The 72,089-nt window shown below is 40.7% G+C and overlaps 1 protein-coding gene across 1 annotated transcript; it reads right to left on the minus strand.

Moving 5' to 3' along the window:
* Positions 1-15,809: 15,809 nt before the first annotated feature.
* LOC148038538 (uncharacterized) lies at positions 15,810-42,491 on the minus strand. Its single transcript, XM_087673224.1, has 3 exons — positions 41,446-42,491; positions 40,002-41,186; positions 15,810-17,399 (listed from the first exon to the last, which is right to left on the minus strand). The coding sequence occupies exons 1-3, from the start codon at positions 42,149-42,151 to the stop codon at positions 16,279-16,281; spliced, it is 3,012 nt and encodes a 1,003-aa protein (XP_087529350.1). The 5' UTR covers positions 42,152-42,491; the 3' UTR covers positions 15,810-16,278.
* Positions 42,492-72,089: the final 29,598 nt, after the last annotated feature.

Genomic DNA, 72,089 nt, shown 5'->3' on the forward strand with positions numbered 1-72,089 from the left:
ACAATTTTTTTTTTCCGTGTTACCATTGCTACTAGCGTCACAAATTTTACTACTTGTGTTGCTATTGGCGTCGCTATACACGTCGCAAACCGTCGCTATCGGCGTCGGTATTAAAGAAAAAACCGTCGCTATCGGCGTCACCAATACCGACGCCGATAGCGACGGTTTGCGATGTGTATAGCGACGCCAATACCGACGTTTCTATGGAGTCGTTAATAATAACGCTTTTTGCGACGATGGGGGCAAATTTTGTTGTTTGTATTTTCATCGCTTTAAACATCGGTATAAGGCCTATATCTTGTAGTGTGAAATAATACAATGAGAAGAATCCCAAACATTATTGATGGGTTACCTAACTTTTTCACTACTTTAGCAAACTATGAAGTTTTTCCAATCTCTTTCTTGAGCCAACACAAGTTAAAAGTCTTATTTATAAGTATGTGGAATATGAGCTTAAGAGTACTTTCTCCAAATATCTACATGAAAGGGTGGTTTTGAATGTGTCTATTGATGTGTGGCCTAAGTTTGATCATGTGCACACATGCCACATGGGTGGTTGGGTGGGTTTGAATATGTTAGCCATAGCATAAACTTAGAGAGTGATCCTTGACTTGAATCACCAAGTCTAATGAACTTGAGTGTGATTTGCCTAATTTTATCTTTCTTTTCCTCTAGGTTCTATACAAGTCTAACATACTAAACTCACATATAGTCTCTCTCTTTCTTCCCCCCCTCTATCTCTCTCTCTTTATGTGTGTGTGTGATTAAATGCTTATTTTTTACAAGGAAAAATAAATTGAGGCAACGTTGATACTAATACATGTTAATACAGAAGTTAAGGGTAACTCAAAGTAATGTATATTGCCATGCGTTTCTAGCACATGTGCTACATACAACTATGAGATGTAGTTCACAATCCCTCCAATATAGCACAAATGATGGGGTAAAAGGCCTCTAGGCCTGCTGGTGTACATTGTGACCGCCCATTCTTTATTCATATATAATATGAAAGTGCAATATTGTCAGTTTAGTTGGATAGCACCTACATTGTGTATGCTCTTCTCTCATGCATCTTCCTCTTCTCCTTCTCCAGTGGCATTGCATCCCCTTCAACTGGTATCAGAGCTTTGGATCAGAGCTTGATAGTGCAGCTTGGCCCGGTATTACTTCAGACTGGATTGAAGACCTAGAACTTGGAGCTTCAATGCCATCCATGGCTTTTGCCCCCCGATGTAAGATTTCATCTCCTGCCTGTCCCCGGCCCTCATTGGCTCTTTGCAGGTGTTCCTTGGATTCATTAGGCACCTTATATGCTCCCATTTTCCCCCTTATCCTCAGCATAACCAGCAGAGCCCACAGTAGCAGCTCACTTTTTTTGTGCCTGTTTCAAAATTTGACTAAAAAATCTCATTTTTTCTCATATCTCGAGCATCCAAAACCCGATTCAGGCAAGATAAGAGTTTAACTTGGGATTTTGGCATGCTTTGGACACAATGGTGATGTCAGATCTACCAACTTTTTATCAGAGAATTTTCTGTAACAGATTGGAGTTGATTTACATCAAGAAAATGTCATACTCTTAGCTTATGTGATGCTCCTGAGGCTTAGTATTTGATGCCCAAGTGCTTTGGGAATGTTTGGCCAATGTTTTGAGATGCTTTGGGACTTGGTTTGAGCTTCCATAGCTCAATTTATGTAGGGATTTACTGTTGTACATTGTTTAGTAGCAAGGTTTTATCAGGGACGGCTTATGCATAATGCTCTTTATTGACACTCAGGTGTTCTATTGGATGTATTGATGCTTGATCATCATGGATTATGCTGGGATATGCTATTTGAGAGCTATTGAGCCTTGATTTGGATGGGGACACTTCGTTGTTGGTTGGGATTTATGCTACCTCGGTTAACAAGTTATTTTACCTCAAGTTTGGTTATGCTTATGGCTATGGGTGCTCCCGACTATCTGGCATGATATGTTGATGTATTTGGATTATGCCACTTTGATGTTTATGCTCCCGAGATCTTCTTGAGCAAAGAGTAGAGCTCAATTCTTGGTTCACTGTCATTTTCTTTGTAGCTTACATTTCACTTGACAAGGTTTATGGCCCGTGCTACCCATTATGGAACTAATGTTTGATGTGGATGCTTCTGCAGTATGGTAGATGTTTGGGCTTGAATTGACTTGAATTTGAGTATTTTGTGGAGCAATTTACATTTGGTTGGCTTATCACTTGTGCATCTTGGATGCTATTTGGCCCTTAATCCCTCGATGATGGAACTTGGATTTACTTGCATGCTGATACATGTTTGAGCAGTGCTTGCTCCATTGTCTTGGGAGTTGGCTATGGAGATTTCATTGCTCATTCATTCTTGGTTCTTTGCGGGTTACTCCTTGATCAGTGGACTTCTTGATAGTGCTTGGGTTTAGCAGTTATGGCTTTGTTGCTTATGTGTTGCCTAGCTTCTATGCTAGTTGGGTTGCTTAATTAGAGAGCAGTTGCTCTTGATGCTGCTCTCATCGCCCTAAGACCACTACACCATCCGCCTTGTCTATCAGACTTGACTTTATACGATGCCCATTACATCATCCCCTCATCACCCCATCACAAACTCAATGATCATACATCAACAACAAAGTCTTGCTGGTTGACTAGTTTTTGTGATCTTCATCAAATCATGATACTAACTTGTTGATTGGTAATTTGTGCAATGTGAAACAATTGCATACGAAGAAAGGTTGGTCTATAGTTTTTAAAAATTCTTTGTTAAGAATTTAGAAAGGTTGGTCTATAGTACTTCACTTGAGCTGGAAATGTACTTTGAAGTAGAAAGTGAGTCTTTTCTCTATTTCTCATTATTCTTTGTTAAGAATTGATTGACTAATACTCTAGCAAAAAACACCAATTCATTTTCTTAAATAGCTAAGAGTTTGCTTAAACTTCTACATAACTAATATACACTCTTCCTTCAAGTCCAGTGGATCGGCTATATTATTTTCTCAATGAAAAAGTATCATTTTTGTAAGTGGCAAAGAGGATCACTTTTATATGTTGCATTATGGCAACATGTTGTCTATCAATTTAACATACTACTAGAATATGACTAGTAACACACTTAATTGCATACTAGACAATTTTAAAATCACTAGCATTTATTTGATTGAGTATTCTAACAATTGTAAAAAATCTAGCATCTATCTAACCAAGTACTGAAACCAATCACTAATAGATCAATTTCTTGCCTACATTTGTCCTTAGAAGCCGATCTTTGGTGCATGCTGCTAGATTTTTGTGATGTGTTGAACATTGCCTACAAAATTTTGGACTTCTTTCATTTCATTTACATGCATGTCAAGTATGAACATGCTAAATGTGTGATAATCTACACCTGCAACTAGTTAGCTTGGCTAGTGTTGCTAGCTAAGCCTGCTAACTATGTGTTGTGTGATTGGTGGGTTTGTGAAGCTTGTGAGGCTATGCCTCATTCTTCGCTTGCTTTAGGTTTGTGTATGAAAAGGGGAGTAGTCACATGGCTGCTCCTCTTTTCCCTCATAGAAAAGGGTGTCAAGATACACTTATCACTTGGCAATAGTGCCACTACTCCCCTTTTTGCTCAAGCAAGGAGTCAAGTATGTTCATCTTTTGGCATGCGTACTATTATTATTAACTCTTACTTAATGATACTACATACACTTCCTCTTAGTCTGCCGCCTCAATGATGATCTACCGTAAGACGAGGTCCCTATTAGTACTCACATTGTAACGTTCGCGTAAACTACCTCTTGAGGATAAATATATAACATTTTCTTATGGATAATGCAAATTTTTTGATTATTCCCCTCCCCAGCTGACTGTTGTGCTGGAAGGGGAGGGGAATAGAAGGGACGTGGAAGCTCCTCGGTGGAGCTCATGGAGTAATATGACCATGCATGCTAACACGAAGGAGAGGGAGGATCCCTCCCCTCCCCCCTATTTGACCAAAAGGGGGGCTGCTTGTTGCTGAAGGGAGAAACGGAAGACGCTGAGCACCATCGTGTTGCTGAAAGGAGGGAGTAAGTCCCCCTATTTAATTTGTGAGAGAGGGAGTGAAGGCTGCTGCGTCGAGTACGAAAGGAGGAAGGGAGGGCCGCCACAAGCCGTGCTGCGCGCGCTGGCGAGAAGCTGTCAAGTGGCCGCCGCCTGGACATTGCCGCCATCGACCAGCTCCAAACCCCCCCCCCCCCCCCCCGTGTGGCCGTCGTGAGAGCCTTGGAAGATTCCAAGGGTGGCTTTTTAAAGCCCCAGGACCCCATTAAAAAAATCCCCCCCTTAGGCTCTTAAACCCCTTTCCCCCTTAAGCCCCCCTCCCATGGTTGGAACTCTCTCCCCCTCCCTCCCCCCCCCCCCCCCCCCACGTGTTTTATCCATTAAGCCTTTCCCTTAGGCTTTAAAACCCTTTTTCTCCCTGGTTGTAACCCCTTATAAGCCCCTTTTCCTTGGGCTTCAAAACTACTCACCCCCCCCCCCCCCCCTAAGCCCCTTTTTTTCTTCCTTAGGCCCTTTCCCGTGGCCTCTTGAAAACCTTTCCTCCAAACTTGCCTAAGGGTCCTTACACCCTTATAACCTTTAAGGTTACTTTTTCCTTGGAGTTTCCCCCCTTAGAGTTCCCCCATAAAAGGTTACTTCAATAACCTTTCCTTTTTCCCCCATGTTTTGTTAGAAATTCCCCTTAGGCCATGCAAAAATACCCCTTGGAACTCTCCCGCACCTTTGTTTCTTTTCCACACCTTTCTATTCCCCGTTCGTGCGAGTTTACAAAGGCCATTAAGCCTTCCCCATGGCTTCAATAGGTCTTAGTCGTGAAAGATTCTGAAACACCCCTTTCGAATTCCCGACTTCAAGGAGGAAGCCTTCTAAAATTACTTCGACAGACGGTGCAAGGGAGCGACGGTGGAATTCCAAAGAAGAGTTGTAAAGCTGCTTCCACGTCCGAAAGACTACAACTGCGATGCCTCCTAAGAAAGTCCAAGGCACAGTCGCAGGAGGGTCATCTCTGGGCATCCACATGGATATCTCACCCCAAGCCCAGGTTTTCCTTCCTAATTTTTATTTGATATTGTTATAAATCAATCATGCAAGGTTAATTGTTAACAATAGGATATATTTTTGTCCTAGTTGTTCACGATGAAGGAACTTAGTCCTTAATACTTTTAATGAAACATGAAAAATAAAGAAAGCATAAAAACATTTCTAGCAAATAGCTTATGCATTGAAATGAATTATATGACTAGATTATTATCCATTAAAATAGTATACTTCGGTTAAACCTAGAAGTATAAACTGCATCTCGCACTATTAACCCATATCGCAATGAATCATCATGAGAGTGCAAAGCATGAAATGATTCTTACGATGCATAAACTCTATGAAATTATCGTTGTCAACTGCATAAATTAGCAAGAAAAAGGTTGCTTATTTAGCATGAATTTTGTTCGTAAAGTAAAGGAAAGATTAGTTGAAATTAACCTAATCTATGCCTGACCTCAAACCGATAAGTTAGGGTTGAAAAATCAATTTACGCATAGTCAACGAATCATGTGGAAGTAATCTCGAAATTATCTTCTAGAGTTAACCAAATTGGCATAAAACTAAAACACCTAAGCCGAGGAGTACTCGTTCGGAATAAGCTAAATTCCAAGAAACACACTTCTCCGAGAAACACCTATACCTTAAATACTTGCCCACATTCACTGAATGTAGGGACAGTGAAATGTAATCATAAAGTGAGCTAGGGTTTGTCCCTAAGAATCTTACAAGATGAAACTTGGAAACCCTAGATCTAATGACACCAACCTAGTAACCTGAAACAGATTGTTTCGTGACTCCATTGTCTCATAGTTCGAAGAGACACTTGCGCAACAAGTGCGGAGTCATATGATCTTGTGATTGGATCACAAGGGAATGGCCAAGTTCTTGCAATGAAGTTGGCATGTCCTTACGCAAGTTATCTTGCAAAAGAATGAATAATCATCCTAATTGTCGGAATTCAGCTCGCGTTTCCTCTCGATCTTGCCTAGCGATCTTGTACTTGATGAGCCACGTCTCCATAGCGGCATGGTGCAATATACAAAAGCGATTCACCTTCTCTTCCATTGAGGCATCCATTCTTTTTTCTACCCCATTTCCAACCACCACATCTCCAGTCAGTCTATCATCGTCCTTTAGCAACCATAGCATTTCATTGTCTGGTTCCACCGTTGGTAGCCATTGTGAAATATGCACTAGCGCCTCAGACACCAACCAACCTTTGGCCATGCTACCTTCTGGCCGAGCTCGTTGTCACACAAAGCCTTTCAGGGTTTTCATGAAGCACTCCAAGAAGAACATCCATCGCGTATGGACAGGTCCAACAATCTCCACTTCATCCACAAGATGCACAAGAAGGTGGATTTGTATCGTGAGCATGCTGGTGGGCAGGTATTTCTCAAAGAGATAGACCATCTCCATTGCTCCCTGCCTCGTAGATTCAATAGAGGACATCTTAATCTCCTTCTGTGAGATCCATTGCACCAAGGCGACAACTTGTAAATGGCCCCGTGAATTTCTGGAGTAAGACATCCTGCGATCGCGATCGGTAGTACAAACTGCCACAAATGAGAAAGCATTATGAATAATGGCTACATTCCAAATAGCAAAATTCCCACGCTAATTATAATCCATTCGTAGTACAAACCTGACATATCTTATGCCAGTCATGGGATTTTAGCCCTGATAATTGGTCATCGTTAGAAAATGCGGATCTGAGAGAACGCATCATACCCGTGATTACTTGCTTCACAATGCGCTCTTCTTGAGTGGACAAAACCCAAGAAGCGCGAGAAAGCTGCACGCGACCATCAGCACTCGACTGCGACCAAAGCGCCTCCATCTTACCTACCTCCTTCAAATCCAATCATGCCCCTATAGTTCCTTTCTTTCTTGTGATGTGGTCCCATAACATGCTGCCCACATTCTTGAAAATATGCATGGGATCCTGTAAGTGGGTCCAATATGGCAACTCGTAGAAAACTGAGAATTGCCGCATTCCATTTGGATATGATTCCACGTGGACCATTTTCAGCTCGTACCAGCTTGCGGCGTTCATACGTGTTGGAGGTCGTCCAAGGAAACCTTCCCTGAGTTCATGATTCTCCGGCAAGAAAGCAGCATGTCCTTGATATACCATCTTCTTCATGGTTTGTGACCTTCGGGAGTCTAATTGTGGCCCGCACAATGGACATGCATGATAACCTGAGGTAACCAGACCTATTCCAACACCACGACCTAGTGAATACTTGATTGAATGAGATGAAATATAGATATTACCAACGAGAATGGAGGCCTGCTCACTTGAGCACTCTCCCAATCCCGGAAAGTCATGCATCGTCCACATGAGAATGGCTCGAATATTGGCTGACCGCCGACCATCGCGCCTGCTCATATCTTGCACAGTGACCCCCTCCTCCCACAAAATCTTAAGCTCATCAACTAATGGATGACGATACACGTCCATATTTTTTATTTTGTAGCGGCCTGGGACGAGCAAGCTAAGGATGAGATGTCTTTTCTTCGTAGAAAGCCATGGAGGGATGTTGTAGTTGACAAGGACTATAGGCTACATACTAAGAAGTTGAGTGCAGACTGAATGGGTTCACGCCATCCATTGCGAGACCGAGCTAAAGATTCCTTGGCTCTCGGGCAGAGCCTGGGAAGGTAGAGTCAATGTGACTCCATGTGTGCGAATCTGCTGATATTCGTTGAACTCCATCCGTGGACCTATTCTGCGCATGCCACGTTGTCAAGCTCGCCATGCTGGACGTACAAAACATGTGGTTTATGCGGGGGATGAGCGGAAAGTGTCTGAGAACATTTTGAGGGATGGTTTGCCCTTGCAAGTCCTGTCGATACCTGTGAGCACCACACTTTGGACATGTCTCCATAGTCTCGTATTCTCCTCGAAATAGACAACAATCATTGATACATACATGGATGTTATTGTAGTCCATGCCAAGCTTTCATAAAACATGTCATGCATCATCACGAGACTCAGGCATGGTATTTACAGGTGGTAATATATGATATTTCAATAACCTTAAAAAAATCATAAAACACCTTGAAAAAGCACAAATGTTTGTAATAATAGTGCTGAAAAAAAAAATCAATGAAACGTATGTACAAGGTACCTGAACAACTCGGTCACACTCGTATCGCTCCACCCATATTTTGCTTGCGCACTTAAGAGTGCAAGCAGTGTCTTCACCCGAGATACTCGGCACCCATCATATAATGGTATGGATTCTTCCTCTCTAAGCGGATTAGAAGTCTCAACATCCATGGAAATCAATGCATCGATCATTGCCTCCATCTCAGGCTCCAAGATTGTAAGTAGGTCTGGAAGGTTGCCTGTCTCCTCTGGCATTGACGGTATAGATTGGCCTTGCGAGTGGTGGATTGGCTCCTACACTCCATCCATCACATGCCCACGAACTCTTCTAGTTGGCCGCAAAGGGTGCACTCCCCCTTGGGACGAGACATCACCTCCCTGGATAGAAAATTTGCCAGCCAGACCCAATCTTATTGTATATGGTATTCAATTAGCTTGCGAGTACAATGCATGATTGATATTAACTTCAAATTACCATTTGCTGAAAATTTGCAATTGCCTGATCAATAATCTCAGATTGAAACTCGCCAAATCGTCGTACATGTTCTATAGACAATCGGCGTTTTCGTCTAATTGCCAACTTGCATTGAGAGCAAGGACATGGGACACGCTGATTAAGATATGCCACGCGATCTTGAACAACAGGACCTTCTTCATTTTCCATCTTGTCTACGTTACAACAAACAATTTAATGACTTGTAATACAATTTGGGAAAACCCTTCACTCATTGTTTATTGGAGGTTCTAGAATGCACTTGGATTGAGATTGAAGCTTAGTCTCATTGAGTTTGACTGTCACTTCTCACATCAAGCATTAATTTGAGACACTTCATGCCTCTTATCATTGGATGATACATGAGCCATTTGTTAGATATATTATAGTGAGACAATAGGACTAATTGTGACATGTACATGCTCTCTTGATACTCATTGGATGCAGTACCCCTATCGTAGGATGGTTTGATGTTTTGTCTTGGATCTATTAGCACCTTGCCCATCAAGTAGAAAAAAATTCAATAGTGCATAAAGCGTCCATTGACATAGAATGCTTACTTTAGATTACCTAAAAAATTTATGTCTTTCTTCTTGGTTCCTATCAAAGAAGAGGGCCTTACAAATAGTTTCGACATCAATACTCTTTTCCTTTACCTATGTGGCATATGACTATGCTTCGATTTCCCACCATCCTAAGTGACTTGGAATTTGAAGTGTTGAGGGAGGTCACCTCCTACCCTTTTCCCCTACATGCATCCATAAGGAGAGGACAAATGCAGCAATGGAGGAGTAGTCTTTCTTGTCAACACTCATCTGATGCCATTTTTTGTGGACAAACTCAAAAACTCATTCAGTGCCCTTGAAATTTTTAGTGACAAAGGTACTTGCCATTATATAAACATAAGAATGGGTATACGTATATGATACAAACACACTAGATGATCTCCTAGTAGCACTTGTTGGGGCTACTTATATTATTGTGAAGTTGTGAGTCTACATATTGCTCATGCATTATCATGTATCTACTTCTCTTTGTTCATAAAAGAAGAACATACAATAATTTTTGTTTGGTACAAATGATGCACTAAGTAATTATGTGCAAAACCCCAACATTCTCAAGAGGTAGAATGTTATACTTTTGCCAAATTAAAAATATTATTACAAAGAAAACACATTGATAGAAGAGCAAAACTTTCTTTTCACAAGAATTATATATAGAATAACATAATTGAATTGTAATTAGTTATAGTAAAATGTCAAAAATAAATCATTACAATCGGTTAGTGTGTCTAACTAGAAATATGAGCTTAGAACATGGGCAAAGAGAGATGAGAATAGAGCATGGGGCATGTAGGCTCAGGGAGACCAATTAGCACGCATAATGATATCCATTTTATTGTATGCAAATGATGTGGTATTGATTGGAGACTCTCTTGAGGGCTTTTAAAGACACATGGATGCATTGCAAACATTTTATATGCATAGAGGATCAATAGTGAACCTTTGGAAGACAAAGACGATGGTGGTTAATAGTACATTCAAGTCATAAAAAAAGACCTTGCTCAATTAGATGTCAAGACATGGATAGCACTGATATAGAAAGTAGAGACAAAGATGGCCTTTTATTGAGAGCATCTCCTTCATACCACAAAGGTTTTGCCCACAACCTCTTCCATTTCCTCCCTCTCCCTCCCTCTCCCTCTCCCTCCCTCCCCCTCTCTTTCTCTCTCATTTCCTCTCCCTCTCACAATATATCCTAACACTCTCCAAAAGCAAAAGGGAGAGGGAGAGAGAGAATGCACTCTCCCTCCCTCTCCCTCTCCCTCTCCCTCTCTTTCTCTTTCTCTCCCTCTCTTCCTCTCCCTCCCTCTCCATCCCTCTCTTTCTCTTTCTCTTTCTCTCCCTCTCTCCCTCTCTCCCTCCCTCCCCCTCCCTCTCCCTCTCCCTCTCTTTCTCTCTCATTTCCTCTCCCTCTCCCAATCTCATTTACTCTCCCTCTCACAATATATCCTAACACTCTCCAAAAGTAAAAGGGAGAGGGAGAGAGAGAATGCACTTTCCCTCCCTCTCCCTCTCCCTCTCCCTCTCCCTCTCCCTCTCCCTCTCCCTCTCTTTCTCTTTCTCTCCCTCCCTCATTTCCTCCCCCTCCCTCTCCCTCTCTTTCTCTTTCTCTTTCTCCCTCTCTTTCTCTTTCTCTTTCTCTTTCTCTTTCTCTCCCTCCCTCTCCCTCTCCCTCTCTTTCTCTCTCATTTCCTCTCCTAAACAAGCAAAAGAGAAAGTGATTTAAACCCTAAATAAGCAAAAGAAGGCGAGAGGGAGACTCACCGATGAGATATGGCAATTATGGGGCGGCTCCTCTTCGCGATGAAGGCTCTCCTCTCCTTCGCGAACAACGGCGGTGGCGGCGGCGGCGGCGGCAAGCCTTCTTCCTCTCCCTCTCTCACGACGGTTGCTCTCTCTCTCTCTCTCTCTCTCTCTCTCTCTCTCTCTCTCTTTCTCTCTCTCTCTCCAAACATAAGACGCAAAAACTCAAAATAAACCCGCACTTGGTTTCGGCCTGTTTTTTTTCCCTGTGGAGCGACGCTATTTGCGTTGACGCAAATAACGACGCAAATAGCGACGCCAGTACCCGCGTCGCTACCCGCCGTCGCTATAGGCTTAAATCCTTGTAGTGCCATGTTGCAAATGAAATCTTAATTTAGTCATATTTTTATACTTAATCATAAAGTCTTGCACAAAATTACATAGAACTTGGGTGCTCCACCTAAATCAATAGGATCATGGTGTGAGAAAGTCTCAAATGAAAAAAGCAATCCACCAACTTAAGTTTGTTTTTTAGAGAAGTTAGATGTAGGGAACATGTGAATGTGAGCACTAATAGGGACCTCGTCTTACGGAAGATCATCACTGAGGCCACATACTAAGAGGAAGTGTATGCAGTATCATTAAGTAAGAGTTAATAATAATAGTATGTACGCCAGAAGATCAACATACTTGATTTCTTGCTTGAGCAAAAAGGGGAGTAATGGCACTATTGCCAAGTGATAAGTGTATCTTGACACCCTTTTCTATGAGGGAAAAGGGGAGCAGCAATGTGACTTCTCCCCTTTTTGCACGCAAACCTAAAGCAAGCGAGGAATGAGGCATAGCCTCACAAGCTTCACAAACCCACAAATCACACAAGCCATAGTTAGTAGGCTTAGCTAGCAAGGCCAGCCAAGCTAACTAGTTGTAAGTGTAGAGTATCACACATTTAGCATGTTCATACTTGAGGTGTATGTAAATGAAATGAAAGAAGTCCAAAATTTTGTAGGCAATGTTAAACACATCAAAAAAATCTAGCACCATGCACCAAAGATAGGTTTCTAAGGACAAATGTGTAAGGTAAGAAATTGATCTATTAGTGATTGGTTTCAATACTTGGTTAGATAGATGCTAGATTTTTTACAATTGTTAGAATACTCAATCAAATGAATGCTAGTGATTTTAAAATTGTCTAGTATGCAATTAAGTGTGTTACTAACCATATTCTAGTACAATCTTTAATTGATAGACAACATGCTACCATAATGCAACATATATAGGTGATCCTCTTTGCCACTTACAAAAATGATACCTTCTCAGTGAGAAAATAATATAGCCGCTCCACTGGACTTGAAGGGAGAGAGTATGTTAGTCACTTTGAAGTTTAAGCAAACTCTTAGCTATTCAAGAAAATGCATTGCCTTTTTTTTGCTAGAGTATTAGTCAATCAATTCTTTACAAAGAATAATGAGAAATGGAGAAAAGACTTCTTTTTTCCCTTGAAAGTACATTTCCTTCTTAAGTGAAGTACTATAGACCAACCTTTCTAAATTCTTAACAAAGAATTTTCAAAAACTATAGACCAACCTTTCTTCGTATGCAATTGTTCCACATTGCACAAATTACCGATCAAGAGGTTAGTATCATGGTTTGATGAAGATCTCAAAAATTAGTCAATCAACAAGACTTTGTTGTTGACGTATGATCATTGAGTTTGTGACGAGGTGATAAGGGGATGATGTAATGGGCATTATATAAAGTCAAGTTTGATAGACAAGGGGGATAGTGTGGTGTTAGGGCGATGAGAGCAGCATCAAGAGCAACTACTCTCTAACATGTATGGGCAAAAGCAACCCAACTAGCATAGAAGCTAGGCAACACAGAAGCAACAAAGCCATAACTGCTAAACCCAAGCACTATCAAGAAGTCCACTGATCAAGGAGGAACCTGCAAAGAACCAAGCATCAATGAGCAATGAAATCTTAATAACCAACTGCCAGGACAATGGAGCAAGCACTGGTCAAACATGTACTACCATCCAAGTAAATCCAAGATCCATAATCGGGGCATTAAAGGGCCAAATAACATCCAAGCTGCACAAGTGATAAGCTAATAAAATGCAAAGTGCTCCACAAAATTCTCAAATGCAAGTCAATTCAAGCCCAAACATCTGCCATACTGCAGCCGAACCCAAAAGCATCCACATCAAACATTAGTTCCATAATGGGTAGCACGAGGCATAAACCTTGTCAAGTGAAATGCCAGCTACAAAGAAAATGACAGTGAACCAAGAATTGAGCTCTACTCTTTGCTCAAGAAGCATCTGGGAGCATAAACATCAAAGTGGCATCATCCAAATACATCAACATATCATCCCGACTAGTCGGGAGGACCCATAGACCATAGGCATAACCAAACTGGAGGTAAAATCACCTGTTAACCAAGGTAGCATAAATCCCAACCAACAACGAAGTGTTCGCATCCAAATCAAGGCTCAATAGCTCTCAAATAGCATATCCGGGCATAAACCATGATGAGCAAGCATCGATACATCCAACATGACACTCGAATGTCAACATAAGCTAAGAGCACCACATAAGCTAAGAGCATGACATTTTTTTGATATGAATCAACTCAGATCTGTTACAGAAAATTCTGTGATGAGAATTTGGCAGATCTGACATCACCATTGTGTTCGTAGCATGTCAAAACCCCAAGTTAGACTCTTATCTTGCCTAAATCAGGTTCCAGATGCCCGAGATATGTGAAAAAATGGGATTTTTGAGCCAGATTTTGAAACATGCACAAAAAACGTGAGCTGCTACAATGGGGTATGCTGGTTATACTGAGGATAAGGGGGCAATTGGGGGCATACAAGGTGCCTAATGAAGCCAAGGAACACCTGCAAAGATGTTATGAGGGTCGGGAAAAGGCATGAGATGAAATCTTACCTCAAGGGGAAGAAGCCATGGATGGCATTGAAGCTCCAAGCTCTAGGTCTTCAATTCGAGCTAAAGTAATACTGGGCCAAGCTCCACTATCAAGCTCTGATCCAAAGCTCTGATACGAGTTGAAGGGGATGCAATGGCATTGGAGAAGGAGAAGATGAAGATGCAGGAGAGAAGAGCACACACAATGTAGGTGCTATCCAACTAAACTGACAGTCTTATTGCACTATCATATTATATATGAATAACAAATGGACAGTAACAGTGTACACGGGCAAGCCCACAGGCCTTTTACCCCAACATCTATGCTAGATTGGAGGGATTATGAATTACATCTCATAGTTGTATATAGCACATGTGCTAGAAAAGCACAGTAAGATACATTACTTTTAGTTACCCTTAGCTTCTGTCTTAACATGTATTAGTATCAATGTTACCTGGATTTATATAACAAGTAAGCATTTAATCACTCACACACATAAAGAGAGAGAGAGAGAGAGAGAGAGAGAGAGAGACTATATGTGAGTTTATTATGTTAGACTTATATAGAACCTAAAGGAAAAGAAATATAAAATTATGCAAGTCACACTCAAGTTCATTAAACTTGGTGATGCAAGTCAAGGATCACTCTCTAAGTTTATGCTATGGCTAACATATTCAGACCCACCCAACCACGCATGTGGCATGTGTGCACATGATCAAACTTAGGCCACACATCAATAGACACTTCCAAAACCACCCTTTCATGTAGACATTTGGAGAAAGTTCTCTTCAGCCCACATTCCACATACTTATAAACAAGACTTTTAACTTGTGTTGGCTCAAGAGAGAGATTGGACAAACTTCATAGTTTGCTAAAGTAGTGAAAAGGTTAGGTAACCCATCAATAATGTTTGGGATTCTTCTCATTGTATTATTTCACGTTGCAAATGAAAACTTAATTTAGTCATATTTTTATACTTAATAGTAAAGTCTTGCACAGAATTACATAGAATATGGGTGCTCCACCTAAATCAATAGGATCATGGTGTGAGAAAGTCTCAAATGCAAAAAGCAATCCACCAACTTAAGGTTGTTTTTTAGAGAAGATAGATGTAGGAAGCATGTGAATTTGAGCACTAATAGGGACCTCGTCTTACAGTAGATCATCATTGAGGCGGCATACTAAGAGGAAGTGTATGCAGTATCATTAAGTAAGAGTTAATAATAATAGTACACAGGCCAAAAGATCAACATACTTGACTCCTTACTTGTGAGCAAAAAGCGGAGTAGTGGCACTATTGCCAAGTGATAAGTGTATCTTGACACCCTTTTCTATGAGGGAAAAGGGGAGCAGCCATGTGACTACTCCCCTTTTCGCACACAAACCTAAAGCAAGTGAGGAGTGAGGCATAGCCTCACAAGCTTCACAAACCCACAAATCACACAACACATAGTTAGCCGGCTTAGCTAGCAACACCAGCCAAGCTAACTAGTTGTAAGTGTAGACTATCACACATTTAGCATGTTCATACTTGACATGCATGTAAATGAAATGGTTGAAGTCCAAAATTTTGTAGGCAATGTTCAACACATCAAAAAAATCTAGCACCATGCACCAAAGATAGGCTTCTAAGGACAAATGTGTAAGGCGAGAACTTGATCTATTAGTGATTGTTTTCGTACTTGGTTAGATAGATGCTAGATTTTTTACAATTGTTAGAATACTCAATCAAATAAATTCTAGTGATTTTAAAATTGTCTAGTATGCAATTAAGTGTGTTACTAGCCATATTCTAGTAGTATGTTAAATTGATAGAGAACATGCTGCCATAATGGGATGTAGGTTTTCGCAACATATACAAGTGATCCTCTTTGCCACTTACAAAAATGATACTTTTTCATTGAGAAAATAATATAGCCGCTCCACTGGACTTGAAGGGAGAGAGCATATTAGTTACTTAGAAGTTTTCTTTAAGCTATTCAAGAAAATGCATTGCCTTTTTTGCTAGAGTATTAGTCAATCAATTCTTAACAAAGAATGATGAGAAATAGAGAAAAGACTCACTTCCTCCTTCAAAGTACATTTCCTTCTCAAGTGAAGCACTATAGACCAACCTTTCTAAATTCTTAACAAAGAATTTTTAAAAACTATAGACCAACCTTTCTTCGTATGCAATTGTTTCACATTGCAAGATTACCGATCAAGGGGTTAGTATCATGGTTTGACGAAGGTCTCAAAAACTAGTCGACCAGCAAGACTTTGTTGTTGACGTATGATTATTGAGTCTCTGACGGGGTGATGAGGGGATGATGTAATGGGCATTATATAAAGTCAAGTCCGATAGAGAAGGGGGATGGTGTAGTGGTCTTAGGGCGACGAGAGGAGCAAGTTGGGCATGGTGGTGTGAGGGTGAAGAGAGGAAGAACCTCTTGGGCACGGTACGAGCTGCAGAGAGAGAACAGAGGAGGAATGAGGGGGAGAGGTGGAGCTAGAGTTGAGGGAGGAGGAGGCTGGGGGTATTGGTGTGGGGTTGGAGGTGAGAATAGAGGAGGAATGAGGGGGGGAAGTGTGAGTCGAGTGAGAGTGACGGGAACTCGAGGAAGGTGGGGAATTAGGCGTGCGATTAGGGTTGGAAATTAGGGAGGGATAAGGGTGGGAAGTGGAGTTGGAAGCTAGGGAGGGTGTGGGCTTAAGGGAGGAGCTGAAGGAGGAAGCATTGTTATATGGAGGGGGTATAATGGAAGGGGCCGAGAAGGAAGAAGAAGGAGCCGGGGAAGGGATATGGGGTGTATGAAGGATGGAGGTGGTGGAAGTGGTAGGAGTGTAGTGGTCGTCCGCGAGGAGGAGGTGAGGGGAGGTGCCGGAGAGGAGGTCGGCGACCTCGCCCATGGTGGGGCGGAGGGCGGCATCGTCGCGGGTACAGAGCTGGGCGACGCGGCAGGCGAGGCGCAGCTGGGGGCGGTCGAAGCGGCCACGGAGACGGGAGTCGACGACGAGCTCCATCATGTCGGGGTCGCGGATGTATGGCGAGGCGAAGGAGGCGAGGGCCTCGGTGCGGTGCATGTCGAAGGCGTACATGCCGGTGAGAAGCTCCAGGAGGAGCACCCCGAAGCTGTACACGTCGCTCTTGGCGGAGAGGCGGCCGGTCTTGAGGTACTGCGGGTCTAGGTACCCCAAGGACCCCTTCACCGCCGACGCCACCATGGAGTGGAAGACGCTGCTGGTGGGGCCCCCCTTCGCCGCGAAACCGAAGTCGCACAGCTTCGCGTCGTCCGCCTCGCTCAGCAGCACGTTCGCAGACTTCACGTCCCCGTGCACCACCGTCGGCCTCGCCACCTCGTGCAGATACTCCAGCCCCCGCGCCACCTGCACCGCTATCGTCATCCTCCTGCCCCACGCCAGCTCCTCGTACATCTGGTGCGCCGCCGGATGCAGCCGGTAGTGCAAGTTCCCGTGCGCCATGTACTCGAACACCAGCACCCCTTCCTCTGCAATATCCCACAACACCCACCTTTAACATCCATGAACATTCAATCCATAGTCGCAATATATATATATCGATTTGGAACCTCTCATGAATATCTAATTAGAATTTCCGGTTATCTTCCACCCCTCAAAGCATTCCAACCATCATCCAGCATATGCCAAGCCGTATCTAATCCAAGTCTTCACTTCTCAGGAGTGGCTTGTCACGCCGTTACAACCACTTTTGCAAGCAAGGCACATCTTCTACACTTTGACCTTTTTTTTTTTTTTCAAACCTGATGCTACTTTCTTGAAATCAATATGAATTGAGTTATATCCCCATGTGAGGCCCTAGTTACAACCCTATAAGGCAACATACATCAACAAGAACCTGTCATTTATATCCATGTCCACAATCACCTTACAACCTTCCTCAATTATTGTCCATGTTTCAATCATTAAAAAGACTTTGTACACCTACCCAAAACTATATTCAACAACACTATTATCTTACGTGACTGTCGCAATAAAAACATCTTAAGCCATTATTACAATCCATCCTTCATTTGATTCTTTGCATCTCCTACTAGTCTATTGAGCTCAATTTCAACCTTTTAATGATCATTTTCAATGACATTGTGCTTTATCAAACTTTAGGCCAAGTTCTTACCAAAATTTCAAGTTGTTTTTACAATCTATACCCACTCCACACATTGCACCTACATTCAATAGCATATTATGAATAAGACATTGGTTCTACGAGTGCTAATCATGTGCGCAGTGGTAGTTTGAATCATCATTTTCTAAGTGGTGTGTCAAACACATGCAATTCGTTCAATGAATAAACCCAACAATGTTAGCCATACAAAACGAGCCATCTTCCCTTTCACTTCTTACGTTCTTTGTAACAAATACCTCTTTTGTGGGAGTGTAATGTATCTATTATGATGATTAAAGCCTCATTATTTGCGTCCTAGAAGCTCTTAAAGTGACATCAAAATGAGAGAAGCTATTCCATTGAACTCAATGAAAATTTCTCAACGCAAGGGTTTGCAACTATAGGTTAACATTGATAAGCAATTCATCCTAAAGATGCAAAACTCCAGCCTTACAAGAGCAAAACAAAACCATCGAGATCTAAAGTATTTAAGCAAAGTAAATTGTGAAAACACGATCGGCTCAAAATTTCAATCAGTCTAGAATTTGATGATAGGTATATCTGATTCTAAGAGCTTACTGTATTCTTCCCGAAGGGAAAGACTGAGAATTGCAGAACTGATGAGGCATGGGAACTCGATACTGAAGAGGCCATATAATTAAAGGAATGGATAATGGTCCATGCTTTAGGACATGCATGACGCCTGATCAAAAGCAAGCTCTCTAAGTGACGAGGATCAATCAAGATAGACCTTCCATAATCGCCGAAGAGCTCCCTGGTTTGTGGAACGAATGACTTGTGCCCTCCCCCCTCCCTGCATTATATAAAACGCCAACTGCCTTCCTTTCATCATCATGATCTCCCCCTGTTGATGGTCTCATCTCTCTCTCTCTCTCTCACCCACACACACACCGTGTACTGAGACTGATTGATCTTTGCCTCTCTTCCCTTCATCTTGATCATCATCTCCGCCTGCTATTCATTGCCGTTGCTGATTCCTTATGGCCAACACTGATCAGATCCTGATAAGCTTCTTAAAAAGCTTAATAAGCATTGCAAGCTATTCCACTCTTCTTATTACTTGTCAAGCTCTTCGGAAGCCCCCGTTCTCCCACAAATATTCACCCTAAGAGTAGTCCAAAGTCCCCCGTCGCTGTAAAATCAATTCAGATTCAGTGTAATAGAGTCCGAGGAGTGAAGTCTACCCATTCCCCGCAGCCATTAAGAGATGATCTGAACGTCGACTGTCGTGGAAGCTCCGAGGCTCTAAATGCTGTCTGCAAAAGCCTCACGCAATTCTTTGTCTACCATCGACTCCTCGAGATCACTACATCATTTGAAGGAGGTGGGTAGACTCTTCCTTTCAATAGAATTTGGAGATACATGTATTACCTGAGATACATGTATTACCCCTCACAAATTATGAAATGACTTGGCATATAGGCACAAATCGACCACTTTTAGATAAACCTCACATATGAGGAGATCTGTTATCACATACACTAGACCTGTTGCTTTTAGTCCAATAGATACTCCTAAGAGATGAAGAGATCACTTTGTATGTATGTGTGGCCAATCTTTTGTTTGTATTTGAGATACCTATATTAACCCTCACACATTCTAAAAGCACTTGGCATATATGCATGAATCCATCACTTTTACATAAAGAGCATGAATATTAATGAGATCTCTCAACACCCGCTTAGACAATATATATTGCTTTTAGCATAATTGATATCCCTTAGAGATGAAGAAACCACTTAATATGTGTAACGTGTCCACCTGTACCCTTCAAGACACGTCTTAGCAGTCCATCGGAAAGGAGGTCTAGAAGCTCCGGTCCCATGGAATGTTACGGGGTTTGCGATCTAGGACTTTCCGCATCTGCCTCGTAGCGGAAGTATTCTGGCCGTTCCTACCCGACCTGAATCAGGGCTACCCCTAATGGTCATTTCCTAAACGGCAACTAGCATTGAACCCCAAGCGAACTACTTTACGCAGAAACGCTAGGGACGAAGCAGATTCACGCTGCACTTGGTTCAAGGAGAATGGGAAATGAGAGGGATGCAAGGCTCGACCTCCCTCGTACGCGCAATTCCCTTTGAGGTACGGCTTCCTTGACCGAAGTACCGACTTGCGGAATTGGGCTTTGGAATGCCTTAGCGTTCGGAGCTTGGGCCTTCTTCTTTTGAAAAAGAGGGATTCGTGAGAGGGTTCTTACAAAAACCTTGTGGAAACGAAGGCTTGAGAGATTCTTCTCCTTGAAATTCCGGTTAGGGGGACTTATGAACTTCTCCTTCCTTTCATAGAAGTTCCGGGGATAAAGAACTTTGTGGAGAGGCAGTGTGGGGGAAAAATTAGAGATGGGTTTATGGGGAATTTTATAGGAAGGCCTTATAAGCTTCCTCTTCGAAGCTCGGGGGAAAAAAATTGTCTTTTGGAGGGCTTTAAATCCCGGGTTACAACGGACTTTATAGGGTCTCCACAGGTAGGGGGCTTTAAAACTGGCTAATATGGACTTGTGGGAGTTGCAATGGAAAGGGGGTTTAAAAGAAAATCGGGGTGTAAAATTTGCTTGTGGGAATACAATGGAAAAGGGGACTTAGAGAGCCCCTTAGAAGCTTCTAAGGAGCTTCTGGACTGCAGCACCCACGTGGAACAAGGGCGAAGGTGATTCATGGATGAGAAAAGGGGTGGCGTCAGCAATAGCCAGTCGTGGCGTAATGAAGGCGGAGCTAGCGGATTGGCGAGCTAACGAGCCTCAACGACGGCTCTTCTACAGCAACTCCTCCCCCTCCTCATGGTGCAGCACGGCACAATGGCAGTGACGTAGCTTTGCCTCTTTCTCCCTACCTTCCCCCTTAGAGGGTGTTTATATAGAACAAGGGGAGAGAGGGTTCCCTCCTCTACGTGGCCCCCTACATGCTATCCTCCCTTCCACCTCCTCGGTTTCCCATTATAGCCCCATCCTCTTTCCTCAGCCACGCTTCGGCTGGGGAAAAGTAATTTAAAAAATTTGCAATAAACCTACATTTATCCTCTTGACCTCCTCCCAAGAGGATGTTCACCTATGGTTATGCGAGTTTTTAAACCTTGGTCCTGTTTTGCTAGTGGAGAGTCATAATACCTCACGTACAGTTTAAAGATTACACCGTCGGTAACTCCAATGCTGGAATTGACATTTGCATGAGTTTCACGCGGGTTGTGGAAAGTCAGAGTAGTAATATTTTTTTAAACGGAAATATTACATTCTCTCCCCCTTGGAGAAATCGAGATGTCCTTATCTTGAGATGAACTGGGGATATTGTTGGTTGAGAGTGCTTTCATCCATCTAAGTAGCATCCTCCTCGGGATAATCTTTCCACTGGACGAGGTATTCTCTTAAGGTTCTGGATCTCAATTGTCTCTCCCTAACATCTAAGATCCTGTTAGGCCATAGCTCAAGGACTTCTTAGCTAGGCATTACAATTTGTTGGTCATCAAGTACATGGCTAGGATTAGGTACATATTTCTTCAATAGGCTGATATGGAATACATTATGAACCTTTAGGTTCTCAAGGAGTTGCAGTCTATAAGCATTGGGTCCTAATCGTTTGAGGATCTTGTATGGCCCACAATACCTTGGACTTAGCTTCCTGCAATCTCCTAAGGATAGATAACTCTTCTTTGGTCGTACGCGAATGAAGACCATGTCTCCTTCCTCGAAGATTCTATCTTGACGTTTCAAATCCGCATATGCCTTTGGTCTATCCTTGGCAGCTTGGATGTCCTGTCTTATTGATTTTATTTGGTCATCCATCTCTTCCAGCATATGCCTTGAAGCTTCAACCCTCAAGGTTGGATCTGAGAAGTTTAGGGGACTTCGACAGTCATGACCATACAATGCTTGAAAAGGGGTCATCCGAATGCTTTGTTGGTAAGAAGCATTGTAGGCAAATTCAACCAAAGGCAGGTATTGAATCCACCTTTTTGGTTCATGGCAGCAGTGTGCCCTAAGCATATCCTCGATAACTTGATTGACTCGCTCCATTTAGCCATCAGTTTGGGGATGGTAAGCTGTACTAAAACTGAGTTGAGTCCTAATGGCTTCAAAGATAGCTCTCCAGAAGTGTGATGTGAAGAGAGAATCACAATCACTAATGATTCTTCTGGGTAATCCATGTAGCTTGAATATCTCCTTGATAAACAACCTTGCAATGTTTAAGGCTTTATAGTTTGTCTTAATAGGAATAAGGTATGCAACCTTAGTAAGTATGTCAACCACAACCATGATGGAGTTGTATCCTCCCTGAACTTGGGATAGGCCAACAACAAAGTCCATACTGATAAATTCCCATTTCATTTGGGGAATGTCAAGTGGTTGCAACTTTCCTGGCATTTTGACATGTTCGGCTTTGATACATTGACAAGACAAACACTCAATGACATATTTGAGAACGTCACCTTTAAGCCTCTCCCAATAGTAGCTTTTCCTAATTGCATTGAGAGTCTTGGCATAGCCAGGATGTCCTGAGAAAGGAATCATGAGCTTTCAACAATATATTCTGCTTAAGTGACTGGCTTGCCGGTATACATAATCTCGTTCTATAGTAGACAAGTCCACTATTGATAGAGAATTCATTATACTTAGCCTGTACCTTTTGGTCTTGGTCCTTGATAGGGATCTCCCTTAGCATCTTTTGATAGGCTAGATCATGGCATGCTTCTTCTTTAGCTAGCTCAAGTATTGGGTTGTTTGGCATGGATACCTTTGTAGTTAGAGATCTAGCTGTTGATGGATTTTGCAAGATTAGAGAATTAAGGAATGCCTTGCGACTTAGTGCATCGGCAACTACATTCTCCTTTCCAAGTCGATATTTGATTTCAAAATCATACTCCTCCAATACTTTAATTCACCGACGTTGCCTCATGTTGAGCTCGTTTTGGGTAAAGATCCACTTGAGAGGGATGGATGACAACTAACAATTCTAGATTATGGGTAACATAATTCTTCTCATGGCTCTTCAATTTCCTTAAAGAGTATGCTACAAGGTGACCTTCTTGCATGAGCACATATCCTAAGGCAAGCGTGCTAGCATCAGTTACTATCTCTAACTCCTTGTTGAGGTCTGGAGGTTTTAGGATAGGTGCTGATACCAAACTTTGCTTTAATCTATCAAAGCTAGATTGTTGTCTCCAAAGCTTTAGAGCATGGATGACAACTAACAATTCTAGATTATGGGTAACATAATTCTTCTCATGGATCTTCAATTTCCTTAAAGAGTATGCTACAAGGTGACCTTCTTGCATGAGCACATATCCTAAGGCAAGCGTGCTAGCATCAGTTACTATCTCTAACTCCTTGTTGAGGTCTGGAGGTTTTAGGATAGGTGTTGATACCAAACTTTGCTTTAATCTATCAAAGCTAGATTGTTCAGCAACTGACCATGCAATGGATGTTTGCTTCGTCGGTAAATCCATTAAAGGTGCTGCAATCAAAGCATAGTTTTTTATGAAGACCCTATACCATCATGTCAATCCAAGAAAACTGTGTATTTCTTTGACAGTTGTTGGTATTGGCCATTCTAGAACATCTCTGACTTTGGCTAAATCCACTGAGATTCCTTTCGTTGATACGATGAATCCTAGATATTCAATTTGACGCTTGAAGAACCCACACTTCTTCATCTTAGCATAGAGCTTGTGTGCCCTCATTGTCTCAAGGACAATCCGAAGCTGGGGTTCATGATCTTGTTCTTGTTTGGAATAGACTAAGGTGTCATCGAAGAAGACGAGTATGATGTCATCAAGATACAGCCTAAAGATATCCTGCATTAACCTGTTGAAGGTGGCAAGCGCATTCGTGAGCCCGAATGACATAACTAGGAACTCAAAGTGTCCATATCTTGTGTTGAAGGCCGTTTTTGGGATATCTTCTTCCTTGATCCTTATCTGATAGTAACCAGACTTGAGATCAATCTTGGAGAAGATCTTCGTACCCTGAAGACGATCAAGAAGCTCATCTATTCTAAGAATAGGGTACTTGTTCTTAACAGTTGATTGATTCAACCCTCTGTAATCAATACACAGTCAAAGCATTCCATCTTTCTTTTTCTGGAATAGTACTGGAGCTCCCCATGGTGAACTGCTACGACGGATGTAGCCCTGATCTAGCAATTGCTTGAGTTACTCCTTCAGCTCAATTGCTTCCGGGATGGACACCCTATAAGGTCTCTTTATAATTGGCACAGCTCTTGGCACTAGCTTGATCTCATGATCCGCTTCTCTTTGAGGCAGGAGTTCTGTTAGCTCTTCAGGAAATACGTCCGCGTATTCCTTTAGCCATGAAGGTTCTTCACTACACTCCTGCTTCTGATCTAACTTATTGAGCTTAATCAAGTAGACATGTAGTCCCTTTCTAGCTCCCTTTATAATCTGAGATGCTTTGGCCAATTGAATTTTCGGCTTTCTAGCCTCTCCTTGAGTTGTGACCTATTCCCCTTCAGAGTTTCGAAAGGAAATTTGGCCCTTTCCACAATGAATGTGGGCGTCATTAGGTTTAAGCCAATCCATTCCGAGTAAACACTCATGGATACCTAGGTTCATGACTCTGAATTTGACCGAAGTCGTCTTTTCTCCTAGAAAGAATTCCACCTTAGCAATTTGCTTGGTACAAGTGACCTCACGACCATTTGCTAATTTCACAAGCAAGGTAGGTGCTTCTACTGTGGCTATTCCTAATCTTCTTGCACAAGCTGGTGAGATAAAGGAATGTGTACTACCACAATCAATCAACGTTTTGAAACCTTTACCTTGATAGTCCGATGGTGTTTGAATCACCGAAAACTGGTGATTCGGGCCTTTCTTGTGAAGAGCGGCATGGACTGTCACCCTTTCAAACTCTGCTTCCATGGTCGGATCTTCTTCTTCATACATTTCCCTGTTGGCAACGCAGGTAGTTCTTCCTCTGTCTCGGGTGGTGGCTCCCTGGCCACGGCTAGTTTCTTAAAAAGGTGCTTGACGATGTCCTTCGCCAAGCTTAGGACATTGCCTCTTGAAATGACCGGACTCATTGCAGTGGAAACAATGGAGATTTTGGCCATTGCTTTGGGTAGGGACAAAGCTGTTGGCATTATTAGTCCTTGCTCTCTTTCTTTGCCCCCGGTTTTAACCTTGAACTCTCTTCACTTGGGGTCTATATGCTCCTCTGTTCTGGTCATTATAAGACCAAGTTTTGTTACTTCTTGGCCTAGCTTGCACCTCCTGAATTATGGGCGCAGCTCGAATGAGTGCATCCTGTAGATCTGTTGGGCGCATAGATTCGAGACGAGTATTCACTGGTGGGTTTAAACCAGCACAAAATTTTGACACCTACTGTGTCATGTCCATCTGTGGCACATACTTAAGAAGTGAGATGAATTTTGAGTCGTATGCATCAAGAGTGAGTCCCAGCTGTTTCAGCTCGTAGAACTCATTCATTTTCTGCGTACGATACGCAAGTGGTAAATATCTTCCTTGCACAACTTTCTTCAGCTTTTCCCCAGGTAGCGGATACTTCCGCGATTCCTTGATCTCTGTACCATTGCTTCCACCAAAGCCTGGCTTCGTTGGTGAGCTTCAGCTTGGCGAGCATAGCCTGGTTGGCGGGTGCAGTATCGGCTGCTTCAAAGTAATCTTCCATGGACTCTATCCAAATCTCAGCATCCGCTTGGACAGTCCTACCTTTCCCGTCAAATTCTGGCAGCTTGACCTGCTTGAGAAGAAACTTCTTCTCCTGGATCATGGCAGTACTTGATGTAGGAGGCGAACTGGGAATCTGTACCTAGGGTTGTGCCTGGATAGAGGTTTCTTAACGTTATAACTCGCTAAACGTTTATATTTCATATCCAATTCAGCTATCAACCAAAAAATCTAGCCACTTAACTTTTTATCAATTCTCGTAGAAAAGACAGACATTCATAAAAAGAAGTCTTATTCCATTTATATGGGTCTTGCCCTTTCGGAGTACAATATTTTCTGAGATGATAGAGCAATTGTTATATTTAGTTAAGGGAGAATAATTTTGTATTATATTTATCTACGGGAACTGGATAATAGTATGGTTTCTGGTCATGGATCTTTAGGAATTGGTAAGTCATATGTAAACGCCCTGAACAACGTAGTATGCTTAACAATTATGATATTCGCTTGTTTTCGAGATTTAATATAAAAGAGAATGAACACTTAAAGCTGAAAATGAAAATTACTCACAAAATTACAGCCATGAAAATGTAAAAGTAATGGAGACAAGATTGAGAGTTGAAGATGGGCAAAACCCCCTCCCCCTCCCCCTGAAGGAATATATTTCTGCTCAACCCAAGTCCCTTAGGGAAGAGCTCAGTTACAATCAACCTGAGAGTGAGAAGAAGTAATTCTCACTCTCACAAGATCATGCAAAGATGTACAAACACACATGCATTATCTATTATGCAATGATAAGAACTGATTTCTTTACAGTATGAGAGAAAAAAAAGGGAAAGTCATCCTTCTCCATCGTTGAACAGTAGTACATGGATAGGGCTTGCTTCTTGTTGCTAAAATGGAAGAAAGAGCTTGAAAAGGAGGTGCTGTAATGAATTTACAGGCTTGCTATCCTGTAAAACAGCAGTGATAGAAGAGGGAATATGGAGGAATTTGATAATGGAGAAGTGGGGGATGATGATGGGGATGGATGGGGCTAGTTTCTAGCTATCTGTGGGTGCTGTACATGAGTTTACAGCAAAGAAAAATGATGCTGAATGAAGAAAAACGAGCTCTTATTTATAGGAGAGGGAAGAGCTAGTACAAAAGGGGAAAGTGGAGTAGCACAAGACAAGTGTCCAGCCACATGTCATTGGATGTGACAAGTGGTGGGACACTTGGAAACTTGTGTGACAAGTGTCTTGACACTTGTCTCTTCTCTATGGCCTTCCTTTTTGGGTTGAATACTTTCAAGAATAGAAACAACCAAATTTAGTAAGCACAGTCAGAGTACAGAACTTTTATTTTTAGAATAACATCCCTATTTTTTAGGACTAGCATTTTTAAGCTAATTCGAGGCTCCTAAAATTTATGGATCTTCTAAAATTTAGGGACCCCCCCCCAATATGGGTGTCATATGAAAGCTTTTTCCGCGTACATCGCAAAAATGGTATCCGAATCTTCATGTGACTTTCCTATGCAAAGAAATATGCATTTCAAGCTTTCAGCCCACACATGCACATTATACAAGCATTTCATGATCATGCCATCTTGTTGATTGTAACTATCTGTTCTGGTGGATCTAGCCCACACTTCAAGGCATTAATCCTTTCAATGTGCGAGTCTCACCCTGATATGCGTGAGTTCTAGTATCACAGGCGCCCAATCGGGCCATATAGGTGGAAGTGTGAACTATCTTTTCTCTAACCCACCATGTGGGTCCACCATAACCTGTGACCACTAATTTCTTTATATCTAATTAGTGCAAAGAAAATAAATTTAATAAATCATTATATAGACAAATTAATGAAAAAGGATACAAATTTTGTTTCTATAGAGTTGTGACAGCCCTCTGGCTTTTATTCAGCTGTCCTTAGTTGAAAAGCTTCTTGATATGGCTGAAGAATGTTTGGGTAATCCTTCATGAATTTTTCATCTACCCACTGTGCATCTGTTGTGGGTAGATTCTTGAATTTTAGTAAGAATTTTCGTGTCACAAGGCCACTTCTTGTGGTTCGATCCTTGAGAAACAAAATCTTTTCAGGTTCCAAGAGTTGCTCTGTTTCTTCAACTTCTGGGGGATCTTCAGTAATGGGTTCCTTTGGTTTTGGTACTATGTAAGGTTTTAGCAAACTTACATGAAAAGCATTTTGTATTTTCCAATGAGTAGGAAGCTCAAGTCGATAAGAAACTTCATTTATTTTCTCAATCACTTTGAAGGGTCCAAAGTATCTACTAGAGAGCTTTGGAAAATATGAATTTTGACCAGAACCTTGTTTGAGCCTGCTTTTATCAAACTTTAGCAAGACATATTGACATTTTTCAAAAGCCAAAGATCTTCTTCGTTTATCTGCTTGCTTCTTTTGTTGCTCTTGGGCAACTTTGATAGTGGCTCAAACTTGATCCATTGCGGTTTTTAAATCTGAAGCAAACTCATCAGCAGCAAAAATCTTATCTTTAGTGAGAATAATTGGAGGGGGAATCACTTTACCCTGTACTATTTCATTTGGAGCTTTCTCTGTGGATGAGTGCACTGTATTGTTGTAAGCAAACTTCAATAATGGAAGATATTTCTCCCATTGTGACTTATGTTCACTAACATAAGCTTTCAACATATCCAAAAGAGTGAGATTCATCACCTCTGTTTGGCCATCAGTTTGAGGATGAAAAGCTATGGAGAACTTTAAAGTGCTTCCCAAATTCTCAAATAAAGCACGCCAAAAGTTACTTGTGAATTTGGAGTCTCTATCTGAAATGATCTCAGAAGGCATACCATGTAATCTGAAGATATGTTGAATGAAAAATCTTGCAGCTCGTGCGGATTTCAATGTTTTATGACATGGAATAAAATGTGGTTGTTTGTTGAATCTATCAATTATGACCCAAATCATATCATGACCTTGAGGTTTTCTTGGAATACCTGAGATGAAATCCATTGTGATAGATTCCCATGGATCTTCAGGCATTGGAAGAGGTTGCAACAATCTTGGAATCTTCTGCCTATCATATTTGGATTTTTGGCATACCAGACAAGCCTCAATGAAGTTATGTGTATCTTTTCGTAATGTTGGCCAATAAAAGTAGCGCTCAATTGCACTTAGAGTGGCTGCCCTCCCTCTATGCCCTGCATAAGGGGGTTCATGACTTTCTTTAAGCACCTTTTGTCGAATAGGAAGAGTGACACAAAGGCGATTGTTCATGAAAAGGTAACTGTCTTTGATGGAATAATCTGGTTGAGAACCTCCTTGCTGTAAAATTGACCAAATTGCTGCAAAATCAGTATCTTCATCATAAGTATTCTTCATCGTTTGAAAATCTTCATGATGAGCCACTGTAATAGTTGCAATGCGAGGCACTCTAGAAAGTGCATCAGCAACTACATTTTGTTTCCTTGGAGTGTACATAATTTGAAAATGAAACATAGACAAGAAATTTTCCCATCTTGCATGTTTCTCCTGCAAATGCTTTTGAGTCTTGAAATACTTCAAGCTTTGATGATCAGTTTTAATAAGAAATTCATTGCCTAAAAGATAATGTTTCCATATCTTTAAAGCATGAACTACTCCTAAGAGCTCCTTTTCATAAATGTCATACCTTTTCTCCACATCATTTAGACGGCGGCTTTAAAAGGCTACGGCATGGCCTTCTTGATTTAGCACTGCACCAATACAATCACCGCAAGCATCTGCTTCCACCACAAATGGTTTTACCAGATCTGGAATGATAAGAACAGGTCCAGAAGTAAGAGCTGTTTTCAGCCTTGTGAAGGCTGCCTTCTCTATTTCCTTCCATTGGAAAGAGATCTTCTTTGTAAGGTCATGAAGTGGAGAAGCCATATGTGCAAAATGCTTGATGAAGCGGCGGTAATAAGAGCATAAGCCAAGAAACGATCGCACCTCATGTACATCATGAAGATGAGGCCATTCTTGGATTATCCTGATCTTTTCAGGATCCATTTCAATCCCTTAAGAAGAGATGACATGCCCAAGATAATTTATTTTATGCATGAAAAATTCACTCTTTTTACCATATACCAAGAGTTGATTTTGTTGAAGTAATTGTAGAATGATTTCCAAGTGTTGATGATGCTCCTTTTCATTCTTGCTAAAGACAAGAATATCATCAAAGAAAGTACTGACATATTGTTGATACTCTCTAAAGATGCGCTCCATCATTCGATTAAAGGTGGCTGGTGCATTGGTTAATCCGAAAGGAACCACCAAGAATTCATAAAGACCGTATGAAGTACGGAAAGCAGTTTTGTGTACATCTTGTGGTATTACCCTAATTTGATGATAACCACTCTTTAGATCAATGCGGCTGAAAACCTTTGAGCCTCCTAGACGATCCAAAATGTCGTCAATTCTGGAAATAAGAAACCGATTCTTCACAGTGATTTTGTTGAGGGCTCGATAATCAATGCGCATCCTGAATGTGCCATCTTTCTTTTGAACAAGAAGAACCGGTGAACAAAATGGTGAGCTACTTGGCCTAATTAGCCCACGGTTGAGTAGGTCTTTGACTTGCTTTCTGATTTCTTCTTGTTGAGGATGGCTCACACGGTATGGTGCTATATTAGGAGGATAACTGCCCGGGATAATGACCTAGCATGGTCGACAAGATTGCAAGCCAACATAACACTGCTGAGGTTATCACAATGCAATCTCACTTTGCTTTCCAGCTGTATTCCCAAGTCTTTCAACAGTTTCATTAACCAAATTGCTTCGCAATCCGCTAAGGCAGCTCCTATGTACTCAACTTCTGTACTAGACAATGCAACAGTAGGCTATTTCTTACTCTGCCAACTAATCATACTACTACCCAATCCAAATGCATAACTATTGGTTGACCTCTTGTCATCATAGGCACAACCAGTCCAATTAGCATCAATAAACCCTGTCAAGTCAAGAGATTTTCCATATGCATAAAATAGCACATAATCTGCAGTACCCTTTACATATCTCATGATCCTCGTATCAATATGATGGTCTTCTGGCCTTTCTGGGGGAAGCTGATAAGGAAGATCTTCCGAAAAACAATCTTTATACTTTTCCAAGAGCTAAAGCCGCTCTTGGTTTTCAGCATTCATATTATCTTTTACATCAGTGACATAAAGCAGACAACATTGAACACAATCCTTAATTGCTCTAGAGACTTGCATATGGCTTACCATAGGTATGGTGTCTCCAGAAACTCTAACTTGGATCTCGTACTTCTTGCCTTTGTTGGTGAGTTCTACCTTCTTTTTCTGAGAGAAGATGGTTGAATCTACTCTATGATTCCAGGGCATGCCAAGAATCACATCGCAACCATCAAGGTCTCCGATACAGAAGGTATCTTCGTCACTGTAGTCTTGAATTTGAAACTTGAGCTTGCCAATGTAGGGTATCACAGTCTTCACTGTGTCACCTTCATCAGGATTTAAAGCTTGGCGAACTTCTGCCGGAGTGTCCATCTCTTCATTCTTTAATCCAAGCTCTTTAGCTAATTGCAAGGAAATGATATTTTCATTCTCCCCAAGATCTATCAAGAATAGTGCTTGCTTACCTTGCAACTGTCCCCAAGCTTTTAATAATTTGCGCATCTCTGGAGTGTGAGTTGTATTTGCAACTACATCACTAATAGCATTGATTTTCACTGGCGACTTAGGCTTGTTGTCAAAAACCTTGCTTTGTCCCTTGTTTGGACATTGCTTCGCTATGTGGCCTGTTTGTCCACATTTAAAGCACTTCCCTTCTTTCATGAAGCGTTGCTTTTCTTCTTCGGAAAGTTGCTTTGCTTGTGGGTATAGATTGGAGCGAAATTGAGGAGCATTAGGAGGTGCATAGGGCTTCATCTTCTTTTGATTTGATGGCTGCTTTTGCCACTGTTTTTGTCCTTCATTTGGGGCTGAATACTCCTCATCATCAGCTACTCTCTTCTTATCATTCTTTTGGAATGATTTGTTGCCATTGTGCTCCATTTCCCATGTCTCAGCATGGTCAATGAGTTCCCTGAGACTAGAACAATGATAATGATTAAGAGCAGTACGAAGTTTAAAATGCAAACCTCCTTGAAACTTCCCAAGCTTTTCCGAACTACTGATCTTCTTGAAATGTTGGACCTTCAAAAGTAGCTCCCAAAATCTCTTGGTATAGTCACCAAGTGACTCATTTTTCCTTTGCCAAAGTCGATCCCATTCCATTTTTACATCTCTTTTGAAATGAACAGGAAGAAATTGGCTTTGTATCATGCGAACAAAGGACTGCCATGATTTTGGGGCAGCATGATCATATTCCAACCCCGTCCACCAAGTATGGGCTAAGTCGGTTAAATGTAAAGCTGCAAACTTAATCTTTTCTTTTTCTTTATACTTGTCACGACCATACAAAATTTGAAATTGACGAATAAACTTCAGAAGAAGATCAGGATTTCGGGAACCATCATACATACTGAACTTGATCTTCTTTTCAAGTTGAGATAGTGACTTAGTCTTCTTCTTCTTCTTATGCCTTCGTCCATGCCCGGATCTTGAGGTTGAAGATGATGAAGTGCTTGATGGGGATGAAGAAGGAGACGAGGGTGAAGAATGTCGACGCCTTTGACGATGATGAGGTCTTCCACAAGAAGGGTGTGACTCTTCATTACTAGAAGAGGGTCCATCAGAGTAGACACCAGATGACTTTGAAGAAGAGGATGAGCTTCGACGCGATCTCTTTCTTTGTCTTGAAGTAGAATGGGACTGCCTCTTAGAAGTAGTTGGACTTCTTGATCGGCTCCGGCTTTCATTGGTATGGCTTTGTCTCCTTGAAGCAGATGAGCTTCTTTCCTTGAATTCTTTGGGATTCTCAACTTTTTCTAGTTTGAGAAGTTGGTCACGAATTTGCTGATTCTCCTCTCTAAGACTTTGAATGGCTTGAAGGATAGCACTCGACTGATCCATTGAGACTCTTAAGAAAAAAAAAATTTGCTCAAGCACTCAATGCAAGAGTTGAAAACAAACAAACTTATAATTGTAAGCACTACCAGTGTTGGGGTGAGGACCGAGCCAAAGCTCTGATACCACTATAAATGCCCCGAACAACGTAGTATGCTTAACAATTATGATATTTGCTTGCTTTCGAGATTTAATATAAAAGAGAATGAACACTTAAAGCTGAAAATGAAAATTACTCACAAAATTACAGCCATGAAAATGTAAAAGTAATGGAGACAAGATTGAGGGTTGAAGATGGGCACCCCCCCCCCCCCCTCCCCGAAGGAATGTATTTCTGCTCAACCCAAGTCCCTTAGGGAAGAGCTCGGTTACAATCAACCTGAGAGTGAGAAGAAGTAATTCTCACTCTCACAAGATCATGCAAAGATGTACAAACACACACGCATTATCTATTATGCAATGATAAGAACTTATTTCTTTACAGTATAAGAGAAGAAAAAGGGGAAATCAGCCTTCTCCATCGTTAAACAGTAATACATGGATAGGGCTTGCTTCTTGTTGCTAAAATGGAAGAAAGAGCTTGAAAAGGAGGTGCTGTAATGAATTTACAGGCTTGCTATCCTATAAAACAGCAGTGATATAAGAGGGAATATGGAGGAATTTGATAATGGAGAAGTAGGGGATGATGATGGGGATGGATGGGGCCAGTTTCTGGCTATCTGTAGGTGTTGTATATGAGTTTACAGTAAAGAAAAATGATGCTGAATGAAGAAAAACGAGCTCTTATTTATAGGAGAGGGAAGAGCTAGTACAAAAGGGGAAAGTGGAGTAGCACAAGACAAGTGTCCAGCCACATGTCATGAGATGTGACAAGTGGTGGGACACTTGGAAACTTGTGTGACAAGTGTCTTGACACTTGTCTCTTCTCTATGGCCTTCCTTTTTGGGTTGAATACTGTCAAGAATAGAAACAACCAAATTTAGTAAGCACAGTCAGAGTACAGAACTTACTATTTTTAGAATGACATCCCTATTTTTTAGGACTAGCATTTTTAGGCTAATTCGAGGCTCCTAAAATTTAGGGACCCCCCCAATATGGGTGTCATATAAAAGCTTTTTCCGTATACATCGCAAAAATGGTATCCGAATCTTCATGTGACTTTCTTATGCAAAGAAATGTGCATTTCAAGCATTCAGCCCACACATGCACATTATTCAAGCATTTCATGATCATTCCATCTTGTTGATTGTAACTATCTGTTCTGGTGGATCTAGCCCACACTTCAAGGCCCTTTCTGTGTGCGAGTCTAACCCTGATATGCGTGAGTTCTAGTCATAGGCGCCCAATCGGGGCATATAGGTGGAAGTGTGAACTATCTTTTCTCTAACCCACCGCGTGGGTCCACCATAACCTGTGACTACTCATCAATGGCCAGCTCCAATGCAATTTTCTTTATATCTAATTAGTGCAAAGAAAATAAATTTAATAAATCATTATATAGACAAATTAATGAAAAAGGATACAAATTCTGTTTCTATAGAGTTGTGACATCATAGGAAGATTAGGGTATCGTTTCCTTTGGAACCCATTCTTCTCATAGCGTCCCAACACCTTAATCTTGTCCGCGGGGATTATGCGGGTCACTTCCTCATATACATATGAGTTCAGCTCAACCCTCCAACCTTCGATATGTAAAGTTGAGTTTACGTGAGCCTCCATAAAAATGAACAACTTCACGATCTTCAGATCCTCCAACCACTTGATCCTCTTTAGGTTGGTTCGAAGGTACGCAAATCGGTGGGCAACTATATAGTAGATTCCTGAGTTACCCGTCCATCTCCGTTCCATGTACAAAGGCGATGGATTATAAATACGATCTAGGATGTTCATCAAATCAACCCTTTGTCGATAATCCGGGGAATGCATCGCGGTCATAAACATGACTCGGAACACTAAGAACCTGTTGCATGCTTCATAATTCTGCAAGACAACATCGACAGTAAGGAAATGTTCTGAATAGCAGCATTTGCTTTACTTCTTCTTATTAGGATTTCTTTAAAACAAATCCTTCGTTGGTTCGCTCTGATACCAACTGTAACGTGTCCACCTGTACCCTTTAGGACACGTCTTAGCAGTCCATCGGAAAGGAGGTCTAGAAAGCTCCGCCCAGCACTCCCATGGAATGTTACGGGGTTTGCAATCTAGGGCTTTCCACGTCTGCCTCGTAGCGGAAGTATTCTAGCCGTTCCCACTTAGGACCGACCTGAATCAGGGTTACCCCTAATGGTCATTTCCTAAACGACAACTAGCGCCGTCGAACCCCAAGCGAACTACTTTATGTAGAAACGCTAGGGACGAAGCGGATTCACGCTGCACTTGGTTCAAGGAGAATGGGAAATGAGAGGGATTCAAGGCTCGACCTCCCTCGTACGCGCAATTCCCTTTGAGGTACGACTTCTTTGACCGAAGTACCAACTTGCGGAATCGGACTTTGGAAGGCCTTAGAGTTCGGAGCTTGGGCCTTCTTCTTTCGGAAAAGAGGGATTTGTGAGAGGGTTCTTGCGAAAACCTTGCGGAAACGAAGGCTTGAGAGATTCTTCTCCTTGAAATTCCAGCTAGGGGGACTTATGAACTTCTCCTTCCTTTTATAGAAGTTCCGGGGATAAAGAACTTTGTGGAGTCCCGTGTGGAGGAAAAATTAGAGATGGGTTTATGGGGAATTTTATAGGAAGGCCTTATAGGCTTCCTCTTCGAAGCTTGGGAGACAAAAATTGTCTTTTGGAGGGTTCAATAGGAAGGGACCTTTAAACCTGGCAAAGGATTGGGCTTGAGATGGATGCAATGGAAAAGGGCTTTAAATCCCGAGTTACAACGGACTTTATAGGGTCTCCACGGGTAGGGGGCTTTAAAACCAACTAATATGGACTTGTGGGAGTTGCAATGGGAAGGGGGTTTAAAAGAAAATAGGGGGGTAAAATTTGCTTGTGGGAATACAATGGAAAAGGGGGCTTAGAGAGCCCCCTTAGAAGCTTCTAAGGAGCTTCTGGATTGCAGCACCCACGTGGAACAAGGGCGAAGGCGATTCGTGGATGAGGAAAGGGGCGGTGTCAGCAAAACAGCCAGCTGTGGCGTGATGAAGGTGGAGCTGACGGATTGGCGGGCTAACGAGCCTCAGCGGCGGCTCTTTTGTAGCAACTCCTTCCTCCTCATGGCGCAGAACGGCACAATGGTAGCGACGTAGCTCTGCCTCCTTCTCCCTACCTTCCCCCTTAGAGGGTGTTTATATAGGACAAGGGGGGAGAGGGTTCCGTCCCCTAGGTGGCCCCCTGCATGCTATCCTCCCTTCCACCTCCTCGGTTTCCCATTATAGCCCCATCCCCTTCCCTCAGCCACGCTTCGGCTGGGGGAAGGTAATTAAAAAAATTTGCAATAAACCTATATTTATCCTCTTTACCTCCTCCCAAGAGGATGTTCACCTGCGATTATGCGGGTTTTTAAACCTTGGTCCCGTTTTGCCAGTGGAGAGTCATGATACCTCGCGTATAGTTTAAAGATTGCACCGTCGGTAACTCCAATGCTAGAATTGACCTTTGCGTGAGTTTCACACGGGTTGTGGAAAGTCGGACTAGTAATATTTTTTTTAAACGAAAATATTATAGTATGTAGGTGTGAATCTACTATTTCTAGAGTACACTGCATTACATGCATGCAAATAGGAGTTATCACCAAATTTCAAATTCTATATGGACAGTTATTTGATTGCTCAAAGGAAATCATTTGGAGATATCTATCCCTACATACACACATATCCCATCCTATATGAAAAGTTATTCGTCCCCCAATGTTCTCGTCTCACCAACCACACATACACATTCATCACACAAAAGGCCTACACAAAGGCCTCATATAAGCAACATCAATGAAGTAGACATCGATGCACATTATATCTACAAATGCATTAAGATATACATAATGCACTATTTTCTTTTCAACAGGTGTCTTGGTTCCTATTCAAGGTTTTTAAGTTTTTAGAATAAAGACCCCTTGGGCCATTTTTCTAGAGATGAAATATCATAGACAATAAAAGGATTATCCTAGCATACATCATAGAAGCTCCATACAATCTAATCATTGAGCACATGCACAAATTTGATGTTGTGCCTTCATGCATGACTTATCAAGACCTTATTTGGTTCGTTTGGTAGAGCTAGATGAGGCAATGTGATGTACATAGTCTTGGACATGCAACAAGGAATAGAAAGCCCATTAACAAAAGGGTGATTCATTGGCTACAAACCTTCAAATTATCTACCTACTACTCATCTACTACAAATTTGGGATATTCTCCAAGACGTCTAAGTTCTTTCCATAGGCAACTAACATATTTTACCTCCATTAGAGGAAGGCCCATGAGATCAGCCATATAAAACATCATATGGCATTAACGTAGGTTGTATTCTATCCTTTAAAGGTGCACTGCTAGATACGTAGATATGGTTTGCAAACAACATGAGTGATTTGATTGTTTGTGTTGATGCATAAGGATCTTTCTAATTGTAAATGACAAAAAATGCTCCCTAGATGCATATATTATACAATTTCTATATATTAAACCCTTTGATTGCTATCTGCTTGACGAAATGAGGAACCAGATCATCCAAACAAGATCATTCTCTTCAGGCCACTGAGTTTGGACATTATGTCTCTCTTTCATTTTATTTTTCTCCTTTAAAACAAGACACTTTATAAGGACTATAACACACTATGTTCCTCCTAGGATATCCCGAAAACAAGAGCATTATCATCTCGTCCTCACTTATGAGTGAGTTCTACAAATAAGAAGAAAATGTGGAGATAAGAATAATAATTAGAAAACCCAAACAAGGTACATTAAATTTGCCATATCATGGTCCTTTAGCATTTTTCAATAGACATAATAGGATATCTATATAATATCCTTTGAAATCCAATCAAGTATTTTGAAATCCTAGCAATCCTCCTAGAGAGCAATTCCTTTTCCAAGGAAAAACATAGACAATACTACACACAAACACACTCTGTGTGTGTGTGTGTGTGTTTTGGATTTAATTAGATCACTAAAGGGACCTGCACCATTGACAATTGATTAAACCCAAAAGACAAATCTCAAAAAATTTAGGACCAACATCTCCTTTAATAACTAGTTGAGTGGTTGGCTACATGTAAAAGGCTACTTAGTACTATCATATATCCTAAAGGACTAAGTTGGGAATCCGTTGCCTTTCAATTTATCATGCAAGTATACAAATGCCCTTTTCCTATTTGACTTAAGAATATTTGCATTAAATGATACCCTTCTTTATGTGAAAAAAACCCTTGCACAATTAATGGTTTGTTGGTAAAACCACGCTCCATGAACCTGTTTTCAAAGTTGTTTTCCACTTTGTCTAAACCGAATGCATTCTCACAAATAGGAGCAATAGATTTCCTAAATTGCATTTCCATGGCTAGAGGGATGGAGTTGAGCGATAGGTGTCCGGTGATAGGCCTCGCGGGTGAGACACCGTCGATGTGGTAGGCGTCGCCCGAGAGGATAATGATGGCTCCCCAGTGGGGCCATGTGGAGATCCATGATAATGGGCGTTCCATCACAGGTAGGCTGGTTTCACACCGATCACCAAAAGCACACGTCTGGATAAGATGAATGAGGTCGTTCAAAAACGTTAATCACGCTCCGACTAGTGCGCGTGTTCTACGCCAACCGTTCCGCCCGTGGTCATTTTCGTGAGATGGTGCGGAATGCTTTTGATGTATAGTGTCGTCCGTCCGACAAATCTGAAAAGGAAATGAGAGCCTTTTCGATCGTGCGCCGTGCTGCCATTTCTTGAATCTGATTCTGCCCACACATCTGTTGCTACGCCGCCTTGTAGTTGGGACCCGGAGGAGCGGACCGCATCTCCTAAAAGCAACCTGCCTGCCCCGAGAGTCCACACGCAAGCGTTGCGCTATCTTTCCCACAGCCGATGTCACGTCACCAAGAAAGGAGGAGAAAGCGTTGCAGGATCGTAAGAAAGATTGGGCATCCAGCCAGCCTGCCACCTCACAAGGTCTTATCTCCACCATTCATACCGACGCTTTCTATGAAGCATAGCGTAACGAACGCAAACATGTTTCACAGTCTCCTGTGGAATGTATTAATATCGGCAAACAAATTACACATCCCTATTCCGGTGAAAATGACTTAGTTTATTACTAGGTTATTGGCCATCCCAACCTTGGTAGATCTCTATTCAGTAAACTCCTTAAATAACCACTCAAACCTATCTCATCTCATGCACTCTCATAGTGGTTCAAATCCCCAAGGGAAAACCCAAATATTGGAATGTTGCATTTGGAGGGATCGTCTTAAAGCCAAGCTCTAATACCAACTTAAGGGGGTCATGCCACCGAGACAACCCAATTCAATTTTGTGGGTACTAATTTAGAGCCTCGGACTTTTGCAAGGTCATCACAAGTATCCAATAGAGACTTCAACAATTATTCTTCCTAAGCTACTATGCAAATGGTAAAATCAATGCCATAATGAGGAGAGTTTGTGGATGTAGTGATCTAGATAGAGAGCAAGACTGCTATATTAGTAACTAAGGGGAGTACACTCGTGTCTGTATACGTGATATTAAAGGTGGTACGTGGTGGATACACCTACTAAAGCGGTTCCCTCAAAAGGTCATCGTTGATGTAATTTTGAGGTCTTGCTTGGCTTGTAGGCCTCACATTTCTTCCATCATTCGACATAAATTGGCCATGCCATCAACCAAAGGAATCACAAAATGTGGGCTTCTAATTTAAGTCTACCACATAACTAGATATCTCAATTAAAAGGTACATGTCACCAATAGAAGGTAATTGGTGCTTACAAGCATGCCTCAATGTGATTGTTGATGCAAACAAAAGGCTCATCTCAAAGGGGATACTCACTTGAGAGAACCGCTTGACCTGTGAGCTTTTAGATTGAATAACAAGAAGTGTTTGCTTCTCCCAAACAATAGCTCGATCAAAAGGTTCGTTGCAAAGGGAGTACTTATCGTCATCCATCTCAAAATGAGATTGGAAAGAGAGAACTTTTGCAAACTTTGCCTTCCTTTTGTACCATGCATGTAGGAATGATCAATTGTGCAGCATATGGGGCATGAACACTTTCAATTCAAGGGTTAAACAGCATCGATCCCCCCCGACTAATATGGCGATAGGAGAGATGCAGTCCAACATGTTATGGAGCTATGCATTCCTAAATGTAAATCTTTCCTTACTAGGCACACTTGCAAAGGAAAAACCTATTCAGAAAAGTAGTGTAGAACGTGCATTTGAACTTACCTCGCTCGTTACAGAAGCCGATCAGGTTGACAAGATTGGGATGGCGGACCCGCAGGAGGACAGAGAGCTCCTGTTTGAAGAGTTGCCGAGAGCGGTCTCTGGTCTTCTCTATTTTGACGGCGCCGACAGTGCCATCGCTAAACTCCGCTCTGTAGACAGTACTGAAGCCGCCCTCGCCAACGACGGTGGTAAAGTTCTTGGTGGCCTTCTCGATCTGCCGCCACGTGAGCTCCCGGCAGCCACTGGTATCAACACTGACGGTGCCGTCTGCTCTGGCACGCGAGAAGGACTCCCAGAATTTGGTCCCGGTGGCAGGCAACACAAACGATGATGGAGCACTCATGCGATTGCTGTGGATGAATCCCCGCCCGCACAGGTGCGTGATTAGCACGAAGGCCAGGCAGCCCAGCAGGGCCGCGCCGGCCAAGCAGATGAACGCGATCCCGTAGGCGGGGATGACACCCTTGGTAGAATCGACGGCTGGCGGGGCGGGCGAGGCGGCGCTGTTGCCGGGGACCGGATCCAACGGCGGGAGAGGCCCAGGGGTCTCCTGGACGGTGATGTTGTCGATAACCGGGCCGCAGCTGCCGGGGGTGAGGCTGGTGAAGGTGAGGTTGACGTACGGCGCGAGGGCCGTGAAGCCCATGGGATAGACGCGCCGCCAACCCATCCGGCCGGGGCCTGCCTCGGATATGTCGAACCACAGGAACTGCGGCGCCAGCGAGGACGGCGCCACCTCCACCTTCATCGTCTTGTTCACCGGCCCGCACACCAGCTCCGGGTTGCCCGCCATATAGAAGACCAGCGTGTAATTGGCGCCCCCCCTCGTCGCCAGCACCTGCGCAAGCGCTGCTGGCCTCGCCCAATTGGCCGAATTGAGATGCACGCTGTGCGTGCCTTCCTCCGGCTGCCATAGATTCTTGCCCGAATATTCTATCTCGTTGCTTACCACGAACCAGGAGCACAGCAGTATCGGCTGTGTCGTGCTTATCGTGATAAATCCATTCCCTGGATCCCATCCGCATCCTTCGAACCCTCCATTCTTCACCACCTCCACATTATTACCACCTGTAAGGCTGCTGCTGTTGCTTCCATTCGCCGCTCCTGCAGCGGGTGGGGGCTTCACAAGTACGGGGTTGTAATAAGGTAGCGGAGTAAACACCGGAGTTATGCCTGGCGCATCATCTACATTCACCAATTCATCTGAATTAGATTTAGTTGATTTCCCTAATTGCAAGAAATATCATATTTATGCCTATTTTGCGGTAGGAGACAGGAACCGCCGGTGCCTTCCCCGTCCCTCGCTGCAATAAACTAGCTATATGCAGGTAGCTTCCTTACGGAATCTCATGATCACGGTGTTCTAGTAGTTTGCAAATTGATGATTCAAACATGGAAAGGGGTGTAAAATTACTCCTGTCTTATATAATATCGTCTTTCGTACCAGTATTTCCTGAGGCCAAGCTGACGTTATAAACATTCGTCCCGCTGCCCCAATCTGTTGCCTTCCTGGACTGGCCCTGCAAATACAACTTAGATCCTGTGTTGGTGTCATTGATACCAATCGTAATTCTCATGGAGGAGGCGTCCCAATCCCATGTCTGATAGGGCGAGGATGTATTACAAGCGCTGAGCTGGAGCTGGGTGGCATAGTTGGACGCGTCAAGGCAAAGTCTGCTGTTGGTGGTGGAGGTGGAGCCAAGGGAGGTGGCGATGGACCTGGCCTGTGCGTCGAAGAGCCAGAGCTCCGTGGCGGCCTGGCCCTGGCACGGTTGGAGCGCCACAGGGAGGTTACGCTGGCTGTCGAGGACCGTGAGGCAAAGATCAGAGCAGTTCGGTGCAAGCTTGCCCGATGCATCCCCTTCCACAATCCAGTACTCCAAGCTCGCCGTCGTGGACGTGCCAACTTTCTCTTGAGTCGAAGGCAAGGGCGATGGCGCCTGCAATGGCAGTGCGCCTGCTGTGACAGCTTGCAATAATTGAGGAAGAAGCAGCGCCAGTACTGATAGGATTACTATCAATATCAGCAGAGATTCATCAGGAGCAACAACTAGACGGATCACAGAATGATGATGATGACAAGGCCGATCAGTTACGTCGGCAGGGACGATATTGCCGCTAATATCGCCACCACAACACTGTCTAAGCATGGCTGCTCTAATACCAATAATTCATGCTGCATCCCCTCCTAAAGAGGAGAGAGCGCCGGTGGGAAATTAGGAGCGCTTGAAGAAGAAACATTGATGCTCCGAGACGATATTGCCAAGCTTACATCTTAATTATGAACGGTCCTCTTTTTGACTTCCCATGTCTTTCCTTTCGTCAAGTCATCACTGGTAGGCTATTCAATCTAAACTAGTCAACAAACACACCCATTTGCATTCTCATAATGACCTACAGTGCGAGTCACTCATTCCCACTCCCCACTTCGTTTTCTTTCTTGCATTTTGCGAGTCGCCATTAGTCACCTACCGCCCCCGTCGTTTCCCTCTCTCTCTCTCTCTCTCTCTCAAGAAATGTCTTATTGACGGGTTAAAGATATAGCTACTGCCCGCGACCTTTCTCTCTCTCTCTCTTTCTCGGACTTCCTGCGGGGTTGAAGATCCACATGCAAAATACCAAATTTAGAGCAATTCATCCTTGCACGCATTTGCAACCCAACATTTCGAAGTAACATAATTTGCAAATATTTTTTTACAATGCGCATTTGTATTAATATAAGGATAAGATATGTACAAAGCCTCAAAGTGACCCTTTTTCAAGGGCTTCAACTCAAGCCCTTTTCATACTCCGGCAAAGAATCCTATACGATTGATCAACGGAGCACAACCCCTTCAAGGCCGATAGAATCTGTTCCCTAATCTCTATTCAAAGGAACTCGATATGACCTAGGCCTACCAAAATGATTTTCATTTGTCAACTTCCAAAGGTCTTTTTTTTTTGCAGGAAGCTAAAAAATATGTATTAATATTGAAAAGATTGTTTTATAGCTGCATGATTTAAGTACTGCTTCAACCTTGGGAAGCTACCGTTACTTAAGTGGACATATTCAACTAAACCCAAAAAAGTGCTTCTGATCCAATTCCAAATTGGGGGGGGGAGACCATAAATTTCCCCTAATCGCACCTCCTTCCAGGTGAGTTTAGTGGGGTGATACTTGAAGACTGTAACCTGCAGAAAACACCAGATCTTAGCATTTTTAGTATAGTTAAGGAAAATATGTGAAATTGATTCTACCTGTTGTCCACACCTTGTACACAGACCATTCCCCAAACCAGCTCTGAGTGCTCTCTCATTAGTCCATAGGCTTTTGAGGGTAGTGAGCCACATCAAACAGGACATCTTTGGTTGAATAGAGGGAGCCCAAATGTTATTAAACCTATAGTTCCACTGTGCTACTTCCTAATTAATATGCCATCTATTATTCAGTTTATTGCAGAGTGGAGCATTGCTATTTATCAAGTCAGGCAGGGGGAGCAGTGGTTTGTCCCCCAATAACCTGATCCCCCTGTGATTGAAGTGGTGGTTGAGATTGCTCATAACCGGCATGTTAGAATCCCACAAGAGTACCCTTTCAGTTACCAGGTCTAGTTCGTGTCTTTTAAGTTTGAATGTTTGCTTTAGTTGTGTCCCGGTCATCCACTTTGTTGGGTCCTCTGCCTAGGGTTAGGATTCCTTTGAACCAGTCCATCCTAGCTCTTGCTTCAAAAAGCCAAGGTCTTTCCAACAGTAGAGGGTATGCGGTCCCATAAGAATTTGGTTTGACTACCAAATATGTCAACCAATAATCTCTTCCTACAAGGGTTATTTTTATATATGGGAGGATGCCCAACGGTTTGATTCTGCTTTGGTCTACCAATCTGATAAGCCACTATGTAGGTTGAATTCCTTGCAACCCTAAGTCTTTCATTGTTACATCCATCATTATGTTTACTAATGAGCCTCCATCAATCAATGCATTTGAAATAAAGCATCCTTCTATCCATACACTAATCTCTAGGGTTCCTGAATCTAGGAAGGCGTTAGCCACATCTACTTCCTTTATAAGCTCTAGGGCTCTGTTGGACTTTATTGTTATTGGGGAAGCAATCCTTAATCCACATCTTCTTGTCAAGATGCTTTTGAATTTCTTTCGACAGCAGCTGGAAGGCAGCATCAACAACTGCTGCCGAATGTTAAGTTAGATTTAAAAGTGTCTAGGTCTTTGACCAAGTCATAATCTTTGATAAGATCCACAAGCTTTTCCCGCCTGTTGGGGAATGGAGCTACATCCATTTTCATATTTCCTTTTTCTTCTAACAATTGCAGCATTGGCACTTCCTCTGTTTCTGGAAGTGCTTCTGTATCATCTATCTCCTGAACCTCTGGTCCTTTTTGTGGGACTGTCTCTGTGACTCTCTGTAGCACTACAATGCTTTGTAGTGCATTGTTCTGTCCTGTATTGCTCCGCCGTCCCTCTGTTGGCAGGTTGAACTTTATAGTCTTGGCAAGAGAATTATTTGTGTTCTGAATAACTGGTTCCTTCTTCTTGGTACGCGTGACAACGTCAACTTCCAACTCTACCAAATTGAAGACAGGCTCTTGTACCTTCTGTTGGCTATCAGTGGCATTGGCCTTTACAGGGGCTAGACTTGGACAGTCCTTTATAGTGTGGCCTTCTCCTTTGCATCGACTGCATAAGGGCTTGTAATCTACAGATCGTCTAGGGTTTGGACAATTAGGAGAGATATGACCCTTTTCTCCATACCTATAACATTCCATCTCTGACCTCTGACCACCGCCAGACTATTGTCCTCTGTAACTTTGAGAGGGAAACCTCCTTGGACCAAAACTAGGACCAAATTCCCTAGGCTTTTGTCCAATATCTTGTGTTATAATTTTGGACTCTAGCAAGTTGAATCTTGCATTTTTATCATTCTGTCTTCGTTCATGCATCTCTTTCAGAGAGCAAATATCCTCTGTATGGTTCTTTCGCAAACAGTAGGAACAGAAGGCTCTAGGAATGGTTGATTTTCGGGTACATTCAGTGGATAAATATCCCGCTTGATGACACTTTTCGCACCATGTATTAGAGCGCATCACATCTTTTCCAACTCCCGTAGGGGTGGATATATTAGCGGTATTCACCTTCAGTGTCTGTAGCTATTCTATAATCACATCCATAAGCTCTTTCTTGATACTTGCAAACTGAGTTGGATAAGTAGTCCTTCAGATTTTCACCTCCTGAAGTACTTGTAGTAGGGTTTTGGGAAGGTTGATCCAGAAGGTCCTCTATTCTGGTTCTGATTCAGAGCTCCTGTTGAGACTTTGGATTGTTGATTCCAGGTTGTAGGGTTCCACTGTTGTTGAGTCGCCATTGGAGGAACTATTTGAGGCCACTATTGTTGTGGTTGAACCATCATTTGAAGCACTGTCGTCTATGGTGACCACAGTGGATTAGGTGCATTATACTGCGGCACTGTTTGCATCTGGGGATAGGGGTAGGGAACTATCCTTGGGACTGCATTTGGTGGGTATACCATTCCTAGCATAGGGGGAGGTAAGACTCCTCTTCCTGGAGTCATTGACAACCTTGCTTCAACTTCGTCATATAATCTTACACTTTCCACTGCAGCTTGCAAATTGACTAGTCTTCTCAATTCTACGAGCTTACAAACTTCTGATTGTAGGCCTCTGAGAAACACTCCTTTTTGGATGTCTTCATCCAAATGATGGTTGGTCCATCTCTTCAGGATGGATTCCATTCGCGAGACATAAGCTTCTACTCTTTCTCTAAAGGACTGACTTAGGTTCGTGAACTCCTCTCACATCCGCTCTTCAAAACCTTCACGCTTGAATTTAGTGAGAAAGGCCAACTTCAGGTCGTCCCATGTGCCAAAAGTTCCTATTGCTTGTCTCTCATACCACTGAAACACCGCGCCTTTGAAAGTGACAGGGAATATTGCTAACCAATGCTCAGGGGTTCTTGCATTTTTAGCCACACATGCTACCATGAATTCTGCTACATGAAGATCAGGGTCTTCATTGTACTCTCCCTTAAAAATTGGCAATGGGACTACATTTGTTGGCCTGTCATCAATATTTTTAGGATGAATTTGACTAGGAAGGGGACCTTGAGTCGCCATGGGGACTTCTGTAAAGAGTGCTTTTAGGGCGCCAACATCTCTTCTACTTTTTTCTTTTTAACATCTCTGAATTCGGCTTTCAAACCACTACAGAGGGGGAGATATTCTGTTCTGAAAGTATCAAAAATCATTCTTCTTAGGATCGTTGTTGTGCCATTATAATAATGCCACTTCTGAGGGTTTCAACAATGTATGTTGTGAAAAACACTCTGTCTACCAACTTCCAGTGGGTCGCTAATTGGACAAATAGAAGATTGTCAGTGCACCAAGCATCCCACGTATCCTGCTGTTGAGCATCCATGAACAAATTCCAACTCTTTTCCTTCTTGTTTTCGTGATCCTCCACATACCACGACTCCTGAAGCTTCTTCACAATCTCTCACTTGATGATGTCTGGAAACTTCTCAATGAATGCCAAATCTTCCATGGATGGTCATTCTCTTTGTTTCTGTTCTTCGGTTTGTTTCCAAACAATTTGCCACCAAGCTGCACGTCTCAATTGCTTCAACAGGAAGAGGAAACAGTCCATCGCATAGAGCATGCATCATGATGGTAATATGTTTCCGCCATTGTGGGATGAACTTCTTATGGAAAGTAGCTTTAGCAATAAGAATCTTCAACTCTTCAATGGAAGAAGGAACTTTACAAACATCCATTGAATTCTCCTCTTCTTGGCAATGCCATTTCCTTCATTTTTAGTCTCTTCTGATGCTTGTTGATGGCAAGTTTCCCCGGCTGCGCACCAAAGACATTGAGCCCCAATAGGAACACCAAGGAAAAGGGGATTATATTGCAAGAAAATATATCTTGTAACATCAACAAGCTTTTATTTCATTCTTTTGATACCCAAAACAAAGAAAACAACAATTCTTCACGCAGTATCATAGTAGATAACTCCCATGGATTTGATAGAATCAACCATAATTTTCAACATCTTCATAGAATCCATCAATAGAACAATAAACATAAAATAATACACCATTTTTTAATGGAAATCAATCACATAGTATTCATCTTCAATGTCTTCATAGTTTTCTCTCAATCTCTCATATACAGTTACACTGTTTTGATAGAATTTGCTATCTTTGACTCAACTCTCACTCTCTCTCTCAATAGTACATCATCTCCTCACTACAATACTCTATAATGACTCTCAATAATCCTTCTTAGGTCGTAGATGTACCTCCCAAGAGGTATGTCTTATGTGAAGAGGCACCACAGCCACTACAATGTCTCTTCATAGCTCACTACTTTCACTATCACTCCAGTCTTCTCTTCAGTCTTCAGCAACTGCTTCTTCCATTTGTTTTAGCTCTTTTAAAATTAAATTCATCATTTCCAAAAGTTAGAAAAATTTTCCAAAGTCACACATACATTCTACAAAACACTTATAGAATATCTACATAATAGCATTGAACAGGACCAGAGCAGATACAGAACAGATACAGAGCAAATACAGAGGCTCTACAGAAGGTTTACAAAGAATATCAAATCCTCATAACTCATACTAAAACCATTCCATACTATCAGAAACTATTCAATAAGATTTCAAAAGATTTCAATCTTCATCAATCATCAATCCATGCTTCATACAGAAGAAAATCAGAACAAAAGAAGCTATACAGAAGGTATCAGAACCAATCAGAACTTATCAGAACATCACAGAGCTTCATATCTCCACTAAAAATAATCATGAGCTTCCAAAACAGTATCAATATCATCCAAAAAACTCTCAAACACTTCCATTAACAACCATACATCACTCTAAACCCATAAAAAATCAATCATTCAGACCTCAAAAACAACAAAAATCAGTCAAAAATTTAGTCTTTTTCCACTCTCAACATTATCTATGGCTCAAGGTGGTTGCATGGACCATAAGTAAAGGATGAAGTTTAAAAAGATAATTTTCTTAAAATAGACATGGTGAATCTATTTTTTTAATATCTCACAATACAAGCCGATCTCTAAAAATTGCCTACATTAGTTATCAAAAACCGTGAGATCTACAACTTTTGTATTGGACATTTTTCCATCCAACCAACGCACAAAGAGATATTTTAAAAGTTCCAAGACTAAGATTGCTTCCAATCAATCTAAGAATCCAGGTGTACAATCACATTTGACTATGAAAATTAACCAATCCACTACATTAGAAATTTTAACTTCTAATTTCAAGGTGGAATTGTTTGTGAGGTGCTCGCCCATCGGCTTTCCAGGCACTCTTTTAGCGGTCAATCGAGAAACAAATCTAAGTGTCGCTGCCCGGCACTCCCAGGGAATGTTTCGAGTTTTGTCGCCTAGGGTTTTCCGAATCCGCCTCGCAACGGAACGTTCACGACCGAACCCACTAGGATCGACCTAAAATTTGGGTTCCTAGTTGTCAAGGTCTCATGTTAGCATTCTAGCATCGGGTTTTGGACATCCTACTTTACGCAGAGATACCCAATTCGAAGCAGACCCATGCCGCACTTAGTTCAAAGAGAATGGGAAATGAGAGGGATGCACTGCTCAACCTCTCTGCCCATAGGGCATAGTCCCATTCTGGTCCCCTAAAATGGCATGAATCGGATTCTAACCTAACAATACCTAAAGGTCGAATGACGATAAAACTTGTGAGAAGCCTCCCAGTTCTCTGGGACCACCCTGCCGTAGGATGGACCCATCGGGGGTTTCGCCCACTCGCTTCCCTTAATAGCTTTAGTTTTCTAATTAGGTCCTACCACATTTATGTGTGACACTTAAAGTCAGCTTCATTAATTAAGACTTTTAGGGAACAACGTTCGTTCGCATAACTTATAGCACAGACACGAAAACAGAGCAAAGCAATCTATTGACAAACAAGATCAAACAAGTTCCTTAACTTATATTCAAGTTAATCTTTGTCTCCCACCCATACAAGAGAAATTATGTATCGCTTATGTCCAACAGAAGTATCCCTTCTGCCCTGTAGAAGTAACTGGTCCAATTCACATGGCACCATAAACTCAATCCTTTATCTAGAATAGGATCTCCCAACATGCCCAGATGTTGGGGGCCACAAAGGTCTTCAACTCCATTCTAGACCTAGCAAGGGGTGTCCAGAGCTCCAACTGACTCGCAAGCTGTCTAGGAGCGAAACATCATTCCCGTGGTTGTCCTTTTCACCACTCGACCTTCGGCCCATGAATCGAGCAGTGCCCTCTCGGGTTAATACACGATGAGATCATGGAGGTGATCCACCCGTGCAATATATCCTTCCTTAATGAAATCCTTTAAGAATCAAGCACAAACAATGCATTCAGCCCTAATATCATTTTCCAAGAAAACATTCCTTTATTCCCGTGGCGACTTGCCATGCATTTACCATAAATTACAAGCACTTGGAATAATCATCTAAACAACAACTAACAACCAGTTGAATATAAAAGCATTTAGGATGTTGTTCGATCAATCAACAAAACCAATTGCATTCTTTCCAACCAATGCAAGAATAGACGATATAACATTTCCATTGTATATTTGCTCTCCCCCTTGGGACCTAAGAGCAATACTATGCAAACATGTTCTTAATACTTCCTTCCTTTGGCTAGGGCATATGTTAAGGGTTCAAACACTATTCATGATGTAATTTCTATAGGTCACTTACCTTGATTGGTAACCCAACCCTGGATTTGGATTGGCAAAAGTCATCGTTATCCAACGGATCTCAAGACATCCTAGTTTTAACCCTTATGATCAATTTCTTGTACTAGCTCTTAGTCAAGTCATGAGGCAACTAGAAAATTATCCTCATATATCAAACATGTTATAGACATAACGTGTGAATACTTAATAAGATAAGTGTGAGATGATCTCAAGTAATTAGACTCTAATAGGCCTTGCATTGAGCTAGAATCTAGTTTTTTCTTAATATTTGGGCTCTTAGGCTAAGTACTTTTGAAGTATCTAAACTTTAAACTAGTACTTTCTATTCATGATTCTCAATGTCATATTCTTTTAGTAATTATGCTATTTGTAACCCTTGACTATACCTTAATCTAGCACTTGTATGCACAATCTTTTAATGTTGTTCTTTTGACGACTATGTCATTCATAACACTTGATTAATTCTTCCTTGTAATTGATGTACTAGCAAATAAGTCATATGTAACTAGGCGCAATTATCTTCCCTTGATATATGCACTTCGCAAACTCCCTCTTTCGAGTAAGTGAGATGAAATTTATCCTTTCCCATGACCTATACTCGTGCATCGTAGTATGGGGCCTAACGTATCTCATACGAGAATCAAAGCAAGCATCTATCAATTTGAAAATACATTACTTACGACCGGAACTGCAGTTGAATTGACAGTAATTCCTTTGTCCGAAGTCTTGCTAGTTGCAGGATTGTCATCCTCACGCGACATTCTTCGCTTGGAGGCCATCGTCCGTAGGTAGACTCAAGAGATTAAGAAGGCGGACTAGATTCAAGATGGGAGAGCGTAAGAGAATATGGTTAAGTCGAGGATTGAGATAGAGGGAATTGAGCTAATTCTCTTCCTTGCAGCCTCTCGGGGTGACTCTTCTCTCTCTCTGTCTCTCAAGCTCTCTTTCAAGCTCTTCCTCGCAATCTCTTGGAGGGGTATCCTTCTCTCTACCTCTCTCTCGCAGCCTCTCGGGGTCTCCTTATGTCTTTTTATGCCTCTCCCATGCCTCATATTTATAGTGAATTAGGGAAGAGGGCTTGGGGTTGAGAAGTGGAGCTCTTTGTGGAGGGGGATCTTGGAAAGATCAGTGATCTGATGCTCAGATCATAAATCTGATGGTTCCATTGGCTCCGAAAGGGGGATAAAACCCCAAGAAACTCAAGACACTTGGTTAGAAAGCTCTTAGTTCACTCCTTCTTTCCTATGTTCAAAGTGTTGTCCATTACCTGTGTACTGCGATCGCGGTGCATGCGATTTCGCAAATCCTCTCTTTATTTTTTTATTTTTATAAAATCTCCAAACCAACTAAAATATAACTTGTCTTTTCTTTTAAATGACATCCAGTTTTAAAAATCTTCATATCTTTTTTTTAGGATAATATCTAAAATATCTAGAATATACTAGTTTTGCCCAAAATCTTATTTTTTTGGACCATCCAAACTATACACATTAACCTAGTGATTAATATAACTCATAAGTTTTGTTCACGTTGTAATTTACGTGAAAGGTGGCTACGGTCCTTTTCAATCCAAGAAAAATATCAGATTTATGACTCTCTATTTTTCTAAATAAAATATTTTAAATTAAATAAAAGTTATTAATAATTAATGTTAGTTAGTTTTATTCTTAGTTAGTCTTTAGTTAGTAATCTTACTATCTTATTAATTGACTAGCTAACTTTCGAACCAACCAATTAACTTTTATTATGGGGAGATATTACATTATTACTAAATTGAATGCTTATTACGCATTCTCTATTTAGTAAATCTATGTCAATATTGGTCTCTAAATGGTCTCATGGCCATGCTAGATCATCATTAATACTTAAATAAAAGTGGGTTATTAAGCCTCACTTAATGGGGTGATCAGAGCACTGTGACAGGGATATCTAGTACATGAAATACAAGTTATGAAGGGGGAAGGAAGTATCTCCCAAGTGTAAGAGTGTACACAAGAACAAAGGAGTTACACACAAATGAAGATGGATTTAGTTCTAAGAAGAGAAAGTGCATTAGCATTGTGTAAATGAATTTATGTGTACATCCGGGGACGCCTGGGAACGTTTACTTGTGTGTAATGAGCATTGCATTCATTTGGGGTCATCCTCTCCCTTACAAGTCAAGGTTTAAGGGCTTTTCTCTCTTAATCAATTAAGGAGAGAAATAATTCTTTTAGTAAGAAAGAGGAGAGAGGTAATTCTCTCACTAAAACAGACAAGAGACGTGATCCTCTACAAGTGAGAAGAGAAGTGATTTTCTCTTTCTAAGGTCTACGATGACACAAGTTTTCGTGTGGAAGTCAATCATAAGGTTAAGGCCCAAGCCAATTTAATGAACTCTCCTTATCTATGGCTCAAGGTGGTTGCATGGACCATAAGTTAAGAATGGAATTTAGAAAGCTACTTTCCTTAAAATAGACATGGTGAATCGATTTCCTTAATATCTCACAATAGAAACCGATCTCTAAAAATGGCTTGCATTGGTTATCAAAAACCGCGAGATCTACAACTTTTGTATTAGATATTTTTCCATCCAAGCAATGCACAAAGAGATATTTCAAAAGTTCCATGACTAAGATTGCTACCAATCAATCTAAGAATCTAGGTATACAATCACATTTGACTATCACAATTGACCAATCCACTACATTAGAAATTTTAACTTCCAATTCCAAGGTGAAACTCTTACTAAATTGATTGCTTATTACAAAGTCTCTATTTTGTAAATTTATTTCAATAAATTAATGACCCACTTCTCTTTGAGTGTTGATGATGATTTAGCATGGCCATGAGACCATTTAGAGATCAGTATTCCTAGTGCCTCACTTAATGGGGTGATCAGAGCACTGTGACAGGGATATCTGGTACAACAAGTACAAGTTCTGAAGGGGGAAGGAAGTGTCTCCCAAGTGTAAGAGTGTACACAAAAACAAAGAAGTTACACACAAATGAAGATAGATTTAGTTCTTAGAAGAGGAAGTGCATTAGAATTGTGTATATGTATTTATGTGTGCATCCAGGGACGCTTGGGAATGTTTACTTGTGTGTAATGAGCATTGCATTTATTTGGGTACATCCTCTCCCTTACAAGTCAAGCTTTAAGGTCTTTTCTCTCTTAATCAATTAAGGAGAGAAGTAATTCTTTTAGTAAGAAAGACGAGAGAGGTAATTCTCTTACTAAAAAAGACGAGAGACGTGATCCTTTGAAACTGAGGAGAGAAGTGATTTTCTCTTTCTAAGGTCTAAGATGACACAAGCTTTTGTATGGAAGTCAATCATAAGGTTGAGATCCAAGGCAATCTAATGAACTCTCCTTATCTATGGCTCAAGGTGGTTGCATGGACCATAAGTAAAGGATGGAGTTTAAAAGCTACTTTTCTTAAAATAGACATGGTGAATCTTTTTTTTAAATATCTCATAATACAAGCCGATCTCTAAAAACTGCCTACATTACTTATCAGAAACTATGAGATCTAAAACTTTTGTATTGGACATTTTTCCATGCAAGCAACGCACAAAGAGATATTTAAAAAGTTCCAAGACTAAGATTGCTTCCAATCAATCTAAGAATCCAGGTGTACAATCACATTTGACTAAGAAAATTGACCAATCCACTACATTGGAAATTTTAACTAACAATTCCAAGGTGGAATTGTTACTAAATTGAATGCTTATTACGCATTCTCTATTTAGTAAATCTATGTCAATAAATTAATGACCCACTTTTCTTTAAGTGTTGATGATGATCTAGCATGGCCATGAGACCATTTAGAGACCAGTATTCCTAGTGTCTCACTTAATGGTGTGATCAGAGCACTGTGACAGGGATATCTGGTACAACAAGTACAAGTTATGAAGAGGGAAGGAAGTGTCTCCCAAGTGTAAGAGTGTACACAAGAACAAAGGAGTTACACACAAATGAATATGGATTTAGTTCTAAGAAGAGGAAGTGCATTAGCATTGTGTATATGTATTTATGCATGCATTCGAGGATGCCTGGGAACGTTTACTTCTGTGTAATGAGCATTGCATTCATTTGGGGTCATCCTCTCCCTTACAAGTCAAGGTTTAAGGGCTTTTCTCTCTTATTCAATTAAGGAGAGAAGTAACTCTTTCAATAAGAAAGATGAGAGAGGTAATTCTCTCACTAAAAAAGAGGAGAGACGTGATCCTCTAGAAGTGAGAAGAGAAGTGATTTTCTCTTTCTAAGGTCTAAGATGACACAAGCTTTTGTATGGAATTCAATCATAAGGTTGAGGTCCAAGGCAATCTAATAAACTCTCCTTATCTATGGCTCAAAGTGGTTGCATGGACCATAAGTTCAGGATGGAGTTTAAAAATATACGATTCTTAAAATAGACATGGTGAATCGATTTTTTTAATATCTCACAATAGAAGCTGATCTCTAAAAATTGCCTGCATTGGTCATCAGAAACTGCAAGATCTACAAGTTTTGTATTGGACATTTTTCCATCCAAGCAACGCACAAACAGATATTTCAAAAGTTCCAAGACTAAGATTGCTTCCAATCAATCTAAGAATCCAGGTGTACAATCACATTTGACTATCACAATTGACCAATCCACTACATTAGAAATTTTAACTTCCAATTCCAAGGAGCTGGAATTGTTACTAAATTGAATGCTTATTACACATTCTCTATTTACTAAATTTATGTCAATAAATTAATGATCCAGTTTTCTTTAAGTTTTGATGATGATCTAGCATGGCATTGAGACCATTTAGAGACCAGTATTCCTAGTGCCTCACTTAATGGGGTGATCAGAGCACTATGGCAGGGATATCTGGTACAGCAAGTTCAAGTTATGAAGGGAAAATGAAGTGTCTCCCAAGTGTAAGAGTGTACACAAGAACAAAGGAGTTACATACAAATGAAGGTGGATTTAGTTCTAAGAAGAGGAAGTGCATTAGCATTGTGTATATGTATTTATGCATATATCTAGGGATGTCTGGGAATGTTTACTTGTGTGTAATGAGCATTGAATTCATTTGGGGTCATCCTCTCCCCTACAAGTCAAGGTTTAAGGTCTTTTCTCTCTTAATCAATTAAGGAGAGAAGTAATTCTTTCAATAAGAAAGATGAGAGATTAATTCTCTCACAAAAAGACGAGAGACGTGATCCTCTGGAAGTGAGGAGAGAAGTGAGTTTCTCTTTCTTAGGTTTAAGATGACACACGCTTTTGTGTGGAAGTCAATCATAAGGTTGAGGCCCAAGGCAATCTAATGAACTCTCCTTATCTATGGCTCAAGTTGGTTGCAAGGACCATAAGTTAAGAATGGATTTTAAAGAGCTACTTTTCTTAAAATAGACATGGTGAATGGATTTTTTTAATATCTCACAATAGAAGCCCATCTCTAAAAATGGCATGCATCGGTTATGAGAAACTGCAAGATCTACAACTTTTGTGCTGGATGTTTTTCCATCCGAGCAACGCACAAAGAGATATTCCAAAATTGGTGCTGCATAGTAGGTCCTGGAACAACCACATCTTGCATGAAGATCAACCTTTCCAATCTTGGCACTCAAGTCTCTCTCCAAGAAGAGAAACTCCTCGAGCCCATAAAACAAAGGCTCTCCTTGGGTGTCGAAGAGGTGAAAGAATAATCACTTTTCATGCATGCAAGAGGAGAGAAGGTGCAAGTGCTGCAGAATGACTACTAACATCAACTACCAAGAAGAGAGCCCTACACATATTGTGTAGGAGAGAAGAAGAGAAATCAAGAAGATCAAATGAGCAAACTTCCGAGTTGTGCAAATGCTTGCCGGTTATATACCGTGCAAGGATCTATGTAACATCAAGCTCGCCAACCCTCGAGTTATGCAAGTGTTGCGGAAGCTTTGCTAAAATCAAGTTCCTACATATATTGCGTAGGAGGAAGGTGCAAATACTTCAGAAGCTCTACTGAAATCAAGCTCCAAGAGAAGATCCCTATAAATATTGTGTAGGAGAGAATGAGAGTCTCAAGAATGATCAAAAGGTGCCAACTTCCAAGTTGTTCAAGTATTAGCCGGTTGTATACCATGCAAGGAACCATGATCTTGTTCCGAAGATCTACAAGCTAAGAACTGGTTTATGTATAATGAAGGAGCTTGCTCCTTGTCAATAATATAACTCCACAAGGGGGGGACTGGCCCATCTTCCAGTCCCTAGTGTGTTGTCAATGTCTCTTTCTCTCTACATCTTTCTTTTCTTTCATATGTTCTCTCTCTACGCCAACATAATATTCACCATATATCTTTTAAGTATATAAGAAGGTCGCCGCCATGTATCTCGGATCTTATAACAGTGGTATCAGAGCAAATCTCTTTGCTTTTCTCAAAGTAAAGCGATCGTTGCAAGAAGAAGATAAAGATGGCAATTGATGAAGTACCTATAAGTGAGCAATTACAGGCTCAATTGACAAAGTATCGTAGCTTATTGGAGATTCCAAAAGTACGTCAATTGATTAATAGCTTAAGGGAAAGGGAAGAAGCTACTTATGAAGGACCGGATCCTCCAAAAGATGGTGACACTGGAGGAAACACCATTGCACCAATTGATGGTGAAGATGCAAAGCATCCAATTGCTTAGAAGCTTCCTAGAAGAAAGAAGGACTTTTAGGTCAAGAAGAGTAAAAAGACCTCACCTCGAGTGAGGTGGATAAGGAGGAAGTTATCTCCCTCAACAACTAGCTACTCCCCTAATTACTCATGTTCCTCCTCCTCCTCATCATCTTCTAGTTTCTACTCTCTTGGTTCTAAGTCTCAGGTAATCCGCAAATGGACAAAGATGGACCATAAGAGGAGCAAGCTTAAGAAGACTAAGCCTTTCAAGTGTGGGGATAAGTACATAAATTCTTACTCTTACTCCATTAAGAGAGATCTTGCTAAGGCGTTAGCCTTTGTCAGGAAATTTGAAGTTGCTTTCTCTTATGGTAATTTCTTAGAAAAGTCCAAGCTCATGCATGTAGGCATGCACTTGAAAGACGCCGCTAGCAATTGGTGCTTAACTCTCATTTTGGAGGGAAGGAAATCTATGACTTGGAAAAAGTTCAAAAAGAAGTTTTATGCTCAGTTCTTGCCTCCTGATTTTGAGAATGATATCAAGAAGCAGTGGGATTGGTTAGGCCAGAAAGAGTATGAGAAGGTCGCTAGTTACATGGACAAGTTTTGTTCTACTCTTCTCAAGGTTACTGCTTTCATGGAAATCAACGACGATGAAGAGAAGAAAAGGAAGTTTGAAACTGGCCTACTCCCTCATTTACATAGAACCATGAAGGTGTATCCCAAGTGAAACCTTATCTCGCATGATGGAGTCTACCATCATAGCTGAAAGTTTGCATACACCTCGTACATCTTGAAAGTTGGGGATGAGTTCTTATAGAGCTAGACAAGAGTAGCTCTATGATCAACCAAGAGACAGGACTAATCAAAGAAAACCTACCTCTACCCATGACCAATATTCAAAGTTAGAGGATAACAAGAAGAAGCGCAAGTATCTCTCACCCTCTGAGATACCAAAGTACAAAGAGGAAGGAAGGTGCTTTCTTTGTGGTGAGTTAGGACATATGAAGCCTGATTCTCCTCATAAAAGGAAGGAAGAAAATGTAATTAAAGATCCTCCTGTGCCATCCTCAAATTCTATTCCGAATGTGCAAGCTAACACTCATTTAAATGAGAAGAAGAGACAACTCTTAAAGGGTTGGGGGACAATCAACAATCAACGAGTTTTGATACTCTTTTATCCAAGGTCCACACATAATTTTGTGTCAGCAAATACTACTGAAAGGCTACAAATTCCACCGGATTGATTGGGAACACCAATTGGATCAAGTTCGGCATTCGAAGGACTTACAACCAATTCTACTCCTATCCAGGGGAAGTTGAATCTTAGAATTGGGGATAACCACAACCAATAATCTTTTCTACTTTCACCCATTGGTAAACGTGATGTTATCTTAGGTATGCCTTGGCATTACAAGATTAGACATCTTTGCAATTTTGTTAAGAAGACCCTTGCATTTCAATTCAAGTGTCGGAACACACTATGCATTGTTGATGCTGGAGATTCGCATGTGCCAATGGTTAGTCATGTTAACATTTCTAAAGAAATGAAGAAAGCTATTTATGCGTGCATGATTTTTGTGAGAGAGTCAAAAGAAGCTAATGATTCAAGGGCACTTGATGCCTCTAATGAACACATAATACCAACTGATGCTTCTAAGTCTCAAACTCTAGAAGAACCCCTCTCTTTAATTGATCAAGCCAAACATGATTTTGTTAAATAATATGAAGATTGTTTTGGTGATTCACTCCCAGGAGAGTTACCTCCTAAGCGCTAGCAATATCACACAATTGATTTTATCCCAAGCAATTCACCACCTAACTAACCGCCTTACCAAGTGAGTGCAAGTCAACAAGAGAAGATTCTAAAACAAGTAAACAAACTATTGGAAAAAGGACTACTTCAACCTAGCTCTTCTTCATACTGCTCTCTAGTCTTACTTGTTCAAAAGAAAGATGGTTCTTTCCGTATGTGCATAGACTACATATCTTTGAACAAGATCATAATCAAGAATCATTTTCCTATCCCAAGGATAGATGATATCTTGGATAAGTTGCAATGGGCTAGTATCTTTAGTTGCAATGATCTCAAGTGCAGCTATCACCAGATACAGATAGCACCTAAAGATGTTCATAAGACAGCTTTGCGTACAACGTTTGGACTATATGAGTTCTTAGTCATGACATTTGATTTGACTAATGCACCCGCCACATTCAATTGAATGATGGAGAGAATTTTTAGACCTCACTCAAAGCTCACATGTGTCTTCTTTGATGACATTCTAATATTTTCATGGTCTAAAGAAGAGCATAGAAAACATCTATCTATTGTTTTTCTAGAGCTTCGCAAGCATAGACTATAGGCCAATGCTAAGAAGAGTGAATTTTTCCTTTTAGGAAATTATTACTTGGGCCATATTGTTTCTCATAATTTGGTGAGAATGGATCCTAAGAAGATTTGAGCCATTATTGAATGGCCTACACCTACTTCTATACATGAAGTTAGAAGTTTCTTGGGCCTATGTTCATACTACAGGAGGTTCATACAAGGTTTTGCATATGTTGCATCTCCTCTACATGACCTTACTAAGAAGAGAATGTGTTTTTGCTAGGGATCAAGGCAACTTCAAGCCTTTGAAAGAGTTAAGTTTCTTGTGACTCAAGGACTAGTTCTCATAGTTCTGGATCTTCAAAAACCTTTTGAAGTTCACTACGATGCTTCTAGGGATCGCATTGGAGCTGTGCTTAACCAAGACATCATGCAGTAGAATTTGAGAGCCGACTCCTCAAGGATCATGAGCTACATGCTCCAATATATGAGAAAGAGCTTATGGCGGTGGTACATGCTCTTCAAGTATGGAAATACTATTTACTTCGTGTAGATTTTGTTATTAAAACAAATCACCAAAGTCTAAGATACTTCCTCACTCAGAAGAAGCTCTCAGACAAATAGATGCGTTGGGTAAATTTATTATCTATGTTTCATTTTCAAATCCTTCACACATCTTGAACAAAGAATGTGGTAGCCGATGCTCTATCACAACGACCTCGAGTGAATGCAATCACAACTATTTACCATAACGAGTTCATGAATTTACCCAAAATTTATGCAACTAATTTCGACTTCTCAACCATATGAACTCAGGTCAGTTGATTACATCTTACTCGATTCAAGATGGTTATTTGTACCATCATCAAGCAATTTGTGTAGCATTACCATTGCAACACAAGGTAATGAATGAAGCACATGCATATACATATTCTGGACATATGGGTATTCTACCCACTACTCAAGCATTGAAAATGTATTTCTTTTGGCCCACTCTTAGAGCTGACATTGAAAGATATATCCGTGAGTGCAAGATATGCCAAAAAGTAAAGTATGACAGGCATAAACCACCTAGTCTACTAAAGCCATTACCTATTCCCAATGAGCCTTGGGAAAGTATAGCCATGGAATTTATCATGGATCTTCCTCACACACAAGCAGGCAATGATGCAATCTAGACTATCATTGAAAGATTTAGTAAGTAAGCACACTTTATACCTATGCAAAAGACTATCAAGCCCGATCACATGAGTAAGCTATTCATTGCTCGTATTTTCAAGCATCATGGCATGCCTAAATCCATTATAAGTGATCGAGATCCCCGCATGACCAGCCTCTTTTGGCAAGATCTCTACGAGAACCTTCGGACTCGGTTAAGGTTTTCCTCCTCTTATCATCCTCAAACGGATGGGTAGAGTGAAAGTTCTAATTCTACTCTTCTGGACCTTTTGAAATCCTATGTCTTTGATAATCAAAGAGAATGGGAAAATTATTTACCTTTGGTAGAGTTTTCATACAATAACACGGTGTACTCTAGTATTGGTAAGGCACCCTTTGAGATAATCTATAGTAAGCCTCATTTGCCACCCATTTTTCTTAGGAAGGATAAGATCTTTGCAACATATGAGTTTGTTAGAGACATTGATACAAATTTCACTCAAGTAAAAGCTGCTATCCAAAGGATACAAGAGAAGCATAAACGTGAAGCTGATAAGCATCATCGTAAGTTAGATATTGTGCTTGAAAGAATTTTACACCATCAAGAACAATACTAAGATCGTGTAAGGTATTACGGAAGCATGTGGTTAAGTTTAAGAATTATTCTCCATTTGATGCTCAGTTTATGACTGAGAGAGAACTATAAGACTTTCCATATCTTCTTAAGGACTATGTATCCCCCCTACAGTTGAGGTGAACTATTTAGAAGCCATAGGAATGTTACTAAATTGATTGCTTATTACACATTATCTATTTAATAAATTTATTTCAATAAATTAATGATCCGCTTTTCTTTAAGTGTTAATGATCATCTAGCATGGCCATGAGACCATTTAGAGATCAGTATTCCTAGTGCATCACTTAATGGAGTGATCAGAGCACTATGACAGGGATATCTGGTACAGGCAGTACAAGTTATGAAGGGGGAAGGAAGTATCTCCCAAGTGTAAGAGTATACACAAGAACCAAGGAGTTGCACATAAATGAAGATGGATTGAGTTCTAAGAAGAGAAACTGCAGTAGCATTTTGTATATTATGTGTGCAGTCGGGGATGCTTGGGAATGTTTACTTGTGTGTAATGAGCATTGCATTCATTTGGGGTCATCCTCTCCCTTAGAAGTCAAGGTTTAAGGTCTTTTCTCTCTTAATGAATTCAAGGAGAGAAGTAATTATTTCACTAAGAAAGAGGAGAGATGTAATTCTCTCACTAAGAAAGACAAGAGACGTGATCCTCTGGAAGTGAGGAGAGAAGTGATTTTCTCTTTCTAAGATCTAAGATGACACAAGCTTTTGTATGGAATTCAATCTTAAGGTTAAGGCCCAAAGAAATCTAATGAACTCTCCTTATCTATAGCTCAAGGTGGTTGCATAGAGCATAAGTGAAGAATAGAGTTTAAAAAGCTACTTTTCTTAAAATAGAAATGGTGAATCCATTTTTAAAATATCTTGTGATAGAAAGTCAATATCTAAAAATGGCTCGCATGAGTTATTAGAAACGGTGAGATGTACAACTTTTGTGTTGGACATTTTTCCATGCGAGCAACGCACAGAAAGATATTCCAAAATTGGTGCTATAGAGTAGGTCTTACAAGAGCCACATCTTGCATGAAGATCAACCTTTCCAATCTTGGAACTCAAGTCTCTCTCCAAGAAGAGAAATTCTTGGATCCCATAAAAGGGAGGCTCTCCTTGGGTGTGGAAGAGGTGAAGGAAGCGTCACTTTCCATACATGCAAGAGGAGGAGAGAAGGTGCAAGTGCTGCAGAAGCTCTATTGAAATCAAGCACCAAGAAGAGTGCCCTACACATATTGTGTAGGAGAGAAGAAGAGAAATCAAGAAGATCAAGAGTTGTGCAAATGCTCGCTAGTTGTATACCATGCAAGGATCTGTATAACTTCAAGCTCGCCAACCCTCCAGTTGTGCAAGTGTTTTGGAGGCTCTACTGAAATCAAGTTCCAAGAGGAGATCCCTACACATATTGTGTAGGAGAGAAGGTGCAAGTGCTGTGGAAGCTCTGCCAAAATCAAGCTCCAAGAGAAGATCCCTACACATATTGTGTAGGAGAGAAGGAAAGACTCAAGAAGGATCAAAAGGTGCCAACTTCCAAGTTTTGCAAGTGTTAGCCAGTTGTATACCATGCAAGGAACTGTGATCTTGTTCCCAAGATCTACAAGTTAAGAATTGGTTTATGTGTAATGGATGAGCTTGCTCCTTGTCAATAATATAACTTCAAAGGGGGGGGCTAACCCATCTTCTAGTCCCTAGTGTGTTGTGAATCTCTCTATATCTCTCTCTTTCTCTCTACATCTTTCTTTTCTCTCTCTGCGCTAGCTTAATATTCACCATATATCTTTTAAGTTTATAAGAAGGTCGAGCATGTATCTCGGATCTTATAACAGAAACCCACATAGTCACAACCAAGACTATCACTTCAACTAAGTCCCAATCCTCTCATGCTTCTACCTCTCACAAAAGTACATGAAGTCTAGCACAAAGTGCACAATGAATCCCATGGTTCACAAATCCTATTCTGCTCAACCCTAGAAGCTCCAAAGCATTTGAAGCCTAAGCCAACCAAGTGATCTATGAAGGAGAAGTTAGAAAAGCTGGGGCAATAAGAAGATCAGCCAATGACTAAGAGTGTATTAAAGGAACTTGAGGATATGTTGACATCACTTGCTTAAGCAAATGCTTATGATGACATTGGCATTCCTACATAAGCAACTCTTAGAATGTCTATTGATGTGGATAGAACACAAATCCATCTGCTTATGTTATCCAGCAACAATCATAGAATACATCATGGAGGCCATGTCCAAAGCTAAACAAAATGAGCCTCACTTGATTTCCTCATTCTACACTAGCAATTGTGAAACCAACAAGGAGAAACTTGAATCATTGGCATGGATGGGAGAAGATCCAAAGCATGTTTAAATAGAAATTGTATCCTAGCCATAGTTTAGTAGTGCAAATTGTTTGTCAACTAATGACAAGAGTTGAGCAAAGAAAAGTGCTTTAAACATCAATACATGATCCCATATATGTAGCTCTTACTCTCAAAGTGCTCATAATTGTACTGAATTTTAAGCTATCTGAATTAGTCCAAGGCCACCAAAGTGGAGTAAATGCATCCCCATCATCAAGTACAAAATGAAAATTTCTAGCATTTTTCAACTAATCAATAAGTTATGATAAACAATTGTCATCATCTTCTTCCCTAGAAAGCTTACTTCAACCAACCATGTTGCCCAATAAATAAGTCATGGATGGGAGGATGCTTGATTAAAGGTGCATATTTTGCATCACCTGGTTTTTATGAAGTTCATCTAGTAGAATCCATGTATAAATAAAAAAATTTAGAGCTCTCTCCACTGTTCTAATGAACTCATTGAGCTTGTGCACAATAATGAAAATGTACAACTTGGTCAAAAATGTATGGCCAACCACGATGGTGCGTTGGAATCATGATATGCATAATAATATTTCTGCTCCATCTAGATAGCAAGCCCCTTTCATAAATAAAATGCTCAATTACAACATTTATGATCTAGAGAGTTTCTATTATGTCATCATGTCAACAACATTATACACCACACTCATTGTTAAGAAAGTAGATATATGTGAGTATGGTTTTTTTTTTTAACATCAAGCTTATTCTAAACTCAAACTTGGGCCCTCTAAAAAATGACATGCCATCTTTGTATTGAAAAATGGGGCCACAATAAAATTTTCCAAATCAAATCCAAACCTTTTACGCTTTAGATGTTTGTAATCTACATGTCAAGAGCTTTCCATTGAAATGGAATACAATAGGTTTTGGATGTGAGAGTGACCAAACTAAAATTAGAATACCCAATATAGCTTGAGTACATAAACTATAAATTTTTTGGACCTTGGAAACTTAGATTTTAGTCCTTAAGAGGTATCCAATAATGTCATATGATAGGGCTTGGATATAAGATTGTTAATCCTCATTGTGCTCCCCGATTTTCCAAGGATCTAACAGCATGGCGTTCCTTAGAGTGTTACTACATTGATTGCTTATTACACATTCTCTATTTAGTAAATTTATGACAATAAATAAATGACTCACTTTTCTTTAAGTGTTGATGATGATCTAGCATGGCCATGAGACCATTTAGAGACCAGTATTCCTAGTGCATCACTTAATGGGGTGACCAGAGCACTATGACGGGGATATCTCGTACAGGCAGTACAAGCTATGAAGGGGAAAGAAGTGTCTCCCAAGTGTAAGAGTGTACACAAGAACCTAGGAGCTACACATAAATGAAGATGGATTTAGTTCTAAGAAGAGGAAGTGCATTAGCATTGTGTATATGTATTTATGTGTGCATCCGAGAATCAAAGATGACACAAGCTTTTGTGTGAAAGTCAATCATAAGATTGAGGCCCAAGGCAATCTGATGGACTCTCCTTATCTATGGCTCAAGGTTGTTCCATGGAACATAAGTTAAGAATGGAGTTTAAAAATCTACTTTTCTTAAAATAGACATGGTGAATCGATTTTTGTGCTATCTCACAATAGAAGCCAATCAATTTTTGTAAGATCTACAACTTTTTTGTTGGATTTTTTTCCATCCGAGCAACGCACAAAGAGATATTTCAAAATTAGTGTTGTATAGTAGTTCTTAAAACAGCCACATCTTGCATGAAGATCAACCTTTCCAATCTTGGCACTCAAGTCTCTCTCCAAGAAGAGAAGCTCTTGGAGCCTATAAAAGGGAGGCTCTCCTTGGGTGTGGAGAAGGGGAAGGAAGCATCACTTTGCATACATCCAAGAGGAGAAGAGAAGGCAGTTTGAGTCTCACAAAGTGTTGCAGAAGCTCTACTGAAATCAAGCACCAAAAAGAGAGCCCTACACATATTGTGTAGGAGAGAAGAAGAGAAATCAAGAAGCTCAAAGGAGCCAACTTCGGAGTTGTGAAAATTCTCGTCAATTGTATACCGTGCAAGGATCTATATAACTTCAAGCTCGCCAACCCTCGAGTTATGCAAGTGTTGCAGAAGCTTTGCTGAAATCAAGTTCCAAGAGGACATCCCTATACATATTGTGTAGGAGAGAAGAAGAGACTGAAGAAGGATCAAAAGGTACCAACTTCCAAGTTGTGCAAGGGTTAGCCGGTTGTATACCATGCAAGGAATCGTGATCTTGTTTCCAAGATCTACCAGTTAATAACTGGTTTATGTATAACGGAGGAGCTTTCTCCTTGTCAATAATATAACTCCACAAGGGGGGGGAACTGGCCAATCTTCCAGTCCCTAGTGTGTTGTCAATCTCTCCCTCTTTCTCTCTACATCTTTCTTTTCTCTCATCTGTTCTCTCTCTATGCCAACATAGTATTCACTATATATCTTTTAAGTATATGAGAAGGTCGAGCGTGTATCTCAGATCTTATAACAGTGATATTAGAGTACTTCTCTTTGCTTTTCTCAAAGTAAAGGTGATCCTTGCAAGAAGAAGGTAAGGATGGCAATTGATAAAGTACCTACACATAAGCATTTATAGGCTCAATTAACAAAGTGTCATAGCTTGTTGGAGATTCCCAAAGTACATCCATTGATTAACAGGTTAAGGGCAAGGGAAGAAGCTACTTATGAAGGACCGGATTCTCCAAAAGATAGTGATACTAGAGGAAACACCATTGCACCAATTGATGGTGAAGGTGCAAAGCATTCAATTTCTAACAAGCTTCCTAGAAGGAAGAAGGACTCTCGGGTCAAGAAGAGTAAAAAGACCTCACCTCGAGTGAGGTGGATAAGGAGGAAGTCATCTCCCTCAGCACAACTAGCTACTTCCCTAATTACTCAAGTTCCTCCTCCTCCTCCTCATCTTCTAGTTCCTACTCTCTTGGTTCTAAGTCTCGTGCAATCCACAAACAGACAAAGAGGGACCATAAGAGGAGCAAGCTTAAGAAGACTAAGCCTTTCAAGTCTCGGGATAAGGACATAAAGTTTAACTCTTACTCCATTAAGAGAGATCCTGCTAAGGTGTTAGCCTTTGTCATGCAATTTAAAGTTGCTTTTTCTTATGGTAATTTCTCAGAAAAGTCCAAGCTCAAGCATGTAGGCATGCACTTAAAAGGCACCGCTAGCAATCGGTGGTTGACTCTCATTTTGGAGGGAAGGAAACCTATGACTTGAAAAAAGGTTAAAAAGAATTTTTATGCTCAGTTCTTGCCTCTTGATTTTGAGAATGATGTCAACAAGGAGTGGGATTGGCTAGGCCAGAAAGAGCATGGGAAGGTCATTATTTATGTGGACAAGTTTTGATCTACTCTTCTCAAGGTTACTCCTTTCATGGAGATCAGCAATGAAGAGAAGAAAAGGAAGTTTGAAGCTTGCCTACTCCCTCATTTACACAGAACCATATAGGTGTATCCACATGAAAACTTATCTCGCATGATGGAGTCTGCCATCGTAGCTGAAAGTTTGCACACACCTGGTACATCTCAAAAGTTGAGGATGAGTTCTTATAGAACTAGACAAGAGCAACTCTATGATCAACCAAGAGACATGACTAATTGAAGAAGACCTACCTCTCCTCATGACCAATATTTAAAGTTAGAGGGTAATAAGAAGATGCGCAAGTAGGATACAAAAGTACAAAGAGGAAGGAAGGTGCTTTCTTTGTGGTGAGTTAGGGCATATAAAGCTTAACTATCCTCACAAAAGGAAGCAAGAAAATGTGATTAAAGATCCTCCTTGGCCATCCTCAAATTCTATTCTGGATGTGCAAGCTAACACTCATTCAAATGAGAAGAAGAGACAACTCTTGAAGGGTTGGGGGATAGTCAACAATCAACGAGTTTTGATACTCTTTGATCCAAGGTCCACACATAATTTTGTGTCAACAAATACTGTTGAAAGGCTACAAATTCCACTGGATTGATTGGGAACACCAATTGGAACAAGTTAGAATTCTACTCTTATCCAAGAGAAGGTGAGCCTTAGAATTGGGGATTACTATAACCAAATATCTTTTCTACTTTCACCCATTGGTAATTGTGATGTTATCTTAGGTATGCCTTGGCATTACAAGATTAGACCTCTTCCCAATTTTATTGAGAAGACCCTTGAATTCCAATTCAAGTGTTAAAACATAGTATGCATTGATGATGCTAGAGATTGGCCTATGCCAATGGTTAGTCATGTTAGCATTTCTAAAGAAATGAAGAAAGCTATTTCTGCATACATGATTTTTGTGCGAGAGTCAAAAGAAGCAAATGATTCAAGGGCACTTGATGCCTCTAATGAACACATAATATCAGCTGATGCTTCTAAGTCTCAAACTCTAGAAGAACCCCTCTCTTTAATTGATCAAGCCAAACATGATTTTGTTAAATAATATGAAGATTGTTTTGGTGATTCACTCCCAGGAGAGTTACCTCTTAAGCACTAGCAATATCACACAATTGATCTTATCCCAAGCCGTTCACCACCTAACTAACCGACTTACCAAGTAAGTGCAAGTTAGCAAGAGGAGATTCTAAAACAAGTAAACAAACTATTGGAAAAAGGGCTACTTCAACCTAGCTCTTCTTCATACTGCTCTCTAGTATTACTTATTCAAAAGAAAGATGGTTCTTTCCGTATGTGCATAGACTACATATCTTTGAACAAGATCACAATCAAGAATCATTTTCCTATCCCAAGGATAGATGATATTTTGGATAAGTTGCAATGGGCTAGTATCTTTAGTTGCAATGATCTCAAGTGCAGCTATCACTAGATACAGATAGCACCTAAAGATGTTCATAAGACAGCTTTTCGTACAACGTTTGGACTATACGAGTTCTTAGTCTTGCCATTTGGTTTGACTAATGCACGGGCCACATTCAATCGATGGAGAGAATTTTCAGACCTCAGTCAAAGTTCACACATGTCTTCTTTGATGGCATTCTAATATTTTCATGGCTTGAAGAAGAGCTTAGAAAACATTTATCTATTATTTTTCAAGAGCTTCACAAGCATAGACTATAGGTCAACGCTAAGAAGAGTGAATTTTTCCTTTCGGAAATTCATTACTTGGGCTATATTGTTTCTCACAATCTGGTGAGAATGGATCTTGAGAAGATTCGAGCCATTGTTGAATGGCCTACACCTACTTATTTATATGAAGTTAGAAGTTTCTTGGGCCTATGTTCATACTAGAGCACGTTCATATGAGGTTTTGTGTATGTTGCATCTCCTCTACATGAACTTACTAAGAAGCGAATGCATTTTTGCTAGGGATCAAGGAAACTACAAGCCTTTGAAAGAATTAAGTTTCTTGTGACTCAAGAAATAGTTTTCATAGTTCCGAATCTTTAAAAACCTTTTGAAGTTCACTATGATCCTTCTAGGGATTGCATTGGAGTTGTCCTTAATTAAGAGCATCATGCAATAGCATTTGAGAGACGACGCCTCAAGGATCATAAGCTACATGCTCCAATATATGAGAAAGAGCTTATGGCGGTGGTACATGCTCTTCAAGTATGAAAACACTATTTACTTCATGCAGATTTTGTTCTTAAAACAGATCACAAAAGTTTAAGATACTTCTTTACTCAGAAGAAGCTCTCAGAGAAACACATGCATTGGGCAAATTTTCAATCTATGTTTCACTTTGAAATCCTTCACACATCTAGAGCTAAGAATGTGGTAGCAGATGCTCTATCACGGCGACCTCGAGTGAATGCAATCACAACTATTTACCATAACAAGTTCATGAATTTACCCTAAATGTATGCAACCGATTCCCACTTCTCAACCATGTTAGTCAATTACACCTTATTCAATTCAAGATTGTTATTGTATCATCATCAAGCAATTTGTGTAGCATTACCATTGCAACACAAGGTAATGGATGAAGCACATGCATCTCCATATGTTGGATATAGGGGTATTCTACCCACTACTCAAGCATTGAAAAGAAATTTCTTTTGGCCCAATCTTAGAGCTGACATTGAAATATATGTCCGCGAGTGCAAGATATGTCAAAAAGAAAAGTATGATTGGCATAAACCACCTAGTCTACTAAAGCCATTACCTATTCCCAATGAGCCTTGGGAAAGTTTTTTTTTTTTCTTTAGCATGGATCTTCCTCACACACAAGCAGGCAATGATGCAATATGGACTATCATTGAAAGATTTAGTAAGCAAGCACAATTTATACCTGTGCAAAAGACAATCAAACCCGATCATATGGCTAAGCTATTCATTGGTCATATTTTCAAGCATCATGGCATGCTTAAATCCATTATAAGTGATCGAGATCCCCGCATGACCAGCCTCTTTTGGCAAGATCTCTACGAGAACCTTGGGACTCGATTAAATTTTCCTCCTCTAATCATCCTCAAACGGATGGGCAGAGTGAAAGTTCTAATTCTACTATTCTGGACCTTTTGAAATCCTATGTCTCTGATAATCAAAGAGAATGGAAAATTTATTTGCCTTTGGTAGAGTTTGCATACAATAACACGTTGTACTCTAGTATTGGTATGGCACCCTTTGAGATCATCTATGGTAAGTCTCATTTACCACCCATTCTTCTTATGAAGAATAAGATCTTTGTAGCATATGAGTTTATTAGAGACATTGATACAACTTTGACTCAAGTAAAAGCTGCTATCCAAAGGACACAAGAGAAGCATAAACATGAAGCTGATAAGTATAGTCGTAAGTTAGTTCTCAAGTTGGGATAGTATATTATTCTTAAGTTTGAGAAGGCTCCCTTAAAGGAGCAGAAATATCAAAAGGGTAAAGTGGTTAAGCTTTCTAATCGCTATTATGGCCCTTTCAATATCATAGATAAGATAAACGATGTGACTTTTTGTTTGGATCTACCAAGTCATTGGAACATTCATAATGTTTTCCATATAAGTTTTCTATGTCCCTATATTAGAGAACCTCCAATGGAACCAATCAAGGAAGATTTACCTAACATAGAAGAAATAGAAGAGTTCCTTGTGCCTGAAAGAATTTTACACCATCATGACAATACTCTAAGGTTAGGTAAGGTACTACGGACGTATATGGTTAAGTTTAAGAATTATCCCCCATTGGACGCTCAATTTATGATTGAGAGATAACTACAAGACTTTCCATATCTTCTTAAGGACTATGTATACCCTCTACATTTGAGGTCAACTGTTTAGAAGCTAGAGGGATGTTACTAAATTGATTTCTTACTATGCATTATCTATTTAGTAAATTTATGTCAATAAATTAATGACTCGCTTTTCTGTAAGTGTTGATGATTATCTAGCATGGTCATGAGACCATATAGAGACCAGTATTTCTAGTGTATCACTTAATGGGATGATCAGAGCACTATAATGGGCATATTTGGTATAGGAAGTACAAGTTATGGAGGGAAAAGGAAGTGTCTCCCAAGTGTAAGAGTGTACACAAGAACCCAGGAGTTACATATAAATGAAGATGGATTGAGTTCTAAGAAGAGGAAGTCCATTAGCATTGTGTATATGTATTTATGTGTGCATCCGAGGACGCTTGCAAACATTTACTTGTGTGTAATGAGCATTGCATTCATTTGGGGTCATCCTTTCGCTTACAAGTCAAGGTTTAAGATCTTTTCTCTCTTAATCAATTAAGGAGAGAAGTAATTCTTTCAGTAAGAAAGACGAGAGAGGTAATTCTCTCACTAAAAAAGACGAGAGACGTGATCCTCTAGAAGTGAGAAGAGAATTGATTTTCTATTTCTAAGGTCTAAGATGACACAAGATTTTGTGTGGAAGTCAATCTTAAGAATGAGGCCCAGGGCAATCTAATGAACTCTCCTTATCTATGGCTCAACGTGGTTGCATGGAGCATAAGTGAAGAATAGAGTTTAAAAAACTACTTTTCTTAAAATAGATATGGTGAATCCATTTTTAAAATATCTCGCGATAGAAAGCGGATCTCTAAAAACGTCCCTCAAGGGTTATCTGAAATGGTGAGATATACAACTTTTGTGTTGGTGGACGTTTTTCCATCCGAGCAACGCACAAAGAGATATTCCAAAATTGGTGCTGCATAGTAGGTCCTGGAACAACAATATCTTACATGAAGATTAACCTTTCCAATCTTGGCACTCAAGTCTCTCTCCAAGAAGAGAAGCTCTTGGAGACCATAAAAGGGAGGCTCTCCTTGGGCGTGGAGGAGAGGAAGGAAGCATCACTTTGCATACATGTAAGAAGAGGAGAGAAGATGGTTCGAGTCTCACAAAGTGTTGCGGAAGCTTTGCTGAAATCAAGCACCAAGAAGAGAGCCCTACACATATTGTGTAGGAGAGAAGTAGAGAAATCAAATAGATCAAAGGAGCCAACTTCTGGTTTGTGCAAGTGCTCCCCGATTGTATACTGTGCAAGGATCTATGTAAGTTCAAGCTCGCCAACCCTCGAGTTGTGCTAGTGCTGCGAAAGCTTTGGTGAAATCAAGCTCCAAGAGGAGATCTCTAGACATATTGTGTATGAGAGAATGAGAAACTCAAGAAGGATCAAAAAGTACCAACTTCCAAGTTGTGCAATTGTTAGTTGGTTGTATACCGTGCAAGGAACCTTGATCTTGTTCCCAAGATCTATATGTTAAGAATTGGTTTATGTGTAATGAAGGAGCTTGCTCCTTGTCAACAATATAACTCCACAAGGGGGGGGACTGGCTCATCTTCCAATCCTTACATTGTTGAGATGTAATCTTGGGGGGTCATTATAAATATATGTGTGTATCACATGGGTTCAAAATAAAGGATTGTTAAAATATTAATTTTATACATTTTAAAAATATAAAACAGCACCATATAAAGGGATTATTTACATATTGAATGAAAAAGGGTTATGTTTTATTCAAGAAAAACTCACAAATAAGGATATTTATACATAGGCCTTGAACACACATGATATAGAGGATATACATGTAGTGAATCCCTTGAGGCTATAATTGATACCTAGAATATTGAATTTCAATCTATTTGTCCTTGAGGTTTATCCCAGTTGTCTCTCCTTCAACAAACTTCTCTATTGCTAGTTAATTCACTAGGTTCTAAATCCTTATTTGATTTCGTGTTTCATATTGACTCCTTTGTACATTTCAAGCTTGTGATACTTTCATTGTATGCTGAATCAAGGTCAAAACAATGTTAGAACAACTTGTAACTAAGGTACACAATGCATTAATGTTTCTTCCT

Source organism: Lygodium microphyllum, chromosome 3 (genome assembly GCF_053477565.2).
Source record: "Lygodium microphyllum isolate KBCC chromosome 3, Lygodium_microphyllum_v1.1.10, whole genome shotgun sequence".
In the NCBI taxonomy this organism is placed as follows: domain Eukaryota; kingdom Viridiplantae; phylum Streptophyta; class Polypodiopsida; order Schizaeales; family Lygodiaceae; genus Lygodium; species Lygodium microphyllum.

Excerpts from the sequence above, each read along its gene's own strand:
- LOC148038538 (XM_087673224.1), bottom strand. The coding sequence starts at position 42,151 with ATGCTTAGACAGTGTTGTGGTGGCGATATTAGCGGCAATATCGTCCCT. Across the intron at positions 41,187-41,445 it reads CTTGGCCTCAGGAAATACTG|ATGATGCGCCAGGCATAACT; the intron begins GTACGAAAGACG and ends TGGTGAATGTAG. Across the intron at positions 17,400-40,001 it reads CGGCTTCTGTAACGAGCGAG|AGGAAGGGGTGCTGGTGTTC; the intron begins GTAAGTTCAAAT and ends GGGATATTGCAG.